This window comes from Camelus ferus, chromosome 14 (genome assembly GCF_009834535.1).
Source record: "Camelus ferus isolate YT-003-E chromosome 14, BCGSAC_Cfer_1.0, whole genome shotgun sequence".
NCBI classification, from domain to species: domain Eukaryota; kingdom Metazoa; phylum Chordata; class Mammalia; order Artiodactyla; family Camelidae; genus Camelus; species Camelus ferus.
Window position 1 is genome coordinate 35,646,671 of NC_045709.1, and position 64,827 is coordinate 35,711,497.

A 64,827-nucleotide genomic window follows, 5' to 3' on the forward strand; every position below is an offset into this window, starting at 1 on the left:
AGCATTGTGGATCTCTGTTTCCTCATCTCTAAAATAGGGGCTGCATCAGAATAACACTGGCTAATACTTGTAAAATATCTAGAATGTTGCCTGGCACATAGTACGTATGACAGGCATTAGCTATTACAGCTACTGGAGGAGACACTCGTGCTATCTTTTGTGTTGGAATCTGCTTGGTTATGTTTGGAAGACTTCCTCACCTCAAATGTGCCTTTTTTTTTTTTAAATAAAAGGACCCATTAGAAGGCACAATGACCCGGTATGCCTGTAGAGATTTTTATATTGGGCCATGATCTCCTAGTTTAATTTAACTCTCGGTCAGCAAGATTAGAACGTGCCCATCCTCCTATACGTCTAGCATCACTCCAGCTGTGAGAGACTGCAGCACTGAACAAGAAAAACCCAGTTCCCCACCTTCGTGAAAGTACTACAGAAATCTACAGCTCAGACTGGGAGTCAGACATCTTCACTACTACATTTAATTTAAAATGAACCCACTTGAGGAAATGGCTTCTCTCAGCTCCCTGAGCACAGGGCAGTGAGCTGCAATCAAGCTGTGACTTACTCAGACTTTTCCCATCAAGAGCTTTATGTCCTTTCTGTAGGTTTCCTTGACATGAGAGTAAATAGGACATCACAGGTCCTTAGCAGCTCTAGTCAGGGAGAGCCTTCCAGCAGCATGAATGGATTTTTCAATATAAAGTGCTTGAAATCAGGAGAAAACAGCTTTCTGTCTACTTGTTCTACCATGAACATGCACTGTTTCTGTAACGTGAACTAAAGATGTTTTAATTTTTAAAAAGTGTATAGTTATAACAGTGTCCTTACTAAAGTCTTGTGAAGCACATCGGAAATTAGACACACAGGTTAACACTAATCACGTTTGAATGACGTGTCTAAAACAAACAGGAAAATTCTCAAGTGTCCACCCTTCTTTTTCAACTTTAAGTTGAGAATTGGGAGCCCCAGGATGAAGGGGGAGACTGTTGAAGGCCATACAGGCTGGGACACATAAGAAGAATGTTTCTAAGGAAGTTCAAGATGCCTGCAAAAATACTTTTGTTCATAAATCAAGCCATAAGACCTGCAGAAAATACAGTTAAAATTGCACAACAACATTTCTCACTTGCTTGGTTTGGGGGCACCTTGTAGAAAGTTGAAGTTGACACTTACAGTCTAACTAACCTTGACCTAGTCCCCTTCTTTCTTTGTTTTCTAGCAGAAGTGGGATTTCCTGCTTCCACCAAAGGGACCGATGGTGGGTCCTTCTTGATTTACCTGGAACTCCTGGATGACTCTTTTCCCTCTTCTCCAAGGTCTGGAGAGCAGAGACTATATTCTACTTATGTCTAAAGGTCTTAGTATAGTGTCTTTATGTAGTCAATGCCAAATAAACATTTGATGGATAAATTGATGGGTGAATGAATGGATGGATAAATGGATGGATAAAGATGATATAATTTGGGGTTGAGGAAAAGAGTTAAGGTTAGTAGGAGAATGCTTCCACTATTGCTTAAAATAGAGGAAAAGGAACAAGCTTGTTGTACCACAATGAACTTGGTTTGGGACATGAAGCATTTATGGCTATGTGGGACATCTGAGTCTTGGGCAGTTGTAAACTGCTGGGCTTCAGTATCCTCATGGATAAAACTGAGGGTTTGGACCAGTTGACCTCTAGGTTACCTTCAAGCTCTATGATACTAAGCATAATGATTAAAGATAAAGAAGAGTAAAATTTGCCAAGGTTTAACAATGGCTTTAAAATGTGAGAATACTCTGTCCTCAGCAAGAAAGCATCTGGGTGTTGGGGTTTTTTAAATGTTTAGTTTTCTGATATATTCTTTCACCCTTCAAAGTGATATATAACATTTCTATTTAAATTAAAGTGAATTCAGATTGATTTATCTTTAGCAGATAGTTCTTGAGATTCTTGTCCAGCATGTTGCAAAACTTATGCTGGAAGTTATTCTTTTAATGCTTGTAGCTGAATTCTGAGAGGTTGGGAATGGCTTCTGGGAAATCATTCCACTAGGGGAGGCCACATGGTGGGTTGATTAATTAGCATCCACCTCTTGTTACTGAGTTTCACTTGAGTCTGCTTACCCAATGCTCAGCAAAGCCAATCTACTGACACCCACCTGTGATGAAGGAAAGTATAGCATTTATTGCACAGTGCCAAGCAAGGAGAATGGGCAGCTTGTGCTCAAAAGACCTGAACTCCCTGATGGCTTTCAGGAAGAGGGTTTTAAAGGCAAGATTAGGGGTAAGGGTTGCAGGGTGCCCGATCATCTTGTGTGCTGTTCTCTGATTGGTTGATGGTGAGGTAACAGGGACTCTCAATCATCCACCTTCTGGTTCCAACCTGTCTGGGGTCTACATGTTGGTGATCTGCATGTAGCTAACTTCTTCCACCTGGTGGGGGCTTTAGTATCTGCAAAATATCTCAAGGATATGGCTCAGGATATTATCTATAGCCCTTGAGGAGGAACTAAATGTCCTTGACCTTGTTTTATGGCTAAACTACTATTATTTTGCTTGGCTTGGCTGTTTTCCTTTGTTTCTACATTTTCTCACTTCTCTGATTAAATTTGTTCTTTGGAACTCAGGGAAGGTCTAGGAGGCTACAGCTTATTTCCATAGCCTCTTTTTCAAATCAACAATTAGCAGGGTACACTGAGGCATCTGTCACTGGGAAAGCCCCACAGGGTCCTGCTCAGTTTCACTCTAATGAATAAACAAGGTCTCTCAAGTCTCGTTCAGCCCTTGGATTTTCTGGTTTTACGGTCTCCACCTTTTACCATTGAGCCAATGTTTTCATTGTCCAAGCCTACTATTTTGCAAACTCCACAGTTCTTCCTGCCAAAACCAAATGCTATCTCTTTTCTCTCCCAAGACAATTAACTCATACAACCTTGGACCAAAATATACATCCACACGCCAGCAGTCAATGTTTTAGCTCCTCTTCCATCAACATTGTCCCTCTGCCCAGGGCCAAAAAGAAAGATAACTGCCAGGTAGTACCATGCTTTTCATATTGATCCTCCTTCTTAAAATTAATTTCTTTATAGACTTTTGAATACTTTATGTGTATTAAGTATCTCTTTTTTTTTTTCCCTCTTGAGTTATTCCTCTAGCTGCTTTTTTTTTTTTTCAAATACTTTAAAGACAATGGGTGTGGATTTAAAATAAGTTCTGCTATGTTCTATTTATTTGTCCAGGCCCTGGAGATTTCTGACTTTCAAAAGGTCACTGTGTACATTTAGAATACAAATAACTAAAATAAAAATGCCACAGTATTTGATTTTTATTCACTTTTCAAGCCAACTGTCCAAAACACAGTCACTTTTAATATCTAAGTCCTCTGTGAATATCCACACAAAATCTGCCCCAATTTGTTTCTGATCCAGTACAGAAGACCCCCAATGTATTGTAATTTATCTTTTTTCAATAGCTGCAACAATTGTCACAAACTCCTATTCAAAAAGTACATAAAAAGTGGACAGAAAGCCATAAAGTGAAAATAATCAGGCTTTTATTTACTGTGTATACAAATGATGTTTAAATGGACACCCCGAGGCACTGCAAGATCTTGGACTAATGTTTAATCTACAGAGATTCAGACACAATCTGTGGTTCACAGTCTACGATTATGTTCAGAACAGTTTCAGATGAAGTCCATTTTATTAAAAGATTGTAGTTATCTGGGGATGTGTAAGCTGTCTTTAGGATTTATTGTAATATCAGTGAATCAGAATATTCAATTTACCAGAAAATTCAATTTCTAACTCTCCTTGATATAAAGGAGAAAAGGGTGGAGCTGGATGGGGTGGGGCAGCCCCCTTAAGAAGCCGAACTAGTGAACCTAGCTTCAAACACACTTGGTCTGTTATTTCACTTTTAGCTATTTGGTTTTTCTAACTCTGTTCTAAACTTAGTTTTTCTGTGCTGCTGTAAGAGTATGCTCTTAACTTCTAAATACAATACACTTTAAAATTGTACATTGTTTTCTATTTTTCTGTTTAAAATTTTGTCCCCTAACTTTTGTTCTCTGGGGAAAAATCTGTATTTTCAGTCCTAGGCACAGGTATTCTCAGGGATGACCTCAAAATAACTCTTAAAGTTGTCTGCATTGTTTAGTTGCGATTACTAAAGTTGGTAGAGGTAAAATAATTTGGACAAATTCAAGATCTAGAGTTAGCAAGTAAGTAAATTAGAATTGTCACCAAGATTCAACATGTCCCAAGGGCCATGCTCATTTTGTCGATAGTACAGAATATAGGTATTTTGTAATTTTCATTATATACAGAATCTCCATTAATACAAATCCAAATAACTGTGACCCTCAATTATTTTTTAATTGAATTTTTAAGAGAAAGAAAAACTATAAAAATGGCAACTATCAATAGTAATTAAAACATAAGCATATATGTGTACAATTCCAGGGACTATTCTGTTATTCCCCTAAAACATATGTGGTCTAATATTCTACTCTTTAATATTATAAATATTATAGAATGATTAGTATTTTCAGAGATAACTCCAAGGCTTTTAAATAACTCAAATCAATGCCAAAATGTTAAACCAATTAAAAATACTAACACTAACATTAAACTAATTAAACAATTAATTAAACTAATTAAACAACAGTAAACAATAATGCCAAAATATTAAACTAATTAAACAATACTTACAAAGAAAGTTTATATCTTATACTTTTCTTAGATTTCTTGATTTATAGTAGCCTGTTTCACAGTAGCCTAACTGTTCTCATAGATACGATTTTTTTAAGTGACAAATATTTCCTAATTGCTTATTGCAGAATATTTTGAAAATACAGAAAAACAAATTCAATAATCCAGAGATGACATATGTTATATATTCTTTCTATCATATATCGATACAGATATTTATATGATTTTAATTTACATGATTGAGATTATATGCCTGTGTATTCTTTATTCTGCTGTGAGCATTTTACCATGTCACATAATTTTCCACTTGCATAAATATACATAACCTAAAATATTCTCAGTGAGTATATTAAATATTACTTTATAGTTTCTTGGTTTAATATTTGAATTTTTATAAATGATGAGGCCATTAATATATTTGTCCCTGTCTATTATTCACCTGGGTTAGGTTCCCAGAAATAGAGTTTTTGAAGTTCTTGATAAGTACTGTTAAACTTCTCTCCAGTAATTTCACACCATTTTTCACTCTAGGATCTACCTTATCACACCATTACCAGTAGTGGCTATTATTGTAGCCCATAAAGATTCAAAATACGGCTTTCATTCTAAATTATTTGCTTTATTAGTTTTGAAAAATGATCTTCTTTTGGTTCATGGAGCACATTTCCCTAAGGGTTTCGTTGTCTATACAATAACAGTAAAAATGTAGCAGATATTGTGCCAAAGAGATGAAATTATTTCAATTCTAACCACACTTTATATAATAATATATTAAATATAAATATTATATATGTAAATAAAATATACATAATTATATTAATTTGCTAGATGAAGAAATGGTCTGTCTTAGAAAAGTTTAGCCCCTTGCCTAAGATAACCCAGCCAGTAGTTGGTACAGCTTCAACCAGGCCTGACTCTGAAGCATATATAAAATTTCATTTATTTATTTTTCATCAGGCACTTTAAGATTAGGCACCCAACATCCCCACCACCACCATTTCTCTACATTATTAAAGTGTTCTGATCTCTTCCTTTTCATTTATTTTTCTGATGAACTATATAAATCATTTTATCAGTTCCCTTAAAATTGGCATTTTGACTGATATAGCATTAAGGGTATATAGTAAATTCAAGAAAAATGGCATCTTAATAGTATTATTTAATTTTGTGGTTCCCTCCAATGTAGCTTTTTTTTAACCTCTCTTAAGGTGTTTCATTTGTTTGTTTGCTGTTTTTCCATAATGAACAGGAGCTTTTCTTTGCTGTATTTTAATTGACGATCGTTAGCACTGATTTGTGTACATTCATTTGTGTTCCTTTTTAGTTATACTAGTTCTGTAATTGATTTTCTAAAGTTTCCAAAATAGACAATTGTGTGTCTGCAATGTTTTTTTCTCTCTCTTTTTTTTTTGTTTGTTTGGCGGGGCAGGTAATTAGGTTTGTTTATGTGTTTTTAAATTTTTTTTTTAATTTAATTTTTTGGCGGAGGTACTGGGGATTGAACGCAGGATCTTGTGTATGCTAAGCACACACTCTACCACTGAGCTGTACCCACCCCCTGTTTTTTTTCTCTTAAGTTCTATTATTTCTTATTTCTATCTTTTCCTTGTTTCGTGAACTGGGCAAAACTTCTAGAACAGTGTTAAATATTAATTATATTATAAGGAACATGTCTTTTTATCCTTTACCATACAGGAATTATTTCTAGTATGCCACCTTTAAGTTAATATAGATGTATGTGTGAGGCTGTGGGTGTGTGTTCTAAACTGTGGTAAAATACAGGACTAATGCAGTTAGTAGAATTCCTACCTTGACTTTTAGCACTTTGTCAGTTTTAGTTTTCATTATTTTCATGGGCAATTTAATGGGGGATTGGAAACAAGTATATGTACCCCCAAACTTGCTGCTACTTTAACTCTGACATTGAACACATACTTTTAAGAAAGATTTCTAACAAATGGTGCAATATACTATTGCCTAATTAACTTTAAAATTCAATTCATTTCCCTAAGCATCTCAGTCTTCCTAGGTAAGATTATAATCAGCTTTTCCTAATTAGATTTATCCCACACTCCATTATTTTCCATTATTCATGCTCTTTCCACCTCCCAATAGTATGTATGGTTTCCTAGACCAGGACTAGAGAAAGTCAAACTTGGAGATCATAAGGAAAAAGTATTTGAGCCGCAAGTCCACCATCCTCCAACTCCAATGCCCTCGAGCCTACTGATTCGTACTGTGCAGCAGAGCACTCGAGTCTGGCTGTTCTCATATCCTGAGCTCTTGATACTTCACACTCAGGTCTAGACAAAGGACTAAGAACTGGGAGTTCCTGTGGATAAAAATATGTGGGCTTGCAAATGATGTGATCAACAAGGGATTAATTTCCAAAATATACAAACCGCTCGTACCACTCAGTATCAAAAAAACAAGCAACCCAATCAAAAAACGGGCATAAGACCTAACCAGACATTTCTCCAAAGAAGACATACAGGTGGCCAACAAGCTCATGAAAAGATGCTCAGCATCACTAATTATTACAGAAATGCAATCAAAACTACAATGAGGTATCATCTCACACTGATCAGAATAGCCAACCTCAAAAAAATCTACAAATAATTAATGCTGGAGAGGGTGTGGAGAAAAGGGAACCCTTCTATGCTGTTTGTGGGAATGTAAATTGTGCAGCCACTGTGGAAAACTATATGAAGATTCCTTAAAAAACTAAAAATAGAGTTTAGCATATGATCCAGTAATCCCACTTCTGGGCATATATCCAGAAGAGATGAAAACTCCAATTAAAAAGATGCATGTACCTCAATGTTCACAACAGCACTATTCACACAGCCAAGACATGGAAGCAACCTCAATGTCCACCAGCAGATGAATGGATAAATATGTGGTAGATATAGACAACAGAATATCACTCAGCCATAAAAAGGAATGAAATAATGCCATTTGCAGCAACATGGATGGACCTAGAGATTATCATACTAAGCGAAGTAAATCAGACAGAGAAAGACAAATATCATATGATAGTGCTTAAATGTGGAATCTAAAATATGACCCAAATGAATTTATTCACAAAACAGAAACAGACTCACAGACATAGAAAACAAACTTATGGTCATGAAAGGGGAAAGTGAGGTGGGGGATAAATCAGGAATATGGGATTAACAGACACACACTATTCTATATAAAATAGATAAAAGATCAAGGACTTACTGTATAGCACAGGGATCTATATTCAGTGTCTTGAAATAACCTATAATAGAAAAGAATCTGAAAAAGAATATATATATGTGTTTATGTACAACTGAACCACTTTGCTATATACCTAAGACACTGTAAATCAACTATACTTCAATAAAAAGTAGGTTTTTTCATCAATGGATGAAATAAAGAAAATGTGAATATTTTATACACACACACAAATTGTGCTAACTATAGTCAATTAAAATATAATACAGAAAAGTTCTCATTCATTATGCAAAAAAGCAAATAAACAAAAATGCCTTAATAAGACTGGTGAAAAAGCTCTGTTGAAGGGAGCCACAAAATTAAATAAGGCACCTAAGAACACCTAAGATCCAATATTATTAAGATGCTATTTTTCTTGAATTCACTGTATACCCTTAATCAGTCAAAATGCCAATTTTGAGCAAACTGATGAAATGATTGTACATATTTCATCTGAAAAATAAATGGAAAGGAAGAGATCAGAAAAATTTAATAGTGTAGAGAAATGGTGGTGGTAGGGATCTTGGGTGCCTAATTTTAAGATGTCTGATGAGGTACATATACACACAATGGAATATTATTCAGCCATAAAAAGAATGAAAACTTGCCATTTGTGACAACATGGATGGACCTTTAGAGCATTATGCTAAGTGAAATAAGCCAGAAATCAGACAGAGAAAGACAAATACTATATGACCTCACTTATATGTGGAATCTAAAAAACAAATAAGCAAACATACAAGTTCATTGATGCAGAAAACAGACTGGTGGTTGCCAGAGTTGGTGGCTTGGGGGTGGGAGTGGGTGAAATGGTTGAAGGTGATTTAAAAAGTACAAATTTCCACTTATAAAATAAGTCATGGAGATGTAATGTTCAGCATGGTGACTATAGTTAATAATACTATAGTTCATATTTGAGAGTTGTTAGAAGAGTGGATCTTAAAAGCTCTCATCACAAGAAAAAAATTCTGTTAACTATGTGTAGTGGTGGATGTTAGCTACACATACCATGGTGATCATTTTGCAACACATACAAATATCAAACCATTATGCTGTACACCTGAAACTAATATAAAGTTCTATATCAATTATACCTCAATTTAAAAAATGTGGGATTATAATTGTGGATACATGTTATTTTACATTTGTCCAAACCCATAGAATGTATTATACCAAGAGTGAACCCTAATATAAATTACAAACCTTAGGTGAGAATGATGTGTCAGTATAGGTTCATTGATTGTAATAAATGTACCCCTCTGGAGGGGAATGTTGATAGTGGGGGAGGCTGTGCACATATGGGGGACAGGGGGTAAATGGGAACTCTCTGTACTTTACTCTTTTTTTCTGTGGACCCAAAACTGCTCTAAAAATTTAAGTTTATTAAAAATACATGAAACTAATATAATTTTATATGTCAATTATATCTAATAAAAAAAGAAAGTAAATCACACACACAAATACATATGGGCTTAATAGCCCCTAAATATTGCCTCGATTTCTTGCACAGAGTCTCCACGGACTCCTGCTCTGCTCCTGTTGATCGTCTAGCACCTTCCCTCAGGACACCCCCCGGTGTCACAGAGGAAGATTCTAAATCCAACCGGGTTAATTTCTCAGGATGGCTCTCTGCTCCCTAATCTGTCTTCCTGCCCCTCTCTCTTTTTGTTTCTTCTTTTATTCTGCACTTTCCTCCCACACCATTCTCCCTATAATGAGAGATCTGAAGAAGGTCCTTCTGTAAAATAACCTTGATCCCTAAACTCTGAGACACTTCACAAGAGTTCTTTTTCTCGTTCACCAGCCACTGATCTGTATTAGTGCTGTGCCTGAAATAGGAAACTAACAGAAGCTCTCAGCATCTTGTAATACTCTAAGTGGAATATTTAAAACCTGCCCCTTTGCTGAAAATCTAGAAAATTGTTCTATTAACTGTGAACACTGAAAACAATAAAGGAGTGACAGGGAGCATGACTAACACTAGAAAGTCCCCACCATGGGGCTGATGGTGTCGTGTGCGCCATTGTACTGTATTCCCCTTATGGGGAATCCCTGGGAACGTCTGGCACAAACCTCCAGACCTGGTTCTTTATCTCAAGTACACTGAGAATTGTACAGTTTGTTTTCCTCTTTGGCTTTGACTTTGGCTATCAGGGAACACAGGATCAAGTAGGAAGGGCTCAGCTTTCAGAAATACAGGACCATCTGGCATATGTTGTGAATAATAACTTTATCCCTTTTTTCCCCTAGTTTTTCTACTTTATATTCCCTTTACCCTTATTTCTAGTCAATTTTTGTGGTATGATTTTCTGCCAGCCCCCAAGATACTGAAAGGAGAAAAGAACACTTTTACAAATGACTGTTGGATTCTCAGCATGAATGTCTCCGGCTTTGCAAATTTTTCTTGACCAGTTTAATCACATATTGTCTCCCCTGCCATTTTGGTACACACTTGAATCATACAAGCTCACAGAATGCAACACCAATAGAAACGCTAGCTTAATTCAAATATAATCAGCAATCAAAAATTTTCAGAAAAGCACCTCATGCAATGAACTCCCAAAGTAGGTGAAAATGACTTTGGTATTTAAGGTATTATTGTTACTAACACTGTTATTACCTGTGCTATTTTTTCTTTGTCTGGCAGGTATATATTTTGAAAAGAAAAATAACTAAAATTTGGTTTGGAAGAAATCTTGTCCCTTCATAACACAACACATGAATCAGTCAGAATTACTGCTACATTCATCCTGTTTTTATTGTTTTCACTTTAATGTGACCATGGAAACATGGATAGTAGCTAATAAATCCTTGATGATACTCAGGCTGCATTTGATTTTACAGTCCTCCTGTATCTATTGTTAATGTTGTGTTAATTGCAACCCATAATTTACCAGATGGCAACAGTAGGTTAGTGTCATGTACTTTTTTATTCAGACATGTATATAATAGATGCTTCGCATCTGTTGAATGAATGATTGTGAGAATAAAGAAATGAATAAATGGTGAATAAAACCAATCAGGCTAAAGCTTAAACATGAACTCTGGGCAATGCTGTTTAAGGGAAAAGAATTCCACTGTGGGCAACTCAGAATCCTTGTTAGAAAACATCTGTTCAAAAGAGGACTCAACTTTCCCTTAATATTGGAGCAGCTTTAGGCTTCTGGCATTCCTGGAAACAGACGTTATTTAAAGCTGAATCCCAGAGGAGGGTATCTGATGAGATGGCCCAAAGGATTCCAGGCACCTGACTTTTTTACCCCAAGTGCCAGCTATGTTTTCTTACTCCCTAAAGATTTTAAGAAAGGAGACTGAAAAAGAACCAGTTACAAGGGAAGGGAAACAAAGAACTCAGCATCCAAGGTCCATCTCATATCTGCAGGACTGGCGACATAATTTGAGAGAAGCTCAGGGCATAAATGCGAAGTCCCTGTTTCAAAAGCATTAAGAATTTCAAGATTGTGAGGAAGAGCATTAAACCAAGCATGGGGTCCTTCATAAGTGCAAGGCCATTTATGACTACACAAGTTACACACTCATAAAACTAGCCTTGCATATGTGTGCTAAGTCTCTTGTTTCTGAGCAAAGAACACTGAATAGGTCTGATGCAAGCAATTTTTATTCTAATGTAGTGCCATTCAATAGAACTTCCTGCAATGATTGAAATGGTCTATATCTACGCTAACACATAGCCATTAACTGCCTAAGTCTGCTGAGCACTTAAAATGTGACTAGAGGGACTTGAAATTCTAGTAATGCCACTGAAGAATTATAATTTAATTTTATTTAATTTTACCTAACATAAATTTAAATAGCGACATGCGAACGTGGCTAGTGGTTACCATGTTGGACATGGAAGATTAATGAATCAACCAACCTGCAGATAGTAAAGAAAATAATTTCATATGGAATTTGTAGTGATTTTTATAGCAATGACATTTGTAACAATTTGTAGCGATGAAAAGCAAACAATGCCTTTTATGTCAACTGTTTTGAACAACTGACAACAGCTAAGTTTGCCTGTTGTCCTAACAGAAAGTTGCAGAATATCTTCAAAACTCATAAATAGAACAAGAAATTTCTTTAAGATGCAGAACTGTGAAATTTGGAGGAGATCCCTGCCTCCAAAATTTCCTAAGGATAGAGAGTTTCCATGGCAACAGAGAATCCATCCAAATGTAATTAGAAGTGAATGACTAGGGTATCTGTATCATTCAGTCCTAGTACATTTTACCTTTAATTATATTTTTCTAAGCTCCTGATGTGCTAATATGTCAGACAATATTTGTTCAGGACTGAGGCTGACAAATCCTTGTAGGAGGCAAAAGAGGACAAGAGTCATTTTGAAGGAACATTAGGAACTCGGCAGATATAATAAAACAAGAAGATGTGTTCTTTTGCTCCTCTTTGGAATTCCTTCAAGTAATGATGAGAAGGCTAGCCATTCTTTTAGGGTTTTCCACCTCTTTCAAGACTCTCCCTTGAGTCCCAGGAAACATCTGCCCTGGTTCCCCAGCTGGTTCCAGTGTCGCAGCCAATTCTGCCAATGGTTCAGGGCTTCTTTCGTGCCTTTGCCACCTGGCCCCAGGCCCTGGCCACGGGCAGCTTTGGGAGGTCCTAGAGGTCCTGGCAGGCAGGCAGTCTGACAAACATAAACAACCACTATTGTCCTGGTTTAAAATAGATGCTGAGAAATCAGTTTTGTTGTGCATGACGTTTGTGGGGGAAAAAAAAGTCCGTAATTTAAAAAAATTACACAATGAGTACCAGTGGTGTGAGTGAATGAGAAGAGTTCCTTGCATCTTTGTTTTGTTTTAGTTACAAATCACACGTCCCTGAGTGGGGAATGAAAACACGGGGAATTGCTAAAGTGAGCTAATTTACTGCTAGAAAAAACAACCAGAGCAACCACCAGACCAAAATCACTCTCCAAAGGAAATAAAGTGAATGCTTTAAATAGCGATTGTCTGTATTTAGGATGTGGGGAGAATCCAGCCACATGGGGCCACGCTGGTGGCAAATGAGGCAAAAGGAAGGAATGAAATGAGGGAGGAAGGAGGGAAGAGTGTGATGGAACTTTGAACTGGTCTAAAGGGGACGACTGATGTCTATCCTGAATCCTCCATTCAGTTGTTACAGGGTAAACTCCATAATTACTTATCTGCTCTCAGTCTGGCCACAGGGCAACAGTAACCTGGGTTTTCTTCAGTTTATATCATTCAGCCATAAAGCTGGCAAAAAATCAGAAGTCTGGCTCTTTGGGCAGCAAGTATTATGAGTATCACATACGTTAAAGGAAAAGCCTTAATTCACTGATTCTCAGCAGTAAAGGGTTAGCTACAATCTGCAGTGGAAGGAGGTTCTTGAATTTCCAGATCAGGGGAAAGACTAGTGTTTTCTACAGAGATCCACATCCACATATAGATTTTGAAGTACTCTCATGGGGTGGGGCCCTATTTTCCTTCTTTTGAAATGTTCTATGTACAATAAAAATTTGCCAGTGGAACCACATTGCTCGTGTGAAAGACAAGGAGTCAGGAAAAATGTTTCCACTCTTCTTAGAAATGCCTCTTTCATTTCCTTAAATCTAGAACAGCAGTTCCTGTGTTTGGTCTCTTGAGACAAACTTTTTTGAAGTATCAAAACCTATTTTTGTGGAATGCCCATGATGGAGACTTACCTGATTGCCTCCCGTGATTAGATTAGGGGTAGATGTTTTTGGCAAGGATACCATGTAGGTGACATGAGGTGTTTCTCACTGTGTCACAGCAGATGACCATGATGGATTTTGGTGCCATTGGTGGTGGTACTAAGTTTGATCATTTGATTCATTTGGTGTCAGCCACATCTTTCCACTGAAAAGCTACTTCTTCCCCTTAGCAATTAAGAAACAATTTATGGAATGATGCATTGAGACCATATGAATGTTTCATTTCCCCATACTCTTTTTTCCCAGTGGTCTTAGCGTTCTTTGTTGATCTTTGCCTGAATCTGCTCTTGTGTGGGGGATTGCAAAATGACCATTTCCTGATTCTATGTCTTTCTATATTTATTAACTAGCATTCTCCTGTAAAAAATGGCTAATCTTCCACCCTTTACTTTTAGTGATATTTTAAAATATCACTATGGACTCTTGGATTCAGTTTTTTGGACCTCTTTTTTGTTGGATATCAAAACATTTGTCTCCTTTTGAGATATATTTTGTCTTGAGATATACTTTATATATATATATTTAATATATATATTATATTGTCTTGAGATATATTTACTAAATTAGTAACTTGTGAAACACTAGTCCTGCGAAATGCTTTGGAGATAAGGCATTCTATGGTCAAATAATGTGGGGACAGAAAAGTATCTGCCATTGCTCTTGAAGTTACAGAATATACATTAGGATATTGAAGACCTCAAGGAACTACAGTAGAGAGCCTACTGGACTTTGTTAAAACCAGGTGTTTCTCAAACTTATGTGATCATGGAATCCCCCCTTTTTTTTTCTTTTGGTAAAATACATTTAGGGAAACCCTGGCCAAGAGCCAAACTTATCAATTAAATGTTTCAATAATAATATGAAACAAAGACTAATGAATAATGGTAGTTGTATTTCTATTTGTTCCACAATTTCTGTATGATTAAAATAATTATTCTACAATTATTCTATGCTAAGGCCAACTCAGCATACCATTTAGGGACTGGGGTTCAAGAACAACCCTGAAGTAAGGAAAGACTTCTTTAAAAGAATGCAAAAATTAATTAATCATAAAAGAGAAGATTGACTTCATTAGAATTAAGGACTTCTGTTTATCAAAAGGCTGCAAGACTGCAAAAAGGCAAACTCTGCACTGAGATAGTATATTTGCAAATATACATCCAGGAAATATAAAGAACTAATACTAATATACAAGAAAAAGACAAACAACCCATTTAAACAATGGGCAAAAGACACGAACAGGTACATCACAAAAGAGGATAACCAATGGCCAATTAGCATATGAATATTACTGACCTTAGAGGAGAAGTAAAATCCACAATGACATACCACCACACACCCACCAGAATAACTAAAATGAAAGCCCCTGACAGCTCTAGGTATGCGTGTGGGTGTCTGGAGTAGGTAGACACTGCGAGGCACTGCCTGGATCTCCTTTCAATGAAGTGATTGTTGTCCCAGATTCTTAGAGTGCTGACAACCTCCATCCCCAGTTCTTTCACAACTGCACCAGCTACATCTCATCCAAGGTCACAGTGACCATTGGATGGACAGCACAAAGGACTAGCCTACTTGGCCCAACTCGTGATAATTTCAAGGGGCCATTCTAATTCCCGGTACCCCAGGTGTGGTTGGCTCTGCACTGCAGCTCAATTTCTCTCTCCCTCTGTCCATCTTCCTTCCTTCCACTCCCTTTCCCAGGGGTTGATCCCAGGGGCAATAAACATCCTACACACCAAGCTCTGTTGAGGAGCCTTCTTCCCAGGGAGCCCATCCTGTGCCATATGCAACTGGAGCTCTACTCACTGCTTGTTACAGTACAACCACTCGAGAAAACTGTCTGCTGTGACCCAGACATCCCACTCCCAGATATTTACCTAGGAGAAATGAGCATTGGACCTGACCCACCAAAAGTCATCCACAAGAATGTTTATAGCAGCTTCCTTTCATAATACACCCAAAGTGTAAACAACCCAAATGTCCACCAACTGTAGACTGTATGAATAACTTAAGTATGTTCACACACAGGAGTACAGTACAGTGATAAGAAAGGACAAGCTACGATTACGTGTGGCTGAAGCTCACAGACATAATGCTGAGCAAAAGAAGCTAGACACAGAAGAGCACATACTGCAGGATTTAACTTACAGGAAGCTCAGGAACTGGCAAAACTAACCCATGGTGATAGATGTCAGAATGGTGGTTACCTCCGGGGTGTGGGTATCGACTGAGAAGGAGCATGAAGCAGCCCTCTGGAGTGAAAGGAATGTTCTATATGTTGATGTGGTTGGTGGCTACATCATAAAAGTTCACTGAGGCATATACACTTAGTTTTGGGTATTTTACTATACGTATGTCGTTAGTCAGGTTTAAAAAAAAAAACCTTCAAGCTGCAGTAAACTCCTTATTAGCCCACTGCAGATTAACTGGTTTGTACAATAAATTTGGTTAAGATGCTACAGTGGCCCAATGTTGTCGCCTTCCAGGGACAGTGGGGTGGGAGTGGGGTTAGTAATAAGGCAGCTCTTTCCACTCAGATGTCTACCAACAGATCTTATCAGATGCCTCTTAATTACCAAGGCCATTTGGGAGAAAATCTGTCCAGGGAGGAAAGTAATCTTATTTCATGGGCTGCTAGGATAATCCACAAACCAAAGCAGTTAACCTGTAACCAGGCAAATCCAATAAATTGACAATAAATCAGCCATCACTAGACATTTACACTGCTTTGTTATTGATAATTATGAACCAGTTTTACAAAGAAGAAAAAAAGGAGTCAGTTACTATTTTTAAAGTTAATTTCATTAATGTCTTAGTCAGCCTTGATCAAGAGAGGTTAAAGAGGTAACTAAAAGTTAAGACTTAACCTTCCCACCTCTCACTGCAAATAGCAGAATAACTCCTAGGACCCACCAGTAGAAGAATACTCTGTTGAAATGCTAGTTTATCATTTAATAAGGGCCAGTTTCCTTTGAGTTCTGTAGGGTAGATGGATATTTGGGAAATTGTCTCACTTTAATCGGGAAAACTAAATTTAACCTAGGCTCATTTAATATTCAATATCTAAACATAATTGGTTCTTGCCTTCTGAGTTAACACTGTAGTTAATAAGGACTTCCTGCATGTCTGTGGTACACTGGGCATTTATTTCCTTTCTGGATTTAGTGCTGCACGTGATGGTAGGGGAGGGACTGAAGTCAAGATAAATGGGAGAAAGAGAGTACACAGTGAAATTGTAATTCTCTAAGTAGGGAGATAATATGTAATAAAATTCACAGTGCATATTAGGTAGGTTTCTAAAATGGCACCCAATGTTCCCTGCTTCCTGGTATCATGCCTGTGTTGGTCAGGGTTCTCTGGAGAAAAAGATCAAAAGGATCAATTGATCTATTGATCTATCTACTTACCCACCTATGTATGTATCTCCTTTTTTTTTTTTTTTATCATCTACTTATATAGAAAGGAAGATTTATTACATGGAGTTGGCTTATGAGATTGTGAGTAAGTCCCAAGACCGGTAGGGTGAGTCTGCAAGCTGGAGACCTGGAAGAGCCAATAACCTAGCACCAGTTTGAGTCTGAAGCCTGAGAACCAGGAGAACCAATGACGCAGTTCCAGTCCGAAGGCTGGCAGACCCCAGGTCCAGGAAGAGCCAGTGTTTCAGTCTGAGTTCCACTGCCAGAGAAGGCCAATGTTCTTGTTTGAAGACTGATCGGCGAGAATTCACTCTGACTTGGAGGGAGGTCAGCCTTTTGTACTAGTCAGGTCTTCAATGGACTGGAGGAGGCCTACCCATATTAGGGAGGGTAACTTGCTTTACTCAATCTAGCTGTTTAAATGTTGATCTCATCCAGAAATACACTCACAGAAACTCCCAGAAAAACGTTTGACCAAATATCTGGGCACCCCATGGCCCAGTCAGGTTGACATGTAAAATTAACCATCACAGGAGTTTTGTGTAATCTCCTCCTGGGTGTGGGCTGAATCGAGTGGCTGGCTTTTAACTGAGAACAAGGCAAAAGGGAGTGAAGTTATCATTTATGAGATTAAAAATATTAAGACGCAACTTGCGCCTTGCTCACACCCCTCTCCTGCTTTCTCACTTGCCTGCTAGGATGAAGCCAGCAGCAGGCAGCCTTCAGTCAACAGCCAGTAAGGAAGCGAGGTCCTCAGTCTGACAGCCCGAGGGAAACTGAGTCCTGCCAACAACCGCTGTGGGAGCTTGGAGTGGATCCATCTCAAATTCAGCCTCAAGATGACTACAAGCCCAGCCCAAAGCCTTGTGTGTGAGTGACCACTCATGCCTGGATGCCTGACTCCTAGAAACTGTGAGATAATAAGTATTTGCTGCATTAAGCCACTAAGTTGTGGGGGGGGGAGGCATTTGTTACACAGCAATAGTAACTAACACAGAGTGCATAAATGAACTGAAAGGCAGTGAGTCATGATGCAAACAAAATTAAGTGAGGGAAAAAGGAATTCGAACTCTGCTTACAGAAGGTGTTGTGGGCTCTGGTGGAGGATAGGTTGTCCTTCCACCTTATTTGTCTGCACGGCATCTCTCTCTACCTCTCTCCGGAGGAGGTCAGCTGGTGGAGGATGGGCCAGTTAAGCCGCCTTTAAGCCACACTAGCTGGCTGCCTAGATGGCCCCCTCCAGAAAAAGGGCCAGGGTCTCCCTGCCCTTCTTCCTTCTCCCTTATGAAATGAGGTGAGTCTGGAGGCAGCTCCCCAGTGAGCATCCTCTGCCTGGAAGCCCTCCTCCCATCTTCCCATCCTCCCATCAGGACTGGGTGGATAGCCAAGGGACCATCTTGCTAGACATCAGGGCAAACTGGCTTTTTCCCTTTTGGTTCTTCACACCAGCAGAGGTGCTTTGGCCTTTTCTTTCCCTGGCAGGGGCAAGATTCAGCAGTCAGATTCAGGCTCCAAGATGGAAGAAGACAGAGGTCTTTGGTTTGCTTCTCATTCTAGGTTCCTCTGGTGACCCGAGTCTGTGGGGCTCATCAGCGTACCAGTGTCTTGCACTGCAGCTTTACAACGAAACCTCCAGCGAGTAACTGACATTCTCTCGCACTGATGTTTTAGGGGGTGTGTGTGTGTGTGATCATGTGAGGGTGGGTACACATGAGCTTACACCTCCCTCAGGGTGACACGGATTCAGGGATTCTTGGATATTTTGACCAATGCTTTCTTAATGGTACCCCCAACTCATCATTTCCTGACATGGGCCAAGGTCAAGGAGATGGTGAGTCACATGCAACAGGGTGGGTGCCGTGGTGTGGGACCCAGACTGCTGCTAATGACACTCTGTTGTGAGCTGGCCTAGGAGTAGAAATAGACACTGGGCAGTGTAGGCTTTAGGGAGAAAACTGTCATTATTTCAGATGACTTCTTTTCTTTTGGTTTTACCTTCTGCCTTCTTCTTCTTGTCTTTCTTAAAAAGGTAAGCTCTGAGGGCCGAGCTTAAGTATGGGTCTGAGGAAAGTGGACAGAGAGCACGGTGTCTTTTCTCTGTCTCAAGACCGGACTTCTCAGATTCTAACTGACCCAGGCCCCTCATCTGGACAGAGTCCCCACAGCAAGGTTTGTAGGGCAAATATCTAACTGCATTATTTCCCTAATTTTGCTCCAGAATGTGCTACATATATTATATGAAGAAAGTATCCTGAGGTCAGGATAGTTTTTGAAACATCAGTGGAATTTTTCTGAGTCTTTTCCAAGAAATGAGCTCTATTATGCAGGGCTTTCCAAACTTACTTGACTCTAGAATCATTTTCTGCAAAACATCTCATGGTATGAGACCTCTTCAGAACACATTTGGGGTAAAACTTACCCTGAGAAAGAAATGATGTCCATGTACTGGAACATCCCGCTGGCAGATCTCCCCCTGGAACCTGGACTCAGACTCTAGGCCATGACTTTCCCACTTTCTTACCACACAGATGTAAGAATAAATGAAGCCCCTGGCTGCTTTGGTTCACACTTGTTTATTTCCTGTCTAACTCAGATTTTGTGACTCTCTTCACAGAAATTTTATTATCTTTTCTTGAATAATATATAATTTCTTGGTGTTAGTTGCTCTCCACTAAATGATTTATTATAAAGATACGATACATAAATATATATACAATGGAATACTACTCAGTCATACAAAAGAATGAAATAATGCCACCTGTAGCAACATGGATGGACCCAGAGATTATCATACTAAGTGAGAAAGAGAAAGTCAGACAGAGAAAGACACATACCAGACATCACTCATATGTGGAATCTAAAAAAATGATGCAAGTGAACTTATTTACACAACAGAAAGACATAGAAAATAATCTTATGGTTACCGAACGGGAAAGTGAGGGGAGGCATCAATGAGGAGTCTGGGATTAGCAGATACAAACTATTATATATAAAACAGATAAACAACAAGGTCCTACTGTGTAACATTCAATAGCCTGTAATAACCTACAGTGAAAGAGAGTATGAAAAAGAATATATATATACGTATAACTGAATCACTATGCTGTACACCAGAAACTAACAGAATATTATAAGTCAACTAAACTGCAAAAATAAATAAAACCAATAGAGTGAGGCCACAAAACAGACCAAAAAAAAACAATGATTTATTTCAATCGCTCTAAGTATATGTGAATCTTTCGTTTTGTAGGAGGGTCTCAGAAAATAACCTTCCAATCCTGGTATCTTTAACTATAAATTTCACCAAGACCCCAGAATGTCCAATAGTTAAGTCACGGCACAGACCTAGCATTTATTCTTCAGTGCAGTCTCCGACACGTAGATCCCTCTGCTCCCCTCCTTAGCGTTGCTAGTGTCCCTCAGTTAGCCCAGTGCCCCCACTGCCCACTCTCCAGGAGCTAGCCCCGTGCAGATCCTACTGTTGGCTTGAACGCTTCCTTAGGAAGTAGACACGTCTCGCAGCAGAACCCCTGGGGCCCTGAGCACTGCCATTTATCCCCACCCATCACACAGGCTCAAGTTCCCAGGGTGGAAGAGCCAAGGCTGGTCACCTTGGCTTTGGAGGCAAAGAACACGCCAGCCGCGGTCTCTGTGGACTGTGCCCAGCACCTCGGTGTGTCCCGGGTTACTGGAGCCCTGGCATGGAAAAGTAGGAAAGGTCCAAATGAATTAATTCCTGCCAGTAGGCTAATTCTTACCTGCCTTGAGGTAAAGGGAAAGGCAAGGAGAGAAGACTAGTGCTAGAGACTGAATGTTTCTGTCCTCTCAAAACTCACACATTGAAACTCAGTCCCTAATGTGATGGATTAGGAGGTGAGGCCCTTGGGAGGTGATTAGGTCATGAGGGTGGAGTCCTCGTGAATGGGATTAGTGCTCCGATGAAAGAGACCTCAGGGAGCTGCCTTCTCCCTTCTGCCATGTGAGGTTACAGTGAAGCCAGCAGCCTGCAAGGTGGAAGTGGGCCCTCACCGGACACCAAATCTGCCAGAGTCTTGATATTGGACTTTGAAGATTCCAGAACTGTGAGAAATAGCTGTTTGCTGTATAAGCCATCCAGTCGATGGTATTTGTTACGGCAGCCTGAATGGACCAAGACAATGAAGACACCTTTGATGTCACGGATTTTGTGTATGTACCTGTGTATTGCCGTACCATGCTAGATGTACGGGTAACCCTCAGCAAGTAACAGGTGAATGAGCCTGGAATGCGTAAATACCATTTAAGGAAAAGGAAAACAAAAACAAAAACAAAAACAGTGGGGGAAAAGCAATTTAAAATGAGAAGAGTTTACATCTCAACTCTGCCATTTTTATTAGTTGAGTGACCACGGGTGATTCATTTTTAGTATTTAGAGCCAGTTTTTATAAGCAACATGGGGTTATTTATCCTTCTCCTTAGATGTGTATTGTGTATCTGCTTATCTGCACATGCAGAGAAAGAAGTCTGGAATGTATTACATCAAATGTTAACACAGTTGTTTTGGGAATTTGGAAATTGGGTAGCTTTTCCCTTTCTTTGTTGTATTTTTCACTAAAACCTGATTTTTTAATGGTAAAATTGTAAAGCACACCCCAAGTACTGTCAATGTAAAATTGTAATCATATGATACGTTAATGAAATCTTTGATGCTTCTGAGTTTTTGAACTAGGAAGATCTTTTAAAAACTCCCATAAACCAAGTATCACTCTTCCAGTTTCTTTTTTCCTACTTTGCATGTACTAAATAGGTCTTCATACTTAATCTTTCAAGCAGGCAGTCTTCTATCCTTTCCTTCACTAACTAAGCTTGGAAGAATCCTTAGAAGGTAACATGGAGACTATCGCTCTAAGACAATATTGAGACAAATAACACATCACCTTACCTGGAAGAGCAGCAGATCTTTTAAAACCTAATACTTCAAAAGAAAAAACAAAAAACAAACATCAGGAAAAAAAAGTTAATACAGACAAATGTAAAACCAGTTTAAATTATCCATTTAACAAACGAAGTGCCACTATATTTTACTCAAAGTTACATGGAACCACAGATACTTAAGAAACAAGAGGTCAGCAGCCTTTTTAGAAAGTTTGTGACAATTTTCTCTGCTTCACAGGTCCCAGAGGTTAGGCAGGTTCCCAACTGGTGGCACGTTATTCCTTCAGCTATTTATGTTTTTATTCTTGGACTTCTAACAATCAATAAACTGTACAACTTGGGAGAATTTCCAAATACTATTTTTCAGCCACAGAGAAATTCTCCCAATTGAAATTAGAATTTGGCATGTCTGAATATTTCACAAATGCTTCAAATGAGATTATGAAGCTAACCAGCAGATATTTATTTATTATACTAAAAGACAGACACATGTTCCTTTAAATATTTGAGATTCTGTCTACAGTGTCTCTGTTATATTCATTCAAATTATTCTTACATTCTGAAACAATAAGGCTTCTAAACTGGTGGAATGTTGCCAGGGGATTTCAACAGAGTTTGAAGGCAACATCACCAAAAGGCATAGTTTAAATTGGCTTAGGGAATGAATGGGCCCCTTATCAGAGCAGCTGAAGGCTGTATATAATTAACAGCATCTGTCGACATGCACAGGGCCCCGCAGAGAGAGCAGGCAGGCCCCATAGCTCTACTGACAGCAACCACCAGCTCTGGAACCTTAAAATCCACAAGACCTAAACAAAAAGACAGCCCTAAGCCATCACTAGATGGACACTGATACATTTTAGAGATACTAGCAGGGCCATAAAGCAATTGCTAATTAACGTTAATTATTCAGAATTCAGGACAATTCTGTGAGTGTCAACACTGAAATTTCAGACTAGCCAGCTATCGTCAAAAATATAAAATACTATTTATGAAGTTTATATTTGTAATTACTGATTTAAAAAATTTTTCTCATGTTAATTTAATTTTTAGAGTATGAAAATGATCTACTAACCTTGCTTTTTAAATGATGAATTCTCAATTTAATTCAGCTTCAATATTTCTGTAAGAAGAGTATTCAATTCGTTTTTTACTTTTTCTAAAAACTATATATTAAATACATTTCACTCATAAACATGTACAAAACAACAATGAAAATCCAGAGGAAATTTCATTAAATAAATTTATTTGTTAAAATAATTTAACTCCAAATACAACTGTTGAATTTGCATTGAGTTATAACTACAATTCATGTTTTAATTGAAATGTCAAGGTTTAACAACTGACATTGTTACAAAACAATAAACTGTTGTTCAATTTTAAATGGTCAGTTGTATTAGAGCTCAACAATTAACTGTGAACTATATTTATCTCTAGGAAACCCCAAATCAATAAGGATAAGTCTGTTTCCAAAACCCACTGCAGTCATTCTTGAAACCCTGATCAAGATTTGACAGATGCACAATAACACGTTAATTAAAAAAAAAAAAGACCCCCATAGTCTTTAACATCTGATTGGCTAAGGAGACAATTAAAGCTTACCCAAGTGCTAGTACAAGACTGAGAAGAACAAAAAACTAAAAAGTGAAACAAACAGACAAAAAAACCAATGGCAACAAGCAAAATCAGCACTTTCATATTCATACATATAGACACCATTCCCACTGGACAACTCTTGAAAAACAAACGGCAGACATCCTTAGGCAACATTTCTTTGTATAGAAAAGCAAATATCAGTAGTTTTACCACAGAAAAGTGATGGCATCTGCAGCGATTCGAGTCAAAAGTTCAGTCCTATTTCTACAAACCAAAGGAGAAAATCATCAAAGCACCTTTCAATAGTTCAAGAAAGATTTTATGTAATACTTCTGATCAGATGCTGGCTTGTTTTGTGTAAGTTGAACAAAAGGAAAAGGCAACGGTTACCATCACTATCACAGCTTAAAAGAACCAAAAAAGTTGCAACATAAAAGAAAAAAACTTTTAAAAATGCTGCCTTTGTGTAAAAGTAAACCAAGACAAAACAAACAAACAAAAAAAACAAAAGAAAACCTTGTCACAATAGCTAAAGAAAAAGTGGGTCTTTGGATCAAACCATAACATTTTTAAGGCATGTTAGAAAAACGTTCACTTATCTAGTTGCTAGTCTGATCAGGGCAGAAAATAAACAGTGACACGAGGTCACCAACTTTTAGCCACTATCATTTCATGTGCCAACAAGTTGAATCTTCCTGTTCTTAGGCTTTGTATTAACATCTCAACAAACACATTCACTCAAGCTGAGTTATAGTCACACCAGATGGAATACCAACAGTGAGAGCACATGAGGGTTTCCACGTTTCTGGGTATTTTTGATGCTTTGTCACTAAATACGTAGGGCTGTGTGGAAACACGGACCAGGCAGCCAAATCAGTTATTATTAACATCTTTACAGTAAAAAAAAAAACACCTTAAGTGTCTGACACAAACACTTCTAAAACCCCAATTTTAGGTCATCTTTTCCGCTTGGTTTTGCCATACCTTTCATATTATTTAACTTATTTTTCTTCTCTGCATAGCAATCCACAATGTAGAACTGTAGAATCTTTATAGATGTTTCCAGTATATAATCTTAGTTGTCATAAGTTGCTATTAAATATGGAATTCTAAAAAAAAGAATCATTCTGAGAGGTTAGAGGCTTCAGAACTCAAACAATGCACTAACAAATATTTCTATTTCAGTTGATGAAATCATACTTGAATCTCTGATTAATCACCTTTTGCACGATGCAATTTGTTTCAACAAGACTGGTTAGAACTTTCTGTCCTATAAACAAGGTGCTCCATAATCAGGGATTATATAAAAACTACATTAAAGAACACAAATATTCATAATTCAAAGGCTTTTGACCACCACAGCCTGGTTTTACCCAAATTATCTGTTTTCTCATCTATGAAAAGTACTAGCTAACTTTTTTTCTCTCTTCCAAAACTTAATGCCAGTTTACTAAACATGTGGGGGGCTACTGTTGATTTCAATAATGTATAAAAAAAACACTTAAATAATTTAAGAGAAAAAAAAGTTTTTGATACACTATATTCTGCAGTACAGACTCTCAGTATAGGCAATTATCTCTGACTTGTGCCAAATTCTTAGGAACAATAAACACACATGCACACGCACTCTTCGCTCAGTTACACACGTAAGACCAGAGGTTACTTGCACAAGAGTGTGAAACCAATGAAATGTGGGGCAGTATGTAGATCACAGGCTCAGTGATATTGCAGATCTGAAGGCCAAATTCATCTCCAGAGCATCAGCTCAAGATACTCTCCTTAGCACTTCTAACACTGAGGTTAGTCCAAAACCCTCCTGCACTTGATTGTAAAACTTATGAATAGGTTTTTCCTGTGCCATTAGTCATGCAAATGATATAAATACTTTATGGCTCTGAAAGCCAAAAATGTCAGGACTTGACTTGAGCACCTTTTCAAAGCAAAATATTCACTCTAGCTTTATTTGCCACTTCAGTAATCAGGGCAAAATTGTTATAAGAAAATCTTTATATAATTCTCCAGGAAAATTAAAGATAAAAGGCTTTTTTTTGTATGTGTCTCTTACCTTCCACCCTGTAATTTATGTTCTGCTTTGAAGCCCAAATTATTTCACATGGTTATTCAATTTTTTAAATGCCTGCAATAAAGCTCTGCTATAGCCAACTTGATTTCGAAAGCAGGTTAGCCAAGAATCACACCACAACCACAGCCCTTAAAGGCAAGAAGGAATCTGCTGCTTTAAGGAGTGTAAAAATGCAAGATATCTTTACTGTCCTGTGAGGTTTCTGCAAACGGGAACGTATGGATGCAAATGGCTTCGTTTTCCTTACATGATGGTACTAGTTAATCTACTAGAATGCTTCCTGTTAGTAAGGCTACGCAATCTCTTTCCATCACAGTTGTCTCCTTCTTGTTCAGTAAAGTGATAAAGACCAGCCCTGCTTGGTTAAGAGAGGGTAGGTTTGGGGTTTTAACTCAGATCAAACCCTTGTTTTAAGAGTCTCCGTTTTCTGGGCAGAGCAGGTGATAACACATTCTAACGCCAGGTTGTATTTTTACACAACCTGTTCTGACTTTTGCTCTATCAAGGACGGATGTGTGCGTTAGTTCCGTGTCACAAATGAGGATAACATCTACAATTAAGCATCGATTTTGAAAAACAGAAATGTGTCAGCTGAGCAAAGAATCTCTCCCTGTAACGCTGCCGGCGGGTCAGCTGTTGTTCTCTCACTTGACGCAATACGTTGGTTAGAAGCACTGTCTCAGTTCCTGAAATTCAGTACTCTCGTAGGAAAATATTTCTCCTTTACTTATCTCTTTTTTTTTTTCAAAGACGACAAAATATTTCAATTGTAAGTGGTCACGGGCATTCTTCTAGTTTCTCTCCCATGATTATGTTTAACATCTACAACAGTGGCTTCGGTCAACTCAGTGACGATGCCAGCGTAGCTTTCCAAGGAGATCACCCTGTCGACGGACTGGCTATGCCTGGAGTTGCAGGTGCCTAGAGAAGACTGAGGACAATGGTGACAACGGGAGTTACTGGACCCAAATGTTACTCAGAGATATCAACTGACAACCACGGCTCAACTCGGGGCAAGCGCTGCGGCTTCACTGCAGACCGGCCCCCACGTCCTGCAGGCTCGCAGTGGAGCGGACGAGGTGCGCATGGCCAGTGGTCGGGGCGGCTGGGGACCAGGACGGCCCGATGTCACCGCTATTGTATGTTACATGCAGAACAGCACGGGTCGTCCTTGTCGGGCTGAGCCGCATAGTTCATCTGCCTCACGATCTCTGCAAAGAGCTCGTCCACCATCGTCTTGCTCTTCGCTGAGGTCTCCATGAAGGGGCAGCCCCACTCTTCGGCAAGGGCTCTGCCTTCGTTGGATGACACTTCTCTCTCGCTTTCCAGGTCCACTTTGTTCCCGACCAAGATGACTGGCACTTTCTCATACCTACGAGAGAATAAACCAAACACAAACGTGTTGGAGAAGTGAGCGCAAAGTTAAACAGCTCAAAGGTGTCTTCTCATCTCCCCCCTATATTCTACCACCAATATTCTCTTCAGTTGCGTGAAGAATTATTTGCTCCAGTTGGCGTGACATCTGCCTGAAGGCACTGAGAGGCAGCTCTCAACGTGGATCACAAATGGGTTTTTCGAAATGATGTTTTTAATTAATCAATTATACATCTTTTAAAATCAATTTACCTTCCCAGACCTACTTGGAAAATTATTCTCAGAATCTCAGAATAAATCCCATTAGATGGATTAACTTAAACTTTTTTCACTGTTAAGAGATGCTTACTCAAAATCTCAGTTGATGAGGTAATAGCTCTACTGAGTAAACAAATAATTTAATTTTATCTAATTTCAGCATTTTACTACACTCTGAAAGTATCCAAAACGGATCACATTCTAATGGTTCCTAAATGAGAAAAAAGCTAGCAGACAACATTAGGGTGGGACCCACCAAATATGGCTAGACTCTATCCCTTTATAAACTGCAACAGATCAGCCCGCTGAGAGACAATTATTGGTGCTTTTCAACGTGTCAAGGATTAAACCTCTCAATCATTAGCTTTATCTGATGTCATCTCTCCTTTCCCTTCCTAACTAGAGTCGGTGTGCTATAGGCTAAATGTGTGTCCCTTCGAAATTCATATGTTGAAACCCAGTCCCCAGTGTGATGGTACTGAGACCAGGCTTTGGGAAGTGATCAGGTCACGAATGGGCTCAGTACCCTTACAAGAGAGGCCCCAGAGAGCTCTTCTCCCTACAGCCACGTGAAGGCACAGGGAAAAGATGACAGGCCATGAATTAGGGAAGCGGACCCTCACCAGACAGTCCAAGCCTTGATCTCGGACTCTCCAGCCTCCTGAACTGTGAAGAGGAAGTTTCTACTGTGTGAGCCATGCTGTCTATGGTCTTTCTGTTACAGCAGCCAGATGACTAAGACAAGGTGCCAATGAGTAAACATGTTTGGAAAAAGCTAAACTAACAGAAAACAAATAATATGCAAAGAACAAAGAAAGGAGGTCCCAAATCGTTTTGGTACCTAAAGATGATTCCTTCTACCACGTTACTCATGGTGTAAAGACACATGGTGCGACTGTGCACATTTATTTACTATTCTTGGTTATGTTTGTTCTAAGTAATGCTGCTAATACAGTTTCCTAAGGCTGTCATTTTTACTTAATACATCATTTTAAAAGCTTTTTGTGATTTGAGTATAGATCAATATGTGTGTCTGTGTGTTTGTATTTTCCCCTAAGCAGAATGTCTCTCTAACTTATAAAGGCAACAAACTGCCCACAAGTGATAACAGAGGTGACTGGGCGCAGCTAACCTGTTAGAAGAGACACTACACATAGTCAGGATTTACTGAGGCAGGACTCGAACAGCCACAGGAGCCTGAGTAACAGGTCGGTAGTTAATGGGAAGGACAGTACTTCCACGATTTCATCATTCTGTCAAGATGGTTCTCTCTACTCACCCGAACTTACAGAGCAAACTAAATTTCCAACAGTCTCACTTATCCTCTTTGGCACAAGATCAAATGGAGAATGGTCTCAACAAGAGGGCACAGCCCAGACGGTGCACCACGTAGCAACCTGAGACCTACAGACAACTTAAAAATGAGTGGGGATAACAACAAGATCTGCATATTATCACTTTGCAGGAAATGGATGTGGACAATTCCAGCTTACACCGAAGGACTTCACATGCATTCACTGTGTATCGACTGCACTTTCTGCTCTCAGATCATACTGAGAGCTGTGAACATATGACCCAAGAGCTTTTCACATCTTCTGGGGCCCTTACATACAATTTCGTGTACATCCTTGGCCTCTGGGAGGACAAACGGCAGTGAGGATGAAGCTGCACACAGACTATAAATCAGCTGCTTCACAGACAAGCCCTCTTGGCCTGCTGTACAGAGAAGCTGGCAGGGAGCTGACACTGCCAGTCGTGTCGGGGCAAAGTCGTTTCCTAATCTATTTTACTTGCAAAGATGTAACTGCATGTGTTCGTTTTCCTTGTGAGAAGAAATACATCACTGTGTGCTTTAAAATGCTTTGTTTGGCAGCAAAGTAACATGAACATTAATACAATTTAGTAAAATTTATTGATTGAATTTAATTAAGGGGAAAAATTAATTCCAATCTGTTTACAATACCTAATAATAAAAAGGAAAGTGATAAGACATAATTTTCTATCATTAGTCAAGCAATACATATTTTAAGGAATATTTTTCAGTTTAAATACAGTATCATATCATGTTTTATATGTAAAGAAATACATCTTGTGCTTTTAATTAAAAACTACAAATATATGGATTTTCAAAACGTGCAAAAAACCCCAAATCATTCACAGCTGCAGGATACACTAAATCAAGACTCTGAACACATCTTACCAACAGATTCTCAAAAGGGCAACCAGAACACGGCAAACACTGGTCCACGTGCGACAGCATTTAACAACTGTTAAATGAAGATGTCAATGTAGTATCAGAGACCTTGTCCATCACATCACACACTGAACTGTCAGTGGTCTTTCCTAAAAACCAAGACGCTAAAGATGATGGAGAAATTCAGATTAATATCCTCAGAAGACTTAAAAAGACTGAACAAGATGTTCAGAAAAAAAAGGTATTGAGTACACTTCAGGATCCCAGACGGTGATAAATTCTGTGTCTCGTTCTGTGAACATTAATATATGAGACAGGATTTGGAGGCCCAGCTTCCTGTCCCGCCACTGAGAGGCTGCAAGACTGAGCAAATCATTTACTTTTACCCTCCTATATTTCATTTCCTTGTCAGTGAAAAAGGAGTAAGAATATCCGTTCCCACTTAACGCGTAAGGTTCCTGTGAAGGTTGCATGAGATAATCTAGAAAAAGCCCAGGGCTGGATAAACGCAGGGTGGTGTTCTCCCCTCTCCTGCCCGCGGATATGAGACCGCGGGCTCAGTTAAGTGTAAAGTAGGAGGAACTGATGGAGGGAGGTGAGGCGCTCCGGGGTGGGGCCGAACCAACAGGGGTGGTGGTGACGTGGGGGCAGAGGCAGGCGAAAGAGAAAGAGATGGAGTCAAAGGGATACAGCAGCCCCTGACGTCAGCCTCTCCTGCTCTAGTCCCCCGTGCTGGGAACCATCACAACAGGAAAAGCAGAAAAGCCTTCTCCAAACGTGGATACCTGGGGAAAGGGGATCTGAGAAGGTGCTGGGTTGGGAAGACAGAATCAGTCCTCCACATGCAGGGAAGATTTGGAAAAACCTGGGTCCTCCTTAAGGAAAAGGAAAGAAGCAAAGGATTAGGCTGACAGACTAGAGGAGGGCGTGAGGAAACCCGTCTTGCTCTCTGCTGTAGTAACATGATGTATTAATAGACAAGCAAACAAACGCCCAGACCAGGACTTCTGTTCCAGGACTGCCTCTCGCTAGTACTGCAAATTTAGAAAATGAACGTAATCTCCTGGCTCTTCAGTTTCTTGAACTATAAAATGAGCTGGATTAGACAATTCCTAAGGGGTTGTTAAGCTCCAAAGTCGAAAGTCAGAACAGACACGGAGGATCACTCCCTAGCCGACACGGTACGCATACGGAGTCAGGCCAAATGCAGAGGAAACTCATCGGTTCTGTGGGGCCAAGACACTAGGCGACAGAGTTCCGACTCCGCCAGCAGACAGGCACCGCCAGCGCACTCTGCCTTCCAGCAAGGCGACGATGCGCTTGGGACGGGATGCGGGTGATTCCATTTCACTGACAATACTGTTCAAACACAAAAATGTGGGATGGTTTTAACTATGTGAGCACCGAAGACACTACTGAAAACTGCCTGTTGCTGCATAAATAACTAATGATAACCAGCGCGTGTACATTTATTCACTTAACAAATGTTTATTTGATAAGAGCCTGCTAGGTGCTATATACTATTCTAGGCACTTAGGATACATCAATGAACAAAACAAAGAGGAGACAGTCATCAACAATGAACCTAAGTAAGTAAATGATTGGTTTACTAAATGGTGGTAAGTGCAATGGGAAAAAAGACACAGAACAGGAAGGGGGTTGGGAGCACAGGTGCAATCTTCAATCAGACAAGCAGGGGCAGCCTCGTTGGGATGGTGGCAGTGAGCAGAGACGTGAAGGGAGTGAGGGCGTTTGTCAAGCAGGCATCTGGGGAAGAGCGTTCCAGGCAGGACAGGGACCAGGCAGTGTGAAAGCTGGTGGAAGCGTGCGTGGTGGTTGGAGGAAAAGCAAAGGGCCCACAGGGGTCCATCTGTAGAACCTCCTGCCGCTCCTACAGCCAGAAACCCTGCAGCGCAGGACACTTGTTCATTTGAGACTAAATGGAACTTTGGAATCTGGGTGGCAGAAGGGGCCTCAGAAGACAAAAACGAGACATCTACGACAGGGCCAATGGGACTATTTAGGAGGACGAGGCGCTGGGTTAGCAGGTGATGGCAGTGCCTTCATTTCATGCTCTATATTTATTAATTGTTTTGTGAGTTGTCTCCATCTTTTCCCTTTTTCAAACACATCATTTGGGAATGAATTTGAAGATGCAAAATTTCAGAAATATTTATGTATTACTGTTAACCTGATCATGAGTGGGATACCACTTTGTCCACATCTTAAACATCAGCTGGTTTCTCATCACCTTTGGCATATCTTCCCCTGGTATTTCCTTCAAGAGCATGACCACGGTCACACTGTGGATTCTGCAGCTCAAATAATTTTATTTTTGTTTATCGTCTGTGAACTAGCACTCGTTTTTATTAACATGAATCTTCACATTGTTTACTGTATTTATGAGCATGATTACATAATGTACTAATTAATAAAACTAGTTCTTTTAAGCAGCTCTGCTTAATGCATTGAATGGAAGCAGGAGAAATCCTGGCTTGAGTATCACTGAGCTGTGGAATACTGGCGGGCTTCTCAGGGAGGCAGCTTTGTAAATACACATAGTTCAAAAGCATTTGGTGTTTACCGATGGCCTTTATGTAATGGTCCTTTTTTGGTAACTGTCCTGATGTGTGTATACGTGTATTTTATTCTAGTTGTGTCTAAACTTGGCTGTTCACCAAAATAATGTGAGAATCGAAAAATACTGATTCCCAGGACCAACTCCAGAGCTACCGAATCTGAATTTGTGCGACCAGCGCCTATTAAAAAATATGTATCGATATCTCTAAGTTCTGAAGACTGTGAGGTTCAGCAGGGTTAAGGAATACTAACCTAATCTACTACTTTGTGACCCCACAATATTGTATGTGTATAATTCATGGTTTTATACTGTGGCAAGTCCAGGATGGATTTCTTCTTCCCTTCATTTATTCACCGAGCACCGGCTGTGGACAGGTACCGTGACACTCATTTCCTTTAACTTCCTTCTGAGGACATGGTATTGTAGTATATTAAAAGAAGGCCATGCTTCACATGCATTTTATCATGCTGTTCTCTTCTTTGTCACTTTTTCACAAGCAGGTAGAAATATAATTTTCTTTGAATTCAGCAATGAGAATCAGAAATATTTTTACTTACGAGGTTCCCTTGTTCAACCTTCCACCCATTGTTAAAAATCTCATCTGCTGCGAGTCTCAAGGCAAAATGTCAAAACACCTGATGCTTCAATCATTTCCATGACAACCTTACCAAATGGCTCTATTTGAACATCTTCCGTGATGTGGAACTCACGTCTCAGGCAACCCACTCTGTCCTTTCTGTCAGTTCTGCTAAATGTGAGTGTTAAAACGTTTATCCCTGTCTAATGACTGTGATCTCTAACACCTTGTCCCTCCTTCTCACAGGTTCTAGTTTTCACCCTTGAGAATATAAGAATCTTTTTTCCAAAATGAAAATAGGTTTTCTTTCCCCTCCTTGCTTAAATTAAATAAGTAATACATAGTGATTTTTAAAAATCCATGGCAATATTTAAATAGGTGAAGAGGAAAATGAAAACCATTTTTAATCTCACCTCCGTGAGAATAAATGCTATGACTATGTTGGCGTATATCATTTCAGACTATTTTCCTACAGATATCTATATAAATATAGATTTTTATAAAAGGAGATTATACCAATTATATTTTGTAGCTTTGATTTTTACTTAATATCATGGAGTTTGCCATTTCAATGAGTGACATATTATATTAATGGCTAAGTGGTATTCCACTTTATAGAGTGTATACTATGAATGTACCACGATTTAATCACTCCTTCCCCATCAACTTCCCCTCCACTCATTTTTTTTTCACTCACAATCATCAATCTGATGAACTACCCCTAGAAGTGTAACTTCCTTCTCAAAGGTGTGCATAACGCTGCAGAATGAACACATGTGTCTGTCTGGCATACCCTTTGAACCAGAAAAAAATTACATTTCTAGATTAGTTCACCAGATTGCTCTGAACACATATACAGTCTCAAATGACACCCAGAAATTTATACTACAGCCAACAGTGCTTAAGAATGCCTGCTCCCCTCCACCCCAGGACTGATATTTTTAATCTTTCAATAAAGTATTATGGCAGTTCTGAAGAAAGAGAATGGATTTTGGTTAGGAGCTGAAGGCTCCCACCACAGCTTGCTAGCATGAGACATCAATACTTCCCGTAAGGATGGAAAACGTAAGCTACATAAGGCTCCCCTCTTCCTCTAAACTGACTTGCTCTGAAATGACTAAATCTTTCATCTTAAAAGGGTATGTCTGGTAATTTAGCTTGAATAATGAAAGGAAACCACAATCCTCTGCTGCAACTTTCTCTTGGTTTCAGAATGTATACTAAAGAACAGAGAAAAATGTGTAAATGTAATATAAAAATTAAATAAGGCCAGTAACGATACTAAAAAGATATTCAAAGCTAGCAGGATTACTCCACACTGATGCAAATAAAAATAATCAACTTTTATAGAAATTCAGAGCTGACATTAAAAAAAAAAACAGTTTGATTGTGAGGGACCAATTGATCATGACAATGCAACTCAGGCATTTTGAATGTTGTATTAAAAAGCCATTGGAGGGAGAAATTTTTTGTAAAAGACACATCCGATAAAGGACTGTTATCCAAACTATACAAGGAAGTCTTAAAGCTCAATAATAAGAAACAAACAATCTGATTAAAAATTGGGGCCAAAGACCTGAACAGACACCTCACCAAAGAAGATATACAGGTAGCAAATAAGCATGTGAAAAGATGCTCCACATCATATGCTGTCAGAAAAATTCAAATTAAAACAGATACCACCACATCCCTACTAGGAAGGCCAAAATCCAGAACAGTGACACCACCAGATGCTGGAGAGGATGTGGAGCAAGAGGAACTCTCATTCATTGCTGGTGGGGATGCAAAACGGTACAGCCGCTTGGAAGACAGTCTGGTGGTTACTTAGAAAACTACACATACCCTTACCACACAATCCAGCAATCTTTGATATTTAACCCTCCAAAGTGAATACTTACGAACACGTAACATCTGCACATGGTTGCATATAGCAACTTCATTCACATTTGCCAAAACCTGGAAGCAACCAAGATGTCCTTCAGTGGGTGAATGGATAAACTGTGGTCCATCCAGACAATGAAGTATCATTCAGTGTTAAAAAGAAATGGCCTGTCAAGCCATGAAAAGATAGGTAGGAAACTCAAATGCACATTAAGTGAAAGAAACCAACGTGAAATGGCTATGTACTATGTGGTTTCAACTATATGACATTCTGCAAAAGGCAAAACGATGGAGACAGTTAAAAGATCAGTGGTTGCCAGGAGTTGGTGGGAGTAGGGAGCAGGGGATGAATAGGTGGAATACAGAGGATTTTTAGGGCAGTGAAAATACCCTTTATGATATCATAGTGACGGATACATGTTGTTAAACATTTGCCCAAATCCACATAATGTACAACACCAAGAGTGTACCAAGATAAACTACCGACTGTGTGATTATGATGTGTCAATGTGGGTTCATCAATTTAACCAATGTACCATTCTGGTGGGGGAAGCTGCTGATGGAGGAGGCTATGCATGTGTGGGGTCAGGGGCTGTACAGGAAGCCTCTGTATCTTCCTCTCAATTTTGCTGTGAACCTGGAACTACCCTAAAGAAATAAAGTCTTTTAAAAAGAGCCACTTGAGGACTAGTGTAGCTAAGCTGACTTCAGTCCATTAAAGTCTTTGCATTCCACTGATTACAAATAAAAACGCAGCACAAAATACAAAAAGCAACTACCAAAGAACTTCTGAAAAATAGAGAAAAGCAGGCAGATTTGGGAGGAGGGCCAAAGGCCAAGAGAAGACCCATATGGAGGTTGAGTTTCCTGGTTTTTCTCTTTTCTCTTGTGGCCTAGAGCTAAGGGTGGGCACTTGGTGGTGTGCACACAGCCAAAACTCCAGGAGAAATTCTGTCTTTCTACCCAGAAGACCAGGGTTAAGGGATTCCTGGGAGCTGGAGCGTGTGTGTGGGTGGGAAATCTCCCTTCCTCCTTTCTTTCCCTTTCCCAGCTCACCTGCAGTGGGCCCCTAGCAGAGCTGGGGTGCTGGGCAGCTAGGACTGCATCAGGAATTTCTGGTTAGTGGAACTGAGAAAAGGGTTCCTTAAGGTCCAAGAGGATGAGAGAAATCTCCAGTTGTTTTTCCTTCTCTTTTCTCTGTCCACTTTGCTGGGAAGATGATCCCACTTGTGAGAACTATGCAGCAGTGCAGAAGGTTATCAGACAACTTTATCTGTTAACATTCATAGGATATTCTACTCCATAAAGGCAGAATACATATTCCGGTCAAGTGCACCTGGAACTCACTAAGACAGACCATATTTTTGGCTAAAACAAAACTGTAACATATGTAACAGAGCTGAAATGATACAAAATATATTCTCAGACCATAATGGAATTAAACTAGCAACCAATAACAAACCGATATCTAGAAATATTTAGAAACAGAACCATACACTTCTAAATAATCCATGGATCACAGCAGACATCATAAAATGATTACAAAACATTTAACTGAATGATAATGAAAGTAGAACATATCAAAATCTGTGGTAGATAAAGCAGTGCACAGAGAAAAATTATAGCATTAAATGTTTATATTTGAAAAGAAGAAAGGTCTCAAATCAATGATCTATGCTACTATCTTAAGAAACTAGAAAAAGCACTACATAAATCCAAATTAAGCATAAGGAAGAAATAATAAGTAATAAAAAAGAAATTGAAAATAGGAAATCAACAAAACTAAAAAATGAGTTCTCTGAAAAGACCAATAAAATTGATAAACTTTCAGCCAGATTGACCAAGAGAAAAGAGATGACACAAATTAACAACATCAGAAAGGGGAAACTTACTACAGACCCTACAGACATTAAAAGAATATGTTCCTGAAATAGAAACTTAGATGAAATGCACCAATTCCTTGGAACAGTTTGCTTATATGATGTCATTCATGTTCCCCTTCTCAGGAGGGGACAAGAGCTCTCCGTTATTGATCATATCATATCCAAGCCCCTCTGTTTAGCTTTTTCAGGTATCCAAACTCTAGCCCTTCCTATTTAATTCAACCTTACCTCTTACAACTTACCAAAGACAACCTTCTGTTCTAAATTCTGTCTCCTTGTTCATGATGGTCTTCTAACTATAATGGTCTCCACCAATCAAATTCTAACTACCATTCAAAGCTTAGGTCAAACTTCATCTCTTTTAAAATCTTCCCTTCCTTTTGTAGATAGCTCATTTGTCTGAACTCTTACTTACATTTTTAATTATTAAGAATTTGGAGCTCATAGGTTTTCACTAACTTATTTCTTGAGTGTCTACTAGGCATTGGGTGAGGGCCGGGAGATGGAAGACAAATAAAATCCTTGGAGTTCAAGTTGAAGGAAACACTACAAACAAACAACCAATGTAACTAAAGACTGTGACAGCTGTTTCAAAGAAAATCAATATTGATTAATACACAGTAACTTGGGCAGGCCAATATTACATGAGGTGATTAAAGAAGGTATTTCTGGGAGATGAAATCTAAGCAGAAAGTTGAAGATTGAGAATTGAGTCAACCATGGGAAAATACCAGGCATCAAACATTTTAGACAGAAAAAAACATAAAAGACAGGCAGTAGAAAAGTACTAGGTTTATTCAAGGAACAAAAAGGAGATCAGCATGGTTACAGCATAGAGACCAAGGGGACAGAAAAGCATGTGGAAGATTGAAGGACTTCTGGCTGCTATTCTAAGAACAGGAGAAAGCCACTGAAGGACTTTCAGCAGGGAAGTTAGGTGGTAAATGTGTTAAGAGATCAATGTGACTAACACACAGACAATGTACACACAACAGTAGCAGGAAGATAGTTAGGAGATGACTGCAGTGTTCCAGGCAAAAGACAACTATAACTTGAACTGGGATGATGGTAATGACAGTGGAAAGAAATAAAGTTTTAAGTATTTCAGAGGTAGCACCAACAAAGAGATGATAATAGACTGGTTGAAGAAGACAGCCATAGTGGTTCTGACAAAAAAGAGAAATTAGTAATGATTCATAGGTAAACTATCGCTTTTACAAGTATAGTTTTACCTCATAGCTAAGAACCTAAGACCCCAAAGGGAACTACCATACGCCTCCTCGTACCCCATTTCTAATACACTTGTATTGTGATCATGTTTAAAATTATCTTGGTTATCCAAATCACTACTTCTTACAAAGAAACTTTCAGTATACCATGGAGTTCTTAATAAACATTAAAAATGATCTCCTCCTCATTTAAAATTTGATGATGATTTTCCTGTAGAAGTGGCTACTTCCTTTTCCAATTTAAGTTTCAGTTTTTAAATATCCTACTCAGGTTACTCACTTCACGTTTACCTTAGTATTATTCCTGGATTTCTACCTATTTTTTACTGATAACCTGGGAGTCTTTTTAAAGATGTATGTTGTTTCCAGATACAAATCTTTCTTTCACTATGTAAGATAAAAGTCATCTGCCATTCAAATTTCACCCTGTTAAAGGTCTTTCTATGTACTCTCAAATTACTACCTACTGGTAAAGAGGGTAAGATTCTTAACTTTCTACTTTTACCAAACACTTGGACATTCTGTTTATTTCTAAAAGTTTGTGAATGATAATTACCCAATACTATAAATGTATATGAATTATTACTTTAATCAAGTCTTTAAAAGTCTTAGAAAAATATGACATCAATCAGTAAAAAGCCTCGAGCACTTTCTGATGGGAGGGACAGTATAAATAAATAATAACTCCAATACTGTCCCCTTCTTAGGCCCTCCAAAGAAGGAAAAAGTAACCATTGTATTAAATTTCTCTATTTGGCCTCTTCAGCATTATGTACTCCTCAGGCCAAGCTTTCCATTTAAAAAAATTAAGTCTGGAAAATTCTAGTACTTCAGGGGGTGGGGCAGAAGGGAAGAGGAGAGTGAACTGGTAAAAGCAGTCACTGATCTGTCTTCATCTAGGGAAAAGGTGAATGGTACTCAATTTGTCCTAAAGCAACTGAAGGCGACTCAAGTAATTCCTTGAAAAGAACAAACTGTCACGATTCACCTCATATGAAGTTGCTCATTTAAATAGCCGATCTATCAATTGTTATTCTATGCGCATGCTTTCAGTGCCAAGTGTAAGAACTCTTTGTCTAGCCCTAAATCATGAAGATTTTCTCTGAAAGTTTTACAGTTTTGCATTGTATGCTTATGTCATGATCCATTTTAAGTCAGTTTTTGTTAAGATATGAGGTTTAGTTTATTAAGCATACCTAATTGCTCCAGCTTTTTATTGAAAAGGCTATCCTTCCTCCACCGAACTACCAAATATGAGAAATAAATCTAATCAAAGATGTAAAAGACCTTTACAATGAAAATTACAAAATAATGTTTAGGAAAATTAAAGACGACCTAAATAAATGGAAGAATATACTATTCACTGATAGGAAGATTTCAACATTGACACATCAATTCTCCACAAATAGATTTACCTATTCCATGCAATCCCAATCAAAATGACAGCAGCTTTTTTGGGAACTGTTTGTGTATGTGTCTGTGGGGTGAGGGTAACTGACAGATGATCTTTAGAAATATCAAAACTCTTAGGAAAGCAAAACAGCTAGACCAGCCAAAGCAAATCTGAAGAACAAAAACAAAACTTGAGTATTAGATACCAGATATCAAAAATTAGTATAAAGTTATAATAATTAACATAGTGTGGCTTAGACATAAGGAGAAATAGAAAAATGGAACAAAATAGAGGGCCTAGAAACAGATCCATACATACAGATTTGCCTGATTTACGACTAAGGTACATCTACAATTCACTGGGGGAGATGGTCTTTTCAATAAATAGCACTAGGTCAACTGGATGACCATAAGTGGGAAATAAAAAACCCTTAAACCACCTGCTCCGCAATCTAATATCACTCTTACAAATTAGAGCTGAATCACAGAATGAAAGTCAGATAATAAACCTTCTAGAAATAAATATGGAGGATGAATCTTCATAACCTTGGAGTGGAAAAAGATGTATTAATTAGGACACAAAAGAGAACTAGCCAAAGAAAGATTAACAAACTGACTTCATTAAAATTAAGAATTTATGCTAATCAGAAGAAACTGTTAATCAAGTGAAAAGGGAGGCAAAAATTGGGAAGAGGTATCTGTAATGCACGTACCGGACAAAGGATTTCTAACCAAAATATATAAAGAATTTCTACAAAATGTAAGAAAAGGACATATACTGTTTAGGTGGACAAAACACTGGAGTAGGTATTTTCTAAAAAAAGATAAGCAAATAGTCATGAAGCATATGAAAACGTGTTCATGGTTATATACCAGGGAGACAAAAACTAAAGTCAAAATGAAGTACTGCTAAAATTTTATCAGATTAGCTAAAATTGAAAAAGACTGACAATAACAAATGTTGACCAGGATGTGGAACAACTGAAACTCTTCTTGGGGCAGAGTAAGCGGTACAACTACTTTGGAAAATCAGATGGCGGTACAGCTTGACCCTGAACAACTCGGGGATTAATCCGCACATGATCACAGCTGGCCCTCCATATCCACGGTTTCTCCAAATCAAAGGACTCAATACTAACCATGTGCAGTGCGGCACTACAGTATTTACTACTGAAAACTGTCTGCAAATAAATGGACCTGCACAGTTCAAATCCACTCTGTTCAAGGATCAGCTGTTTTTACTGATGGCGAACATACGCATTTACAACCCAGTAATTTTACTCCCAGGTATACACCAGGAGACAATGTACATACATGCAGCAAAAGACGTACTAGAATGTTTGCAGTAGTGATATTCATGATAGCCCCCATCTAGAAACTACCCAAATGCCCATCAACAGAATAAATCATGAAATCAGGGTACATCCATACAAGGGGACTACTCTACCTCAGTGAAGAATCAGCAACTGCCACAAGCAACATGGGTGAACCTCACAAAGAGATGCTGAATGACAAAAGCTTAATAACACACAAAACTACTCCGTGTTGGTCTGTGAGCACGGAAGTGAGAGGGATGAAACACAAGGGATCCGGCTGCGTCGTGTGAAATGTCTGTCCTACATCTGCATCTGGGACTTGGCTACAGGGAGTACGCATCTACCTAAGATTCGTCCACTCTACTCCATAAAAGTTATACCTCAATAAAGAAATATACTGAAACAGAAAAAAAATCAGTAAGTAAGATAATCATCTAAATGATTTGCTCACTGAAACAGGAATAGTAAAAAAAAAAAAAACTTCAAGACATACTAAATGAGCATGCATGTTGGTTATGGAGTGAAAGTCACATCAAGTGCATGATTAAGTCAAGTCCATCAGTTAGTTTATTACTTGGCTGAATACCACTAACCCATTTTAAATTTCTGTCCAAGTCCTATGCTTTCTAATTTATATTTAAAACTGGCCAAAGACCAAAAGCATGAGGAATACATACTAAAGTAGATGTTTTGGGAAATAAAAACGACAATAATTCTGAACATCTTCTTTACTATCAGATCTATAAATTGCATCAATCTGACCACAATTCTTTCTGGGCATCTCGAGATGCCACAGTATGCTGCAGGACTTCAATATCCATCTTAGAAACAGAAAACACAATGATTACTATATTCAATCCGGTTTTTTACTTATTAGAAAGGAAGATTATCCACCCCAGTAATATGTTATACGTGAGGAAGTGTTTGCAACTAGAAGCCTGAAAGCCTGGCATTTAGAACTAAATGCAAAAATACCGGAATAAACCAGTTGATTCTCTTATCTTTTTTTTTTTTTTTTTTAAAGCACAATATCCAAAATATCCAAAATAAGGCAGAGGAAAACAGTTGCTAGTCCACACTGAATATTTTAATGTGAGGCTAAATTTCAATGTACATTCTGATGTATATTCAGACACCAAACAATGCCAAAGTATGGATCTTCTTACATAATTTAAATAGCAGGAAAATTCAAGCTTAGACACATATACAAAGAACACACAGCTTTCATCTATCCAAGGGAAGAAAGTGTTTAAACATAAAACATGCATTTTATCTTGGTGAGGGTTGAAATCTAAAACCTCTGCCTTAAAAACAGGTCCAAAGATTGTACCTGAAAAGATTAAACTGAGTCAATTGCTCACGAATATGTAAGTTACTTGAACTGTCATCTAAATTTATACTGAATTATAGGACATCTTCTCAGCACCCCTTCACTGCAGAATTCTAGGCAAAAACGTTGATGAATGAAAATTCACATCTATCTGGTACACAGTTAAAGTTCAATTACAAATACTTTTAAAAAAATTACCTCTGACTGAAGAAGACTTAAAGATGCACCAAAGCTATGAAGAGTGCAGACTTTTTTCAAAGTTTCAAATTATGAACAGAAGAGTATTCATCCTTGGAGATTTTTTTCTACTTCTGTAGTAAGATCTTAAAATATTTCTCATCTCCAAATCATTAAATACAAACAGCGCCAAATAAAACTTACACACACACACACAACCACACACACACACACAGGATCTCCAGAAAGCTCAGGCCATCGGACCAGCAGAATTAGCTTTTCTTCTCTCCAGCAATAAACAGCTCAGGGAAAGAGCACATCAATTATACATGACATGCTGTAACTGGTTGGGTCCACTGGCATAAGTTTGATGGGTGATGCCTATTAAAAAGGTTTTTTCATTTGAACTGGGAGAAGTAACAGGTGACAGATGGCAAAGGCAAAACAGAACAAGTGCACAGTGAAGAAAGGAGCTGGAAGCTATCAACACTGACAGAGATCCTGGTGCCCAACAGCAGCCAATATGAGCTACAGATATTCTGACAGGATTCAAGCCAACACTGAAAGCAAAGAGTTAGAAACAGTTAAAAGAAGTCACTGTGGGAGCAGGGGAGAGGGGGTGGTTAGCAGAAGTCTTCAACAGTCTCTAAAGTCATCAGTTTGGGATGAGAGGCTGTAACAACAGGTCTAGAGCAGCAGTGATTACAAGGACCGGCAGGGTGAGAATTACTGGATGTGAGAAAATCTGTCCCTGCATTTTCATTCCCGCCACAAAACCCCTTTCATTTCCAAAATAACTCACACCTCAGCAATGCAAGAGGCTCTTAACTGGTCCCCCTCCAACCTGTTACCCCTTTATTCTATTCTATATGCCGCTTCCACAATGGTCATCTTAAAACACCGCAAGCTCCTCTCCCCATCTCCCTAAACCACTACTTCAAAAAGTAAATCGTGGCTCCGCAATGACTAGATAAAGGTTATCGCTAGGTGAACAGTCAAGGTCAACCACAATTTGGCTAATATCATGACGGAGTGAGTGCAAGACACGGGGCGAGAATGGGGTCCGGATTTGGGTAGAAGTCCCAGCTCTGCTCCCTTGGGTGTGTCACATGACCTCTATGAGCCTCAGGCTCCTTCTTTGTGAAAAAGCAGTATGACCGCTCCTTAGGTGCTGTTACGGAAGACGACGGTGATGACTTTACTAATACTGGCTGGCATCTGGAGAGGGCTCAGTAGGTGCCAGACACTGAGCTAAGCAGTTTACATGAATTATCCATTGAAGCATTATGAATACTGTAAAATACTACAAAAATGCAAATTACTCTTTTCTAAGTTCTCTCAAACCATCTGTTAGTAAGTCAGTTCTAGAATTTTAATTGTGGTGGTATATTCGTAAAAATGTACAAAAGCTGTTACATAGTATCTTATTTACTACCTCTGGCTTCCACTTCCTGGCAGGACAGCCAAATTTAACCTTCTCCCCTAAAGACCATTAGTCCTTGTGGGAACGATTTGAGAAAAACATGATAGATACCACTTCCTCTAATGTCAGAAGCTGACAGTTCGCCGTCTTCTCCAACCAGAAGTATCTTTCTTTTTTCTATTTACCTTCTCGCTCCAAACACTGCTAAGTCAAGTCACCAGATAGGCACCGTGACTCTGAAGTCCTAACCAAACCAAACGAAACTCTGAAGAGGATTAGTCCTGACATAAAGTCCTATTTCTGCCTTAAACCAGCTGTGCTACCTCTGAAGCTACATCTGGGACCTCAGGATGGCAAGGGACATGAATGTTTTACATGGAGCTGTATCTCCAGTGCTGGAATCAATTCTTGACACTTTTGGCCACACAAAAAAGAACGAAATGACGATCTTTAAATCCTACAGTTTTCCCATGTAGCCCATGGTGGGATGTCACAGAAGCAATGCAAACATACCCAGGGTCACCAGGCTGAAAAAGCATTGAATGTCCACTACCTAGAATGCTTTATTTTTTATTCTTTATCATGCCTTGTATTAGATGCTGAAATGCTTAGACTGATTTTCAGCATTAGGGGGTCTCCAGATACTTGGGAGGAAAATGGTCAAAATCCAGAATGTAATGCACTGAAAGGACCTTTATTCCTAATTCAACAAACATTGACTGGATGCTTTCTTCGTTCCAAGTGCTAGACATCAAAATTGAAGTAGACCAAATAAATAACACGGAAGAAGCTTTTTTTTGTTAACCTAAATTAGATGGCATATGCCAACTACTTTTATAACAATATATACTGGGGGCAGAGTGAAGGGGGAGGGGGCAGTAAGACTATTATCACAAGCAGTTGCAAAGCGTATACACATATACTTAGATTTTTCTGCTGAAACTAAACTTTAATATGTTATATACTAATAAAAATAAATGTGATCCTCAAAGTGCAGTTAGTCATGCGTCAGTGGGAGCAGTAAAATGACACAGGACAGGGCAGACAGTAGCTGCCTGCATCATTCTGCCACCTTTTAAGAGTTAAAATACATTCATTCATTCACTTTTCACTCATCCCCAACAAACAGTCTTCAAAGATCTTCACAGAGAAATCCAGAGGATCCATAGTACTCTTTTATCAAAATGATTTCTAAAGTATCAACATGTTCATCTAAAAATATTTCATTGTTCCAGATAACTACTGCTGCATAAAAAACTACCCCCAAACTTGAATGGCTTACACAGTCATTTGACTGTACTTCCTGATGGTGTGAATCAGGAGTTTGGGCGGAGCTCAGCTGGGTGACTGCTCTGCTCCACATGGCGCCGACTGGGCTCACTCAGTGGTGTTCGGCTAGGGCTGGGGGGCCGGGCTGGGCTGACCTGGGCTGGGGACAGTCACAGACGGTTTCACCACAAGCCTGGCATGTTGATGGGCATGGCCGGAAGGGTAGCTCCCTCCTCCCTTCTTGCAGTCTCAGCACCTTTTCACGTGTCTCCAGGAGGGTAGCTAACTTCCCACATGGCAGCTCAGGGCTCCTGAAGACCCTGGTGGAAGGTGCTCAGTCCTCTTAGACACCAGGCCCAAAACTTGCTCAGCATCATGTCCGCCATATTCTCTTGGTCAAAGCAGTCACATGCCAGCCCCAGGGAAGGGGAAACAGCCCCCCACCTCTCAGTGGGAGTTGTGTCAAACAATCCACAGCCATCTTTAGTCTAGCATGCTTGGTAAAAAAGATGTCATCTTTTAAAGTGAACAAAATTTCCAGTTCATGAGGACCTGCTGCCCCAAATTAACAAATGTAATACAAAAGATGTTGGCTAGGTCAAAGAAAGAGCCTGTTTATGTGAACTAGATTATCACAAAATATACGTAGGAATGGAATTTAAATTGTCACGGTTCTAAAAACAGAGAATTTAAGGTAAGAGTCTAGAGGGACCATATAGTTTATTGCCAAGACACATTTCTGAGATGGAAAGGGGCCCTGTAAATAAACGTGCCAGGGCAACATGCATAAACCTGAATGGTCCTAGGTAAACAGATAGCCGGTCACCTTTGGAGAAAAGAAAACACAGCAAAGCAGTGGCACTTATTCCAAGGAAAATATATATGCGAGTGTCAGAAGCCAGTCAGTATGGCCTATGAAACCTTCAGGACTTGTGATTTTAATAGGCTGTGCTGATGAGAGCAAGAGAACAAATCTCCTTCCCCCAGTAGTCCCTTCCTCCCTGAATGTACAAGTATTTCTTTCAGTAAAAGCAGATGATGAGCTCAGGGAAGCAGATGATGAGCTCAGCGTAGCCTTAGGAATAAACACTGTCATCAAGGGCAGCTTTTTCAAAGGTATATACCTCTGGGAGGTGTCCCACCACTGAACAGTCTGTTCACATCCTCTCTGAAGGGAGCAGTATGCTGACAATGGTTAATGGCCATCTGAGAGCAAGAACACAGAATGTATGCAAACATGGCGACTCCCTAACACAAGGCCACTGAGAAAAGTTTTGTGTCATTAGTATTATGCACAAACTGACTAATCATTGACAAGGTCTTTTCTCATCTCCCACTCTTCTAAAATAAAAAAAAAATTGTCTTGATTTCTAGTTAGCTTTCCTGTATGTCTACACCTGTCTGACAACGAGCACGCAGTCCCTCACTACACCAGAGGACAGATGGCTGAAGTTTGTTTGGAGTGTTGGTTCACAAAGCAGAAGAAGAAAACAGTCTGAGTGTATGTGGCTCATATGGGTGAGGGGTGGGGATTATATTTCAGATAGTATAGCTGGATGTATATCATATTTGGATATTTCGGTTTTATAAAATGCAAAGATTAAAAAAAAACTGGTATGAAGATAAAGCTTATTCTTTGTTTCTGTATCTATATTAAACTGTCCCTGATAACACACTTGCATCTTTAGCTAGTCTCCCAGCTATCTTCCCTGGGTACTGGCCAATCTACTCTGTCTTCTCTCTGTTATCCATAAGTCAGTTTACGTTTTTAATTCTTTCTAAGATAACAATTTTGCTCAAACCATTCAATAACCAAATACAAATAGAAAGTAAGATTTCATTTCCAGGGAGGATCAAAAGGTATTAAATATAACAAAGTAAATATACAATTGTTGGCATTAGTCTTACAAATTTTTGACCTTCTATAATTAGAATGCATCAAAAAATCTTTAAAAGATAAGAGAAATAGGTGAGGGAGATTAAGAGGTACAAAATTCCAGTTACAAAATAAATGATTCAGAAGTATGAAATACACAGTGTACATCTGTAGTACTGCGGAATACAGTCAAGAATACGTCATACCTTTGTATGGTAACAAACGGTACCTAGACTTAGCATGGTGATCACTTTGCAATGCACAGAAATATCGAATCACTATGCTGTGCACCAGGAACTCACGTACTGTTGTAGGCCAGTTATACTTCAAACACAAACAAACTCATAGGAAAAGAGAACAGATCTGTGGTTACCAGAGGCAGGGGTGTGGGAGGGTGGGGGGGGGGGAAGGAATTGGATGAAGGTAGTCAAATCGTACAAACTTCTAGTTATAAGGAAATAAGTAAATAAGTACTAGGGATGTAATGTACGACATGGTAAATATAATTAACACTGCTGTATGTTATACATGAAAGTTGTTAAGAGAGTAAATCCTAAGAGTCTCATCTCAAGGAAAAATTTTTCCCCCTATTTCTTTAATGTTGTACCTGTATGAGATGATGCACATTCGCTAAACATTCTTGTGGTACTCACTGCACGATGTACCTAAGTCAGATCATTATGCTGTGGCATGTTAAACTTATACAGTACTGTGTATCAGTGCATCTCAATAAAATAGGAAGGAAAAAAAAATTTGCACCAAAAAAAAAACAAAACAAAACAAATCCTTAGAAGAGGTGGCCTAATAAAAGCAGTGTTTTTGGTGGAATGATACTTTAAAACTTAGAAAATAGCTGTCTTAAAAAATGTACTGTCTCTCTCTCTCCATATATAATAAACTCAACATAGTCAAATACATATTCATTTGCAGTACATTCTGGTATACCAGAAGGACAAGACGGTATCTAGTACTTTTTTTGCATAACACCCAGGGCAATGTTATGCAAATAAAGTGACTGAAATCATAGTATCTGATGTTGACAGTGATGACATTTATACAAAGACAAAACTTCCGGAATCAATTTATTAAAAAACTCTGTCAACACACTTCCCTCCACCCCCTCATATGTACCTATATATGTGTGCATGCATATATATATATATATATATATATATATATATATATATATATAAAACTAACCATAAACACTAGTAAAATTATCTTCATCCCATGTGTAGTTTTGGTATTCATAAAAAGGTCTATTACCATTATAAACTCTTTAAAAAACCAAAGTGTTATTTAACAAATACTTAGATGCCTAATCACTTTTTATAAAGTATTTTTTATATTTTAAATATATACTAAAAAAAATCAATTCTTAGTGAGTCACAAAAATATACTGTCACCATTTACAGCCAACAGAGTCTCTGGTAGAAGACAGAGAGACACAAGCACACACAGGGTCTGTGCTGAGCTCTGTAACACACATGGGACAAGCACTTCAAACACGACGAGAAAGCAGTGGAAAAATGGACAGGCAATACCAGGTCAGCTATACAATTTATCTAGATACGGGAAGGCAACTGAGTCTAAGTCTTACAAAATCATATGGCAGTATACTGATTTATAAAGTCAGGAAGTGCTTGGGTCTCATGATTTTTGGTGAATTTTATTATTGATATTTTGGGGTTACTATGTAAAGAAACACATTACATTCATTAGCTCATTAGTTATTGTATTATACCCATATTCCAGATGAGGAAGTTAAGATGCGGAGAATGGCGATTTGCTCCTAATCACATAACTAGTAAGTGCTGAAGCTCAGCTTTAACCGGACTAACACGCCTGGGCTTCATAGATCAGATCAGATCAGTATGCACAACAAAATAAAATACTGAATTAGAGCAATGATAATATACATAATATTTGTTATAGTCATTGGAAACCTAAGGATGGATGTATTTAGAATTAAGAACAAAACAAAATTTTCCACCCCAAAACAGAGAAAAGCACTCAAAGGTTTCATCTGCAGAAAGCTGTAAAGACATCTAGAAAAGAAGAAAATACTCATATGCACTGAATTATTAACATTATGTAGGATTTCCACATCTGAATTATTAATTTTTAAGGGCTGCTTCCAGAAAAGCATGAGAAACAACACTCCTAAATGTTTTAAGTAAAGGTTTACAATGCTTCTCTGGGGTAATTTTACTAAGTGATTTTAAGATAACTATAATTATGGTTATCTTCATCTGTTTTTACTGTCGTAAAGGCAGAGCTGAATCAATAGCATCGTGGACAGATGTAGCAAACCTCTTACAAAGATGAGTTTCCCAAGCCTCCGCAGAAAGCTGCCGTCGTAACGAACAATCCTATCACACATTCTGGTTGGAATCCTACTACAATAGCCCTTTCTCTGTTCTAACTTTCGCAAGGCAGGCGCTATCCCACCCTCTCAGAATGAACAAAATCACAAGGGAAATATGTCCTCATATTTATAATATGCATAATAAACAGTAATAGATGCTTCCTCAAAGTATACACTTTATATATCTTTCTGTTCCTTGACTAAATGTTATCTTTCTCTGTAACAGAGGTAGCATTTACTAACTCATGGTGGGAAATTCATTTCACTTTTGGAGCATTTATATAGCATTACTGGAAAATGGAAAGGCAGGAAGAGAAGACAAAAGTTGTTTCAAACTATGAAAGAGATCGTTCCATTTCTTTTTCTTAGAGTAAAACATTTGTTCCAGGATAGCAGTTTTCAAATTGTGTGTGATGAGATCAATTTAGTAGATCAAGAGGAGCACTTAAAAACAGCGAAATAAGATAGAAAAGAATAAAACAGAAATATAATACAAGCAACATAGCAAGTGTAACTATTGCTTTGTGAAATTCTGGTTTCAGTTACATGTATTGATGCCTGTATGTGCACTGTAAATGTATTTCTGAGGGCCATGACTACGAAAATGTAAAAGCCACTGCTGAGTCAATACAAAGAAGTAGACAGAGAGATGTTATTTTTTTAATATTTTGTTTTCTGATAGACAATAACAATTAAAAAACAAAAATGATAAGACACTAATGAAAGAAACTGAAGACAAAAATAAATCAAAGGCTGTTCTATATTCATGGACTAGAAGAATATTGTTAAAATGTCCATACTACCCAAAGCAATCTACAGATTCAATGTACTCCCTGTCAACATTCCAATGGCACTTTTCACATAAATATAACAACAAATAATCCTAAAATTTGTATGGAATCACAAAAGACCTCAAATAGCTAAAGCAACCTTGAGAAAGAAGAACCAAGTTGGAGACATCGTATTCCTGATTTCAAACGATTACAAAGTTATAGCAATCAAAACAATATGGTATTGACATAAAAAGAGACACACAGATCAACAGAACAGACTAGAGAAATATGCCCACAAATACATGGTCCACTAATTTACAACAAAGGATCTAAGCATATAAAATGGGGAAAGGATAGTCTCTTCAGTAACTGGTACTGGGAAAACTGGACAGCCACATGCAAAAGAATGGAAATGGATCACTATCTTACACCACACACAAAAATCAACTCAATGTGGATTTAAAGACTTGAACATAAGACCTGAAACCATAAAACTCCTAGAAGAAAAAACACAGGGGTGTAAGCTTCTTGACCTCAGTCTTAGTAATGATTTTACGGATTTGACACAAAAAGCAAAGGCAACAAAAGCAAACATAAACAAGTGGGACTACATGAAAACTAAAAAGCTTCTGCATAGCAAAGGAAACCATCAACCAGATGAAAAGGCAATCTACAGAATGGAAGAAAATATTTGGACTCATATAACTCAAATGAAAAAAATCCAATTAAAGAATGGGCAGAAGATCTGAACAGACCTTTTTCCAAAGAAGACACACATAGATGGCCAACAAGGACATGAAAAGGTGCTCAACGTTGCTAATTATCAGGGAAATGCATATCAAAATCACAATGAGTTATCACCTGTTAGAATAACTATTGTCAAAAAGACAAAAAATAACAAGTGTTGGCAAGAATGGGGAGAAAAGAAAATTCCTGTGCACTGTGGGTAGGAATGTAAATTGCTGCAGACACTGTGGAAAACAGTATGGAGGGTCTTCAAAAAATTAAAAAGAGAACTGATCTAGCAATTCCACTTCTGGGTATTTATCCAAAGAAAACAAAATCACACTCTCAAAGCGATGTCTGCAATCCTCAAGTTCACTGCAGCATTATTTACAAAAGTTAAGACACGGAAACAACCTAGGTATCCATTGATGGATGAACTGATAAAGAAAATATGGTATATGTATACAACAGAATATTATTAAATCATTAAAATGAAGGAAATTTTGCCATTTTAGACAATATGGATGGACTTTAAGGGCACTATGCTTAAGTGATATAAAACAGAAAAAGACAAATACTGTATAATTTCACTTATATGTGGAATCATTAAAAAAAAACAAAAACAAAAGCATGAAACTGAACTCACAGATAAAGAGGACAGATGGGGGGCGGGGTTGAAATGGGTGATGGTGGTCAAAAGGTGCAAACTTCCAGTTATAAAATAAATGATACATTTAAGCCCTGTGGATGTAATGTACAGCATGGTGACTAGAGTTAATACTGTTTTGTATATTTGAAAGTTGCTAACAGAATAAATCACAAAAGCTGTCATCACACAAAAAAACTATCTGTGGTGACGGACATTAACCAAACTTAACATGGTGATCATTTTGTAATATATTCTTGTGTTAAATCATTACGTTTTATGAGAAATAACTCAAATGTTTTAAGTAAAGGTTTACAATGTTTGTCTTGTATAATTTTACTAAGTGAAAGAACCCTAAAACTAATACAATGTTATATGTCAATTGTACCTCAATAAAAATAAGCTTTAAAAACCCACAAAAATAATCACTGTATTTCTCCATAAAACATCAGTTTGGTATGTTTTCAAATCTTAAGCACATTAAGAAAACAAAAAACAAAATAAAACCAACAATCTATCCAATTCTGCCGGTGAATACATTTCAGTATTTTGAGCAAAGAGAACGTATAATTTACAAGTGTACTTTATTCATATGCTGTAATCTATTTTAAAGAGCTTATTCAGATAGAGTTTTTAGCAATGTGTGATAAGTACATTTCTAACATTAAGTAATGAAATGCGTCAAATTCCAAAGAATTCCAACGTTGCTTCATTCCCAGACTTTCCAAACAATGCCTTCAATATAATATGCTGCTGACATTTGATTCAGATACCCAATAACCTCATTCTGACTCACAGGCTTAAAAAAATCTTATTTCATAGCAGCGATCTTTAATTTAAACTGAAATTTATTAAAAATCAGGCTAATATAGATGGCTTTTTTCAAAGACAACTTTTAATTAAAAAAAATTTTTTTTAGGAAAAGGTGTTTGCTTTTAGAGTTTTCTTACAAGAATAAAAGGTCAAATAGCTGAATGAGGTCCAATACTTTCAAGGAGGTTTCAATCTTTTAGAAGTATAATTTAAACAGTATTGAGTATATATCATGTCAAAATCTTAGTAACTAGAAACTATGCTATTTTTACATATTTTGATAACTTAAATTTTACCAATATATTTATATTTTACTTATATACACTGCTGAAATGCAGACGTCTAAAATCACCAAATTGACATTATTGCTATCATGGTATTGAAAAGGCTCAGGTTGAACTGGTAAAGCATAAAGATGTGTTCAAGAAACTTTAATTTTTCCTTGTCCAGCTGAGAATAATTTTTAATATAATGAACCACAGCTGTCAAAGTAACAAATAAGTAGGCAAATATAAATCCAGCATGTTTCTGCCCACCACTAACGTTTCATGATACATTTCCTACAGAAATACCATCTGTACATTTTTACTTTTGTAACTATTCTGTCTCCATCAGTTTTATCTTGTGTTAAAGTCTACTTATATTCATAACTTAAATATTTTTCCCCCAAAGTGTAGAGTACTTACAACTTTTTATATCACAGGACAGAAAAATACAAGTATGTGAGAACACAGTAGGTAAGAACAGATGGTGGGAAACAGGTTAACAGGAAGAAGTCAAAACAGAGGCAGAGCAAACCCTGGAATGGGAATTACACTTTCCTCCTGTCCCCCGACTGACACCTCCTCAGGGGTTTAGGTTCTGAAGACAATGGCTAAGAAAGAAATTGTGTAAAGTAAAAATTATCCTTAAAAAAAAATCCCTTAAGTATGATGTGTATAGTTTTATGTGAAGATCACTGCTTAGAAAGATGTATAACATACGCATTTTAATGTGTTATGCAGAATTTCCAAAAAGATGGCATACAGAATTAAACCACTCAAATGTACTGCAACTGGAAAACTTGGACAAATAAAGACTCCAACTTTGTTGGTTCTTCCTGTTGGTTGTGTCATTCAGAGACGTTTTATTAGTTCCTCTTCCTTAACGTTTTTCTATTAGTTAATTAATTTCCTGACTTTTTGCTAAAGGAGAGTTAGAACATCAATGTCATTCATTTGCCTGGGGCCTGAGTATTTCTCACTCAGTGGTCACTCACATCACCTTTCAAATCAACCATTTGTTCCATTTGTCAGAAGAGTTATCAGTGTTCAGGGACAGCTGATATCTTTTGTCTGGGTGCAGTGGAATGGTTCGCTGGTTATTTAAATTATTCTTGGCCCCTCCCCCTTTTTAAAGACACGATAGGGATTCCCCTGGCTACAGATTTTATTGATACAATTATCACACAATCTAAACTAGGTAAGATTTGCCGCTCACATGCTGCTGATTCCTTACAGTTCATATTAAACTACCTTTTCCCTTACTGCGCTAACCAAATGGAAGTATTCTTGGAACGTAGAGCTGGAGGGAGATCATATACTCCATCTACAAAGTGAACTTAAAAATTCTCATCCTGGGATGGGATGAAACTACTATATTGTAAAGTTCTAACTTTACAATGCAGCAAAACCAAGTTTCCCTTTCAGGAAAAAACTCTGGGCTATAAAAAGTGACTCATAGCTACTAGGTTCTGTACCTTGGAGGAGCTTTCAATTACAGTTTTGGTTTTTGGAGGTACCAAACTGGGGAAGGAGGTGTTTGTGGACGAAGGAATTGGTGGCGGATTCTAGAAATCACCTATTGGGACAAACATCATTTGATGTATTTCCTGGTTTCAGCTCCACAGCGCCAATCTGCTGGGTTAGCAATTGGCAACCGACCTCTCTACCTTAGAGTAGGCTTTTGTGGCAACGTGTAGTGTGGGGGAAAAGTGCACACAATCAGCCAGGTCACTGAAAAGGGAACACTCAAATGATACAGAAATGCTAATAATAATAGTTAAAAAAAAAAAAAAAAGTACCTTACTCACTTTGGGTAGTGCAAACCAACCACCCGTTTTCCCATTCTTTTTCCCATTCTGAAAACGCCTTCCAGCTTATTGTAATGTGTGAAGTCTCCTCCACACATCTTACAACTCTCAAGTTCTATCCTTGCCTATTCATTTCTAATTTCTATTCCTGGCCAAATCCATTCATTCCTCTCTCTCTATACCCTACCCAGCAGATTTCATCTACTCTCCAAATCTGAATTATACAGATGATCCTGAGTCTTTATATTCATACACAAACCACCTTTCAGGCTTTATTCCAATATTCTGATTGCTTATTAGGTGCATCTATCAGGATGATTACCATCTCCAAAGCCGAAATAATCTCCCCCAGCTATTCCTCCCTAATCCTATTTGCTCATGTTCAAAACGTCAAGGTTACTTTTGACCTTTCCCTCTCCCTCTCCCACTAAGTTTGATTAATTCATTCTTTATAACATTATTTGTATCCATTCTTTCCTTTCTGTTCGTACAGACACCATGCTAATTCAGAATCTTTATACTTCATATAGAAATAAGATTATGACAATATTTTACCACTCTTCCTCCTGATGCTGGTCTATTACCATCAAGCCGTCTATCATATCACCACCATGGTACTATTTCTCTAACAATTCTGATCATGGTCCTTGACTGCAAGAACAAGTCCAAAGTCTTTAATGTTCAGTAATTTAGCTTTACAGATGTCAGCCTTATCTCCTCATTTGAATTCCTGGTTTAGCCAAAAAATAGACCCTATGCATTTCCCAGGCCATGTCCTCCATCTGGAAGATACCATGCTCCTGATACTTTAAAATTCTTATTAAACTTCACCTCTTCCCTGGTTGCCCCGAGTAGACAGAAGTACTCTCACAGAATGGTAGAGCGGAAGCGAGATCATCTGCTCCAGCTGCAAAATGGGCTTTAAAGAATCACCTCCTCCACCTATACAATTAATGCTTGGGGAAACTGAGGCCAGAGGATGCTAAACTACTTCTCTCTCTAAACACTAATTTTTTTCAACACATTTTTCTTGTTTCCTATGGGCCAGGAGCTGTGCTAGCTACATGGGATGAGACTGACTGCACTTAAATTATCACACAAATAATTCAACTGTGATGAGAGCTACAAGAGGGAAGCACAGGGTGCCACCGATGTCTGAAATGTGAGTGGCTGAGGAAGGGATGAGGCATGGCGTTAGGACAGTGTGGGAAGACGGGTTAGGAGTCAAGTCAGTTTGGGAAGATGAGGAAGGCTTCCCTGAGGAGGAAATCTTTTAAGCAGGGCCAGAGAGTAGGCATTAACTCTGCAAAACATTGGTGATTTCTACTCGTAAAAGGAGAGCCAAGAGATAGGCACTCTCGTGGAACTAAAAGAAGGTCTGGGCGCTGGAATGGAAGGGACGAGGAAGGATGCCAGAGTGAAGCTGCAGAGGCAGCGGGGTAAAAGCATGCTGGGCCTGGGAAGCGCAGGCTCAAGATTTCAGGGCTTTACCCTAAGAACAAGAGTTCTCAGATAGCATATTCCAAGATACCTGAAGTCAGGACCACAGCCTACCCTGAGAAGAATGGGAGAAGCAACTGTGAAATTAGACACAACTTGACTTTTATTTCAATTGAAATCTTTTCTATATCCCTGTGTGTCTGATCTCATCCAAAGCCAAGTTAAAAAAAAGAAAGCATCTAACTTGATAAAAACCACCATTTTAGTTAGCCCCCTTGGCTTGGGCAGGCGGCTGTGTACGTACAGGTATCCGGCGCTTTTCCAAAGTTGCTTTACACCGCTTTGCTTTTACAAAAGACCTATTAGTACCTATTTTCGATAACCGAAAGAAATCAGAAAAAGATTCCCACTTTCATGGAAAAAAAGGTGAAAAATGAGAATAGCGTACAGTTTGGAGAAAGCAGCTGAGAGGTAGCACACACCCCAAGCAGCCAGAGTGGTACCTCCAAGCTCCTTCCCCAGCAACCACATTCAGCATCTCAGCATCAAGCCGCCATGGCTTTGAACTCTTGTCTGTGCGCATCTTACCTAGATTTTTTTTGCACCTCCATAAGCAAGATGTGTCCTAAGGTAAATGCGTCTTCGCTTTATACCATTTTGGCTTAGGAAAGGTTTCAAAGGGATGCTCCACTTTCAGACAGTGGGCGGTAACCTGTAAATGAATGTCTATGAACCTAAAGACACACAAGGGAATATGGGCCTATTTTACACTTCTTATAAGCAAAATATTCCATACAAAACCAATCCAAAGAAAAGCTCCATTTCACTATTTGGCTGTGCACTGGTAGCTATACTTACATGTTTATTCTCCCGTCCTCATCCTTTCCCATAACATCCTTAAAAGATAAGATATTTTAAAAGAATACCAACAACATTTTTCCAAGAATTGCTTTAATCACTATTGCTCTTTCTAGTACTATCTTATCTACACTGAGGAATGAACTTCAAAATGTAACTGCATATTTCCTCTGAAATTATATTTAGATCAAGGATAAAATTTAAAGCAGATAAGGTGACAAAGTTAGAACTGCTGGGATTTTGGAGTAATTTTTGTGTTTAAGGTATTGTGTTGGGTACCTTAAAATATATTACCTCATTTAATCCTAATAAAGACTTTAAGAGGCTCATGTTATACTCTATTTCACAGAGAAGGAAGATGAAGCTTAGAAAAGCAAGCATTTCTCCAAAATATATACACCTTAGACCTGCACTGTCCAATATGGCAGTCTGCAGTCACATGCGGCTGCTGAACGCTTGAAATACGGCTAGCCTGAACTGAGATGTGCTGCAGGTATAAACTGTACACCGGATTTTGAAAATTTAGTTTGAAAAAGAAAGCAAAATACCTCAATTTTTGAAGACTGATTACATGTTGAAGTGACAAGATTTTAGATACAGTAGGTTAAACAAAATGTATTATTAAAATTAATATTATTTGCTTTACATTTTTAAAAAATTGGCTACCAGAAACTTAAAAATTACACAAGTGGCCCACACTGTATTGCTATTGATTGGCACTGCCCTAGACCAAAGGCTGGATTATTGAATTTGCCAGTAAACACCAAGTTCAAAGGCAGCCTGGTATGGAAGAAAAGAGGAGTACATGGATTCATGGAGATCCTGGTTTAAGTCTCCTCTCCAACAATGACTAGTTTTGGGCAAAATACCAAACCTCTCTGCACTTCACTTATGTCATTTGCATTATGGTAATATTAAGTATCCCCAAAACTATGTTGTCTATAATATGTAAAGCAGCTAGCTGGCAGAGGGGAGGGAACAACTACTGAATACCTCCCATAGCAACTGATTAATTTAAAAATTGATTCTCAAAAAGAGTAGAAAATTCACGTATCTGAGTATCATGTGTTACTCTCTTTGGGAGAATTTAAAGAACCAAAATATTGAATACCTGCTTTAGTATAACATATACTATAATGTAATATATATAATATACACAGATCCTTTCTTTCAATGTTCAGTTGTTTATAATATGCTATAGGCTGGGAGGCCAGATGATGCGGTCTGGGCGAGGTTTAAAATATCTGGACACAGAAGGGCCCAAGTGGTTCTTATGGACACAACGGATGAATTCTAGCGAAAAGAGTTTATGAACTCTATTTCAGCTGATCTTTTCAGCTTTTTACACCAGGAACTGGGACTAGTAAGTAAAATGACAACTGGGCCAGTAGAATTTTGCTTTTTTTTTCCTTACTGGGTCATGGTGTAAACAGATAAATTGTTCCAGTACAATAAGTTTAGACTAACTTACTTTTAGTAATCCCTACCAAGCATAAGAAACTACAACAAAATCATGTGAACTATACTATCCAATGACATTTTGCCATATTCTGTCCCCTAGACTTGTATCAAGAAGTTTGCCTGGGCATGTGGTCTTATGAATGTATGCATTATCTGTATGTATTTAAATATGAAGGGTGGAGCAGTTGGGACATTTACTTTATAATTTGATGTATGTATGTGGCCTAAAATTGTCACGTGACAATGCATTAGACTGCCCTGTTCTATAGTTGTTTTTTTTTTAAGTAGTATGGGGGGGGATTAAAGATTTGGATCACTAAAATGCAGCCTCTTAAATGTCATATACTTAATAAGTTTAACATCAAAAGTGTTATTATGCTAACTACAGCAATTAACTTTAAAAAAAATTGAGACTGAAAAAGTAAAAAGCTATCAGATTCACGGATTTTAGAGCAGCATCAGAGGCCATGAAAATACTCACTTTTTTCCAGTTTGAAATTCAACATAATAAGTAACATACAAAATTTCAGTTTAGATGTTAAAGTGCATATTAAATGAGTTAAAGGGGGGTTTGGGGAGAGGGTCTCCTCTTTGATCTCATATGTGGCATTAAAAATCTGCCTCTTGTAACAAACTTTTGAGCAACCTCTCAGTACACATGACTTGGTATTTGCTCTTTCAAAATGAGTAGACTCAAACTGACTAAAAATGAGATTACGTCTATACTACACTTACAACTAGTTTTCAGCAAATGTCTACAAATTTAGGGCTATACGTAGAACTGGATAAGAAAAACAAAATTATGCTAAATCAAAATTATTAGTAATTATTAACTAATAATAATCAGACAAAACAGTAACGTGTAATTCAATCGTAATTAGAAAAATCCGCTGAAACTCTGAACTGAGATATTTCACTTTTGATGCTTGAAATTACAGGGAAAAAATACACTCAGTCAACGTAAGAGAAGACAAATATCATAAGCTATTTAAGCTACCAGCCGTATTTTCAAAATGCACACTTCAGAAAAAAAGAGTTCCTATTAGGAAAGAGTTCATTTGCATTAACTTTAAATTAGCTAATACTTGAGTCGCACCTCTGAAGAAACTTGTTTTATTTCCAGGAATGTCTTTTATCCCTCCTTTTTTCTTTTCTTTTTTTGAGGGGATAAGGTGGGTAAATTAAAAAAAAAAAAAGTTAAGCCGTATTCTTTAATGTGAATGGTATATTTGTGCTTCTATATACTAATACTCTCTCAATCCCACTGAGCTGTGTCTTCAAATAATTTATAATCTGTCTTTAAAGTTTCATCTTAATTGGAGAGCTCATTTTTGTAAAACACTTTGGCACCATTCAATCATCTATGAAATGAGAAAGATCTCTTTCCTTTGGACCTGACATTTTTACCATATATGTGTGAGCAATTTTTGCTGTCAAACATTACAAAGGTAGATTTTTGCTGTTGTTCTTCAATCTGAAGACGACTCCACTATACTTGCACAGCTGCCCTCTTCCCAGCAGAAACCTACCCGCCCCTCTCCCCCCTGCAAGTTTTAAACTTTGTTTCCTTTGAGGTTCTGCACAAGCACTACTAAAAATATCCAAGAGACAAAGAGCTGTGCTGTGGGTTCACGGGATGCCAAATTTGAGTTGTGAAACAAAGCACTCAAATTTGAGATTCAAGACGATGAGGAGCATGATGCCGGGAAAAAATTGGTGATAAGGCGTAAGACCCCAAAGCCATCTCCCTAGACAGCTCCTGCTGCCCACGGCCACCCTAGAGCACGCGGGAGGGAGTTCTGGCCCCGGGACAGTGGCCGCCGGCCGCACCGCGAAGCCCGCTGCCCGCGCCCCCGGCCCTCTCACCGCTTCACTCGGATGATCTGGTCCCGCATGGGCTTGATGTCCTGGAAGCTCTGCTGGTTGACGAGGCTGTAGACGAGGATGAAGCCTTGGCCGTTCTTGATGTACAGGTCCCGCATGGACGCGAACTGCTCTGTACCCGCCGTGTCCAGGATCTCCAGCACCGACGGCGACGAGTCCACCTCGATCTCCTTGCGGTAGAAGTCCTCGATGGTGGGGTCGTATTTCTCGATGAAGGTGCCGGTCACGAACTGCACGGTCAGGGCGGATTTGCCGACCCCGCCCGAGCCCAGCACCACCACTTTGTACTCGCGCATCGTCCCTCCGCGGCAGCCGCCGCCGCCGCCGCCCGCGACATAGACCTACGCCCGCCTCGCTGCGCCCCCGGACCCTGCGCCGGCGGCCGGCTCCGCCGCCTCCCGCGGCCGCCCCCACCTCACTGCCGCCACGGCCCCCCGGGCTCCGGCGGAGGGAGCAGCAGCCCTGGGCATGGGCCGAGCCGGGCAGCAATGCGGCCCCGCGGGCGCCGGCAGGCACTGAGGACTAGCAGGGAGCGGGAGCCAAGGAGCCGCCGGAGCTGCTGGAGCCGCCCGAACCGCGGGCCCGCAGTGCCGCCCGCCCGCCCCGCCCCTCGCGCCTCCACGCCCAGCTCCCCGCCCGCCGCCGCCGCTTCCCCCGGCGCCCGAGCGCGCGCCCGAGCCCGAGCCGCAGAGCTGCCGGGGGCGGGGCCCGGCGGCCCGGGGCGGGGCCCGGCGGCGGAGCCCCGCCCCTGCTGTCCCGTCGCCTAGGCGACTGGCCGCGCGCGCTCCCGGGGGGGCTCTGCGCCGCGCGGAAGCCTCGGCCCGCGCTTAGATAAACAACCACCTGGGCCACCCAGCCCCGCGAGCCCGGGCGAACCCCGGGGACTGCGTACTGAGCCTGCGCGGTTCTTCCGCCTGCAACGGGAACGGCGTCTACCTGAGAATGGCACGATCAGAATTTGGCGGACTCAAGATGTTGGAGGGACCAGAGAAGTCTCCAGACTTTAGCCTGAGGCGGGGAGTGAGAAGAAGACACTGGCAAGGTCCAAAAGGAGGCCTTGGCACTAGGGCCTTGCTAGACACCACCGGTCTGTCAGCATTCCTAAGAGCTTTGGTTTTATTGTGTACAAACACAACCGGAAGAAGCTTTGTTTACGGCCGAGCATAAACACAACGAAATGAAGCTTTGTTTTAAGCGTCGAGACACTGAGGGAGAGGTGACAGCGAAGGCCAGAGGCCGCGGAAGCCGGGCCTACGCCTGGTGACGTAGCCAGGGTCCCGCCCACTTGCCCCAGCCCCGCCCTTCTTCAGAGTCTGACAGAAGTCGCGCTCTTCCCACGCCCTGCCAGCTGCGGGAGCTTGGAAAACTGGGAGAGCGGAGCCCCGAGTCGCAGCCACAGGGCCTAAGGACACCTCATAGCAACAGCAAGCTGGGACACCTAGTAGGAACCTGGGACTCATTCCAGCCAACCAGACCGCGTCTCTGGACCCCATGGTACCACTCTCGGCCAATAGAAAGCCGCTCTATACCACGTGATGCTTATCCATCAGCCAATGGAGAGAAAGTCTAGTCGCAGACTCAGCCATCCCATCTCCCACAGCCGGGTCAGGCTGGGCGTTTACGCCTGCGCACGCTCTGCCAACCAATCGTAGGTGAGCTGACGAATGACGGAGACTTGAGCTGAGCCAACCAGAATTCGCGATTGTCTTGACACGAGGGGCCGGTAGTATGGAGACAGGGGCAGGGCTGGTGGGGGTGTGGGAGGGGTCAGTAATTGAGGGGCCGGTCGCTGCACCCTATTCTGGCAAAAAAAAAAAAAAAAAAAAAAAAAAAAAAAGATGTGTTGCAGGCGAGAGTGATGGTTTTCTCTTTTAAGGTCGTCTCCGTGGCATTTTGCCTAAATGATGCATGGGAATAGTGCTGAGGGATGCGGGCTGAATCGTGGGATGAATCGAGAAAACTGGGGCTCTTGTCTTTAGGGCAAGAAATTTTCCGGTTGTTAAGGAGACATACTGCAGCAGTTGCATGGGTCCTCCATGCGTGCCTCCTAAAACATTTTTAACAACTCAGTTTTAAAACTTACCATTCTCTCAGTGGCATTAGATCTTAATGCCACACTCTCTCCCACCCATAATGTCAAATTTAGGAGAAGTTATGTCCCTAAATATTACTGGATTATATTTTGCAATAACTGGTTATTGTATTTACCTTCCTTAAACTATATCCTTATCGAGCTAGTCTACACCCATCTATTACTATCTCACATTTGGGGGGAATAATACATTTCTATAGTTCTAATGATTGAACATAGCATACCTCTTCACCCTTCCTCTCGCCTATAAGGTCATCATGTAGAGAGGAGTTTGGTCAGAATTCTTCGGAAAAACAAGTGTTCTTTTGCCATCTTTTTTGTCAATTATCAAACTACTATAAAGATGTACTCAGATCTAGCCATGTTCTACAGCCCTATCACTTTTTAATCTTGAAATGGATAACTTATATCTGCATTATCTTGCTATAGTATAACGCACACCAAGTTTTTGCTTAAAATAATTGAGGGTAAGTGCCCTGTCAAAATATGTAGTAAACTATAATTCAGCCATTATTTCTTGATTACATATCATCAAAATATGAGAGTTGCATTTGAGCTGCCAGAATCAATAGTGAAGGCAGATTGCAAAAGAACTAAGATTCAGAGGAAAGTTTTAAGAGAATTGAAACCAAAGAGGATCTGATACCTCATCCTAAACTAATAATGTGAAATAATGAATTAAAATTAAGAACTCACATGGGTATGAAGTGAAGCTTCATATCTGAGTTTTTTGGCAGGGATGTTTCAAGAGGATGTTGTAGGTGAATACAGTGTTCAAATAGCTTTTTAGAAGTTTCATATTTTGTATAAAACTCCTATGCTTTTTGTGGTTACTTTAGTAACAGCTAGATTTCTTTCACAGAAAAAAACAGACTGGTTCTTTTAAGATCCAACTTGGGTATTGTGGTAATAAGTTCCTAGTCTTGTTGGGGGTAAAATAGAGCCAAGAAGCCTCAAACTTTCTCTTTGTGCAGATCATTACAACCTGTGTAGTACCTTGCTTTACAGGGGAACTGAAAAGCCATTCACTTTGCAAGGAATAAAGTTCCAGTGACTTTCTTTTTTTTCAGAAATTTGTGTTGGAATGTACCTTAAGCAACTGTTTTCACTTCCTAGGTCCCCAGAAGTTGAGAAGCTCTGGATTGGAGTGCATTTGATTAAAGTTACCACAAAAAATTAGTGAATGGGTGCCCTAGTCATTCCACTTAGCTTAGTAGAGAGAGGAAAGGAGCTTTTTTTTTTTTTTTTTGACATTTCCCGGATTATTTTCCCTGACCTTTCATCAATGCGGACTGTGTTGATAAGGAGAAATAGAGATTCCCACTCTTGAAGTAGTTGTACCTCATTTGTATTTCTCATAATGACAGGCCTCAATTTTTCATTCTCAATGCTGCTATAAAGATACGTTTTTAATCACTAAGAGGTAAAAGAAACGTTATGTGGGAGTATATTTTCTTACCTGTTTTGTCTTGGTACTTAACTGATTTGAGGCTGTATGTGAAATGCTGGTTGAAGAATTAGCTTCTGTAAGAAAGGATGTCAGGATGTGTAGAGAATTTGGAAGATCTGGGTGGAAATTGGGTATCTATCTCCTGGATCCCTTAGTCCTGTTTAATGTTCATTGCTATGCTAGCATGAACTGTCTATTCTGAGAGTGATTTTTAGAAATAAAAACATGTCTCTATTCATTTGTTTGTGGGAAAGACAAAAAAAAATGAAATAAAATGAAATTGAATTTTCCCCAAGAGCTGTAATGCTGTGTGATAGTGAAAACTTAACAGTGTACACTGACACTTCAGGGCCTCTTTAGCTTCAGAAGTGCACTGCTGGGAGGGGAAAAAAAAAGAGAAAGAAAAACTTCATTTCTCCTCTCCCTGCTGAATCTGAGAGTTCTCTCACCTATGCCCATAATACCCTCAAATGCCACACTTGTGTTACCATGGAAACCCAGCTCCTTTCTTTGCTTCTGTGAAAGATGTTGGAAAAGGTGGGATGAAGTGGGAAATACACAATGTTCTGGGACTTTCTGATGTTAGCAAGAAGCAAGTATGCAAGGAATTTAATATAAACAAGTTAGTAGAGGGCGTTTGTAATGTGACCAGTGCTTCTTGGCTACAAGACCCTGATTCTTATTGCTTCCCATTAAAGCCTACATGTCTCTGATTAACCATAAAGGGAAGGACAAGAACATCTAGCACCTATGAAATGCTGCTGGCTGTTATAGAGAGAGCAGGAGTCATTTCCTTGGCCTCCCAGGCTCCTAATGCAGTTGAGAAACAGAAGTATATATGAAGAGTCGAAAAGGAAGGGCAAAATAAATGTGTTTCTCTTTTGAAAACGTGCTATGTCTCAGCACTTTTGAAAAGAAAAAGCATTAGAATGCAGAAAGTGAGTCTATAAACAAATCAATAAAAGAAACCTTTTGGTTGAGAAAGGAAATGTTTCAATAGGCAAATTTAAGTAGAAAAAAATTCCTGAAGGAAAAGGCTTGATTAAAATAAAGGGAGAAAAAAAGAAAAACTCTGAAGAATCTTAAGAGCTTGAAGGCACTAAGGAAAACAGCTTTAGTGTAATTCATTGAACATAGCTGAGGAGGCAGTGTTGCTTGCATAACCAGCAGTTTCCCTTTACTTTTGGGAAAAAAAAAATGGGGGTGGGCGATGGTGAATCAGGATTGACCACTGATAGTAGTGCTTTCCCCTCTGCTCACAGTTAGTCCAGATATAGATATATGGTTCAGTTCTTGCCATTGGTATGGATAGAAAGCTGCTGGGCTGGGGGATTTCTGGGATTCTGACGAGAGTGAGTTAATATCCTCATTTTGATATCAGTTGCTTCCTGCTTTACACATTGAGATATGAGAATGTGGCCACCATCTTTGGACTGTGACACCTTATGGCTGAAGATGGAAACAGATAAGCTTTGGATGGATGAGGAAAAGGGTGGGAAGAACCTAGGTCCTGGATGACAACATTGAAATGTCAAACCAATACTGGAAATAACCACCTTTGGACTATGGCTAAGTAAACAGCTAGTGTCCTTTGATTTATGTTTTTTCAGTTTAAGTCTGTTAGGTTTTCAGCATCTTGCAGTCAAATACATATCAGCAATTCCAGAAAGTGATAGGGATTTGAGACAAAATGGTGTTTAAAAAAATCAGCAAGTATTTATGAGTACTTTTGTTCTACTAATATCCTGAATGGTATTTCACAGACATTATATTTACTGAGCACTTATTATGTGTTATTCTAGGCTCTGTTAGCCAAAAGAGCATGCATTCTAGGA

General features: G+C 39.0%; 1 protein-coding gene across 1 annotated transcript; it reads right to left on the reverse strand.

The window, feature by feature from the left end:
• Positions 1-23,204: 23,204 nt before the first annotated feature.
• On the reverse strand, positions 23,205-59,782 carry RAP2A (RAP2A, member of RAS oncogene family). Its single transcript, XM_006195209.3, has 2 exons — positions 59,433-59,782; positions 23,205-27,022 (listed from the first exon to the last, which is right to left on the reverse strand). The coding sequence occupies exons 1-2, from the start codon at positions 59,744-59,746 to the stop codon at positions 26,785-26,787; spliced, it is 552 nt and encodes a 183-aa protein (XP_006195271.2). The 5' UTR covers positions 59,747-59,782; the 3' UTR covers positions 23,205-26,784.
• Between the last annotated feature and the right edge of the window lie 5,045 nt (positions 59,783-64,827).

Excerpts from the sequence above, each read along its gene's own strand:
- RAP2A (XM_006195209.3), bottom strand. The coding sequence starts at position 59,746 with ATGCGCGAGTACAAAGTGGTGGTGCTGGGCTCGGGCGGGGTCGGCAAA. Across the intron at positions 27,023-59,432 it reads CAGATCATCCGAGTGAAGCG|GTATGAGAAAGTGCCAGTCA; the intron begins GTGAGAGGGCCG and ends ATTCTCTCGTAG.